The 64,063-nt window shown below is 40.0% G+C and overlaps 2 protein-coding genes across 4 annotated transcripts; one reads left to right on the top strand and one right to left on the bottom strand.

Moving 5' to 3' along the window:
• Positions 1–3,939: 3,939 nt before the first annotated feature.
• LOC117462503 (LIM/homeobox protein Lhx8-like) lies at positions 3,940–30,123 on the bottom strand. Of its 3 annotated transcripts, XM_034104749.2 has the most exons (9): positions 29,211–29,299; positions 28,899–28,974; positions 28,499–28,642; positions 27,450–27,571; positions 25,536–25,756; positions 10,166–10,269; positions 9,752–9,847; positions 6,792–6,972; positions 3,941–4,970 (listed from the first exon to the last, which is right to left on the bottom strand). In XM_034104749.2, the coding sequence occupies exons 2-9, from the start codon at positions 28,971–28,973 to the stop codon at positions 4,894–4,896; spliced, it is 1,020 nt and encodes a 339-aa protein (XP_033960640.1). In that variant the 5' UTR covers position 28,974; positions 29,211–29,299; the 3' UTR covers positions 3,941–4,893. The 3 variants fall into 3 exon arrangements, with proteins under 3 accessions (XP_033960641.1, XP_033960640.1, XP_033960639.1); XM_034104750.2 differs by lacking the exons at positions 28,899–28,974; positions 29,211–29,299 and adding an exon at positions 30,047–30,123 and having other exon boundaries at positions 3,940–4,970; XM_034104748.2 differs by having other exon boundaries at positions 28,899–29,298.
• Positions 30,124–42,693: 12,570 nt separating this feature from the next.
• Positions 42,694–56,208, top strand: klhl20 (kelch-like family member 20). Its single transcript, XM_034104231.2, has 14 exons — positions 42,694–42,818; positions 44,484–44,547; positions 44,754–45,011; positions 45,140–45,248; positions 49,426–49,632; positions 49,804–49,962; positions 50,084–50,178; positions 50,285–50,400; positions 50,902–51,085; positions 51,181–51,324; positions 51,865–51,998; positions 52,110–52,318; positions 52,513–52,619; positions 53,121–56,208. The coding sequence occupies exons 2-14, from the start codon at positions 44,525–44,527 to the stop codon at positions 53,203–53,205; spliced, it is 1,830 nt and encodes a 609-aa protein (XP_033960122.1). The 5' UTR covers positions 42,694–42,818; positions 44,484–44,524; the 3' UTR covers positions 53,206–56,208.
• Positions 56,209–64,063: the final 7,855 nt, after the last annotated feature.

Here is a 64,063-nt window from a genome sequence, read left to right as displayed (position 1 = left end):
AGTCTGGCTTTAGAACACATCATAGCACAGAGACAGCTCTGGTTAAAGTCACAAATGATATTCTAATAGCCTCAGACAAGGGACTTGTCTCTATTCTTGTTTTGCTCGATCTCAGTGCTGCATTTGATACTATCGACCATGATATCCTATTGCAAAGACTAGAGCACTTAGTTGGCATACAGGGAACTGCTTTAGGCTGGTTTAGGTCCTATCTATCTGAACGCTCTCAGTTTGTACGTGTTAACGATGAATCTTCCACGCAAACCAAAGTTAGCTATGGAGTGCCACAGGGCTCAGTGCTCGGACCTATTTTGTTCACATTATATATGCTTCCGTTAGGCAATATTATAAGGAATCATTCTGTAAACTTTCATTGTTATGCGGATGATACTCAACTATATTTATCAATCAAGCCTGATGAAATTAATCATCTAAATAAAATTCAAGACTGCCATAAGGACTTAAAAACGTGGATGACCTTAAACTTTTTGATGTTAAACACGACCAAAACTGAAGTTATTGTACTTGGCCCGAAGAATCGACGAAACAAAGACATACTAACTATGGATGGCATTAATTTGGCCTCCAGTGAGACTGTAAGGAATCTTGGTGTTATATTTGATCAGGATTTATCCTTTAACGCCCACATAAAATCAATTTCAAGGACCGCCTACTTCCATCTACGTAACATTGCAAAGATCAGGCATATCTTGCCTCAAAACGATGCAGAGAAACTAGTCCATGCATTTGTTACTTCTAGGCTGGATTATTGTAACTCTTTATTATCAGGGAGTACCAAGAAGTCAATCAAGTCGCTTCAGCTGATTCAAAATGCTGCGGCTCGTGTACTAACCAGAGTTAGGAAAAGGGACCACATTACTCCGGTTCTGGCTGCCTTACACTGGCTCCCTATAGAACACAGGATAGAATTTAAAATTCTTCTTCTCGCCTAAAAAGCCCTTAATGGGCAGGCGCCATCTTACCTTAAAGAACTCATTATACCCTACTGTCCTACTAGGGCATTGTTCCTAGAATCTCTAAAAGTACAATGGGAGCCAGAGCCTTTTCTTATCAAGCTCCACATTTGTGGAATCAGCTTCCAGTTTGTGTTCGGGCGGCAGACACCCTATCCGTTTTTAAGAGTGCGCTTAAGACCTTCCTTTTTGATAAAGCTTATAGTTAGGGCTGATTAGATTCAGCCCCTAGTTTTGCTGATATAGGCTTAGTTTGTCGGGGGACATCTTACTTCTTCCTTCTCTCTGTCTATACCTGTGTACTCTCATGTTCCGATTAACCCAGCTTCCCCAAATGTCTTTCTTTTTGGTGTCTATATACGCTGGGATCCGGAGTCATGGATGATCCTGCGGTCCTGTGTCCTGGATCGCGAGCGCTGGATCTTGAGTCGTGGCTGTGGTCCTGGATCATAGGTCCTGGATGGATATCCTCATGGATTCATCTTCCTATTATATACACACATGCATTTCCAAACATTTGGACTACCTATGTTGCAAATGTATTATCTTTTCAATTTACACACGGCATCTATTGCACGTCTGTCCGTCCTGGGAGAGGGATCCCTCCTCTGTTGCTCTCCCTGAGGTTTCTCCCATTTTTCCCTTTAAACTGGGTTTTCTTTGGAAGTTTTTCCTTGTACGATGTGAGGGTCTAAGGACAGAGGGTGTCGTATTGTCATACTGATATTCTGTACACACTGTGAAGACCACTGAGACAAATGTAACATTTGTGATATTGGGCTATATAAATAAACATTGATTGATTGATTGATCGGGACACTAGGTCCACCGTTTCCCCGCAGCGAGGCTCCCCCCGTTGACAGTTTACGTGGGCTGGGTGCAGTGGCGGACTGGCCATCGGGACGAATCCCGATGGGCCGGTACCGAAGTGGGCCGGTCGGATAAGTAACTAGCACATCCCCCATAGGCGGCGCGTGAGGCTCAGGTTTGAGAAGGCTAAATAACTTCTTTTACCTGACGCTGCCCGCCTCCGGCGTCTATAGAAAAGAGATCAACTCAGTGTGCGGAGTTTAAATCTCTCAAGTCATATTACAGGATAAAGGAAATACAGTTTAAACTGCCGTATGCAGAGAAGATGCCGACGTGTCGCACTTATCATTCATATTACATCATCAATCAGATCATCGATCATATAATATCATAATATATCATATATTTCCTTATCTGAGTCAGCTTCTCCAGCCTCATCTGGCCGTGCAACACTCAGTGTCACAGACTGTATGCAGAAGTATTATTTTAAGCAACACATTATGTTGACGAAACACTCGAGACAAATGTAATTAAAGTCAGATCTCGTGTCTTAGACGTGAACGCGCTCTCAGCTGGAGAGAGAAACCCTGGCTTGATTTACCGAGTTGATAACCAGCGTCGTAGGACCGCTTAGCGAGATCTCGTTTGTTAGTTTGTTGTTGTTAGTTTGTTTGTTACTCAAACATATCCAGGGTCTGTTGAACTGGCTTCGTAGTACAGGGCACAGGTGGCTAGCAGCGCTAAGGTCAAAGACACAGACATTATATTTGTATTTTACCAGGATGCAGTGACACACATATTTACATTTACTATCTACAGCACCCGCCGCCCGACATCCCCCACTCCCCCCGTTGACAATTTACTAGCTGTACCGAAGTGGGCCGGTCGAGAGTCCCTGACCATATGATATGATCGCCCATATTGACGTACCTCATTCCTAAACTTCTAACAGATACAACATAAACCGATCCTTCAGCCTCATATGAGCTCTCAGACACGTTCAAAATTAAACTGTCTGAGCTTGCTGCTGTGTGCACCATCGTGCGTTTACATGCAGAAGCTGGGATCCTGAACGGTGCAGCTAGAGCGCTGTGCCCGCAATGACGTCACCCATCATTTGGCGGGACTTGAAGAATCCGCGAGAAGATCCAGAAAATTGTCAACATTGAAGGGCAGATTAATGGTTATCAAAGTACAAATATCCAAAATCAGTTCAGTAACAGTTTTCAAGGGGACAATATTTACTCAAATTGATGGGTTTGGATGATGGGGGAAAACCATGTCACAGGCTCTTTAATAATCCCATTTTCAATCTTCCAACTGTTCATGTTGGTCAATTAACAAACTTGTTTGATTTATTATTTAATTTATATGAATACTGTAGTTTCTGTATTTTAGATGTTTTGTTCTTCAGATTGTTATTTTCTTTAGTAATTGATATTAAACATTTCTATATATTGTTCGTTTTAACTCATTCACTTGACGGATTTAAAAATATATATATTAAAAAATGTAGGCTATATGAATAGTTTATGTATATATATATTTTTTTCACCTTTTCACTTGTGGCTTTACTGAATATATTTGTTAGTAATTGATTTGAAAAGTTTTACATATATATGTATAGTTTTTTTAAAGTTGTATTCATTTTTTTTCACTTGCCCTTTGTCAGATTGTATTCAAATAAAAAATAATGCTAAAAACTTAAACAGCGCAAATGTTTAAATATATAAAAAATGTTTCACCCCACATTTGATAACAAAAATAAAAAGTCCTTTCACTTGTGGTTTCCTGAATATAATTTGTTTCCAATTGATTTGAAAAGTTTTATATAGTTTTTTCTTCCCATGTTTTGGTTTTTGAAAATAAAATGTGACAAATGTTACTATTTCACCATGGAGCTTTTATTTGCATGACGCTGCCAGTGTTTTTTGCCGCATTTTCTACTTTTCCTATGAATAACCCTACATTCAAAGCCTTACGTCTTTATACATTTGGAGTTTCATGCTACTTTTTAACATAATATTCATTCATATGGAAACCATTCCATCATCCAAATATTCCCGCTTCTTAACTTTCGTCTTACACATTATATTTCAGCATAAAGCATTCCTACTAGCAATTTCTTCAGGAATTGCATTCTCTAGTTTAGGACTGATCTGCAAAGTAACTAGGTGACTATGACTGTCGAATAAAAAAGACGAGCATAACTACAATAGATTGTTCTGAAAAGTAGTGTTGTATCAGACGCACAGACAGATGTACTCAAACAATGCTCAGTTTTACAGCCCACATGGGTAGATTTGTATCACACTATCTTTGAAATGACAATCAGTTACAGTGAATACACCAAATATGAACAAAGCCTTTTGTTGCAGCCATGAACTTTAATTTAGATTATCTTAAACATCAAATGTGAAAGCATCTATTCCCAGTGTGCAGTTCATACATGGCTTCTGTCTAACATTACCAATATAAGGAAATATTTACACATTGCTTTGTTTTTTTATCTGTGCTTACCGCATGTTCTACTGAAAAGCATCTTAAGAAATGTTGTTTATCAAAAATAGGACATGTGGATGTTTTGAGAATAACAGCCTTTGACCCTTCCAAGTGGAGAGCAGAGAGCTTTTACAAGTCTTTACAAGGAAAACAACCCGCTTCTCTCTTGTACTTGCCCAACTAACAATCTTATTATCATCAAACACATCCTTAAATAAACATCTAACTGAAAACTATATGCTTACTTCACTTTATATCTTCTTACAACAAAGTGCCTTATCTCACAATTCTTTTCAAATAAATTACAAAGAAAAACACAGCATATACATATTAACAAAGGTTTCATCTCACTTATTACCATATTTGGTCAAAACTCTCCTGTTTCTGTGATTCCATTAAATAAATGTGTTGACATAACAGGTTATTTTTTGCTCACATATAAGGCGGTGAAACTTAAATAGTTTGACTTAATAACTGATTCTTTGGACAGTTTATAAAACAAAGTAATTCAATCCTCAGGACTTTTTTATGAAAGAGTAACAATTTGCTCTTTATCTTCCAATCAGCCAATCGTTTTTTCTCCATTTTCTGAGAGGCGGGCTGTAGCTCAGGCATGGCTGACGGGCAGATGTGTCAGCGAATGAGACATGAGAGGCTGAAGCAGAAGTGGGTCTGGATTTTGAACTAGGGAAGGTAAAAAGAATGACAATTATTTATTAATCAAGAGGCTATACATCAGGGGTGCCCACACTTTTTGGGCTGGTGAGCTACTTTTGAAATGACCAGCTCACCGAGGTCTACCAACCAAAAATAAAATCCCAAATTGCAAGGGTTGCTGAATAACACGTTTTATTTATACATGGGATAATAGGGCTGCAACAAACGACTAATTTGATAATCGATTATTAATCTACCGATTAATGAAACGACTAATCGACTAATCGACTATTCAGACTATTACTGTATGCCTTGCACAATTTCTCAAACGCTCTTATTTAGCCATCAACTTTTAGATTTAGCTTGAGGTTGTTTTAGGCATGTGGAAACTAACAATGAAGACAATAAAGAGTAATACTTGATTCAAAAATACATATATTATTAAATTAACAAATTGTTTACAAAATTAACATTGCTTTTTATTTAAATAAAATAAATAATATTTCACATCAAAAGAAACAACAGTGTTTTAACAAATCATATTAAATAATCTGATGACAGAAATGTAAACAGAATAGCTGAAACTTTGACAAAATAAATAACTCAGTTACCTCTAATCATTAACCCATGTTTGTATAATTGAGTTAACTGTGTGTTGCTGCTAGCATACATAACACCTGACGTGGAAACGTTACTCGTGGATGGGGCTACAGAGCTACTAGAAAGACAGTGGAACCTGGTGCATTCCTCTGTCTGAATGTGTTGCACTTTTGCTAAATGTTTAGATACATTGCATCGTGTTACCGCCCTTACATGCTAAACACTCTTGGCAAGGAGCATTGTCCACCTCAAGACGGGTAACATTTAACCACACCTTGGAGCGCTTCTGTCCGCCATCCTCGCCGTGTGTTGCTGCTTGCAGCAGCCGCGTCTGTGTAAACTGCCCCGCCGCGTCTGTGTAAACTGCCCCTCCCCCTCACACACAGACGAGAGAGAGAGATCTCGTCTGGATTGGAAAGGTCGAAAATACACCGACCATAGACGCATTTGTTTGTCTTTTTGCATGTTAGAAACGAGTTAGCGACACTAAGACTGCGAGACAATATTTGTGTAGCAATAATACATGACCTTTCTCAACTCGCTACTCGGAGGGAAGTCGCTGCCATATGCCTTGTGAACACTCCGATAATGCCTCTCCACGTTACCTTTCTTTGGCAGAGCAACGCTTGCTTTAAAAATAAGGCAAATAACCTTTGAATGTGACATCACAAACAAATATTCTTCCTCCCATTCTGGGTGGAAGTGGTATGTCTTTAGCTTCTTGCTCGGTCCCGCACTCATTTTGTTGTTAGTCTCTTTAACTTAATTTGAGTTTTCCCGGCACTTGACTGATTTTGTATCGCTTTGCATTCTGGGTTAACAGACTGGAAAGCGATAGGTCGCTTTTTCTGTCAATCAAGTAAACTCCTGAATTAAGTGGCAGGGAGGCCAAGGGAGGAGGGATCAAAACCTGTTTTGTCTATTTTAACGGAACTGGATTTTTTTCTTATGAATGACTCGCGATCTACCAGCATTGCCCCCGCGGTCGACGTACTGGGCACCTCTGCTATACATTATATCTGAAACAAATAATGTAAATACAAATAACAGATGTTCTAAAATAAATCTCAAATTCAAACTTTTCTAAATGCTAAGACTATTATAAGAATGTGATTCCTGGGTTAGGGTCTAGCAGCCATAGTATACACAGCTTTTCTATTGATTTATATTCTTAGCACTGAGCTAGCTGCGCACTAACTGTATTTATAATCTCCGTCAGTAATAGTGATGTGTGTACATGTTTCTTACCATCCATATAGGTCAGTGTAGTGAGGAGGGGTGCATCCTGGGAAATATAGGTTGTGTATTGCAGATCGTCCATCATAGGTGGCGTCAGCTGACCAGGAGCAAAGGATGCCATAAAGGTTGAGGAGGAGGAATGTGGGCTGATGTATTTCTTTTGACGAGCTCGACAGTTCTGAAACCAAACCTGAATGAGGAGACATGAGGTGAAAAGTGACTCCATCGATAACTTTGAGTCCCAACACTAACGGTACGTCCACACAGCAGCTTTTCAAAAATCTTGAAAATCTTGGAGCTGGGCGTGTCTGACAGCTTGGGGATTTTTTGCGAGCAATGCGACCAACAACCAATCACATTAATCTCCCGCCCCCGACATACAAAGCAAAAAACCCCGGGATTTTATGCGAGCAATATATATATATATTAGAGCCGGGACTCGATTAAAAAAATTAATCTAATTAATTAGAGGCTTTGTAATTAATTAATCGAAATTAATCGCATTTTTAATCAAATATACATATTTGACCTGAGAACAGTGAGAAGCAATTTTCACATGGATTTTACTCCAAGTGGTCTACAGTCCAAGTGCATGACATTAAGGATTTTGGGAGATGGCCCAAGCTAATTTACAGATGGCCCTGAGCCCAATAGAGATTGCCCTGAAAAATGCACGCGGACGAAATGGCACGAAGGGTTTGGGGGGCCTCCGTCCCCCTAGAAAATTTAGATTTTTGCAGGTCTTAGATGCTGTCTGGTGCATTCTCTAGACTGAATTATAAGATGAACCACCACAATATTATATTGTACAATTTCAATTTTATTCTTCATTTCACTTGTTTGTTTGTTCGTTCTTTCGTTCTTGTTTGTGTTTGCTCGCTTGCATAGCTATAAGAAATACTTAAGTTGTTAGTCAAAACACTTTCCATCTGATGAAGGCAAATGCCTTCCCAGATGGAAAAAAGTAGAAAACATTACATTCAGTTATAACTGCCAAAACAAACATTATTTACACTATTATGGCCCCTGTTAAAAATGTTTGTAATGTTAACTACTGTAAGTTGGTCGAACGAATGCCTCCTCATCCGGAAGCTGACCGAGCAGACCCGAGCAGCAGTCGAGAGGAGCCGAGCGCATCCGCGAAGCACACGTCAGTGTTCCCGTTAGCCGGCAAATCTAAATATCTTCGGTCAAAATAATTTCCCTTTAGAGCAATACCGCTTCAGTTGCGCCACTGTGACAGACAAGAAGAGTATGTGACAGACAAGAATAGTCAACTCTAATGTCTAACACTTAATGTGGAGAAAGAGATGTCCTGGATGGGTTGATTGTGCGTTGATCTGTTGGTAATGCCTCGGGGCTCCGGTGGGCATGTAAACAAATGCATAATGCTGCGCTATACTTTGTGGCCTCATCCAGTTGCATAGCGACACTTATTGTGTTATGTAGTTGTCTTTTAATAAGCAGGTAGTCATATCATTAGCTAGAACTAGCTGGATCTGATCGATATGGACATAAACGTGAGTGAAGTCTAATCTGACGGGAGAGAGAGATCAGCTGCTGCTGACGAGTCGAGACTCGACACGCAGCTCTGCATAAGCACATGCAGCGGTGAGCGGAACAAAACACACTTCAGGTTAGAATATCACACGTAGCTATTTTAATTACCTCTCAAACTACCTAAACTAGTTATAGATATGTTTAGTTTTACTGTCGGGTCACTCATTACTGGATCCGCGAGCTGCATGATACTGGCATAATAGATTGCCCGATCGGGCAACCAGCAGGTGAGGCTCCATTGCCCGAGCTAAATACTAGATGGCCCCGGGCCATCGGGCAGTCCTTAATGTCGAGCCCATCCAGTGAGCCAGGGAGTTGGTTATTTTCTCAGACGTGGACTTACTTATCCTGGCCCTGAAACCAGTCAACTGGTTGAGTGTGGGTTGGGTCAGGGTGTGGTTCCTTGCACTCGGAGTCGGGCTAACGGCCACGCTAGCTGCTACATGCTTTGCATTTAGGTGATACTTTAGGCTTGATGTGCTGCGGTGATATGCAAATTCTTTTTTGCATAATTTGCACACAACCGTGCTCTTGTCGACGCTTCCATCCGTCCGTTTTTTAAAACATTTCCCATCCACAGCTTGTTCGTTCATGTTTGACTATTGTTCACCGTGGTTTGTTGTCGTTTGAAGTCCCATGCTGAAGTCATGAACGTTAGTTGGTGCTCCAGTATAATCGGTACGCCTGAAACTCATCCAGTGAGAAACGTTCCGCTGAGCAAAAATAAGTGCGATTAAAGTGCGATTAAAACGCGTTAATTTTTGTGTAATTAATTAATCTTAATTAACGCGTTAAAGTCCCGGCCCTAATATATATATATATATATATATATATACACACTCCACAAACGGGGGAAAACCTACCAGTTTCACCCACTGTCTCTGCCACCTCCCTCCATGCCTGGTTCCTCCGGTTTGTATCCCGGTAAATAGTCTGATCGTAAAGAACCGGGTGATTTGCTACCGTAATTTCTCGTTTGGAATATGAGGAAATGAACTGCGGTCTGGTTCTCCCTGCTTACACGCGGTTTGATTGGCTAGCGCTTCTACTGTCAGATTTGCATAAATGTGTTTGATTGGCTGGCGCTTCCAGCTCAGCTTCAAAAGTTGAACATTGCTCAACTTTTGAATCCTGGAAATCTTCACTTCGCTTCCCCACAATGCAGTTCGGCGAAAAGCAAGGCAAAGTGACGTCATCCCCATTCAAAGTCAATGGGGAGAGAAGCGTTGGAAGATTCGTCTAAAGCTGCTGTGTGGACGTACCGTAAGATATCATTCTTTCTTTATTGTGATAATGTATCACAATTGTTGGAGTGAATTTCTCCATCAAGTTGTTGAAAGAAATATAAGCATTCACCAATATTAGCGTTCAGCAAAGCCCTATCTTTAGGGCAGTAACCGTTGCTTTACCTGAATGACCCTGCGCTTGAGACCAGTTCTTTCTGCCAGTATCTGGAGGGTCTGGGCATCTGGGTTGTTATCTTTAGCAAACTCAGTTTGCATTACCTACACATGTAGAGATGAGGAGGATATAAAAGGATAACAGAATAAAAATATACAAATACATGTGTTCCAATACAATGTACAATAGAGGGCAAAACACATCCGGGTTTGGCTAACTGTTTTTCAGAGAATAGACATGGTTACTCATGTCACTTATTAAACCATTTATTATTTCTGAAACCTCTATAAGAAAAAGTATTGCAGAGCATTTGCTAATGAAAGCATGCAGGTGGTCTCACACTTTAGTGGAAGTTAATCAAATCGACCAGAGTAAGAAAGAAACATGGCCCAGTAATCCCGCAGCAGTAAGCAGACTGGTACCTGTAGCTGGTCCACAGTGAAGCTGGTCCTGGCCCTCTTAGCCGGCCGGGGCATGGAGTTGGCCTCGTCTTTCTCCGACAGCTCTTCCTCCACTTGGGGTTGCTCTTTAAAAACAAGACACAAAGCATGTCAAACAGATGCTTTGACATTCTGAAATATAGGTTGGTTTCAAATGTGGATTCTGCTGCAGCACTTCCCTGGAATTGCTCTTGTGGGGACAGTCCACTATTGAGTGTATGCAAGTTGATTTGGGGAAAAGTGTCTGATCGGTAACAATGTAATCTTGATGATTTGGAATCAAAATCGACATTTCCAACTGCAAGTAAGCATAATACAGTGGGTTGATAAAGTCTGAATTATTCGGATTAATATGAAACTATCTATGGTGGGCTAGTTGCTGGAAACACTTGCTGCCCCTCCGTTGTAATAAAGCAGAAGTAGTTGTTTTTATTTTATACTGGACATTTTTATTTGGACATGTATTTGTTTTTACTTTTTAATGCCATTGTATTTCTAGTTCAGAAATATTTTGGATTGTTTATTTCTAGTCTAGTCTTAAAATTCTCTTATGTACATTGCCTTGTTTTTGATGCTGCTGCAACAAACATTTCCCAAATTGGGATCAATAAATGACTTCTAGTACGGTGGCTGAGAGGTGCAATCAACAATTACAAAGTGTGAAACACTAACAAAGCTTGAGACAAATTTACATTTTCTAAAACAAAATTACATTAGCAAAACACTTTTACCAAAGAAAAAACTATTTAACATTAAAAAAAACAAATTAACAAGATGCGAAACATTTTTGCAAAGCTAGAGACACATTTACAAGTGTCGAAACACTTTAACAAACTAGAGAATCAAACCGGAACAAATCATTTGTACCATAATGCTGCGTTCACACCGGACACGATGCGAATATTCGCTTCGCTCTAATGCTACGTTTACACCGGACGCGATGCGATGTTTGGGGCGGCGCGATTACATGTAGTCAATGCAGAGACGCGGACAGACGCGAATTAGCTCCGACGGCGAGCATGAAGCGGTGGACGCGGTGCGAATCACGCGATTGAGGCGATTGAACTGTGCCGCGTCAAACGCGAGAGTTCAATTTTTTCAACTCGAGCGTCAAATTCACATGACGTGTTCTCGCGGTAGCCAATCAGCGGTGAGGATCTCAGCCTGCCGTTACTGACGTTCAACCAGAAAACATCAGCCATTAGCTGTTAGCAGTTAGCACACAGAGATCAAAGCTCCTCATATCTGTTCAGAAACTGGACAAAAGTTAAACAAGTACAAACCACAGACTGTCTGTGTCATGGCGAATACAGTCACTGGTTTATCTATATCTGTAGGCCGTTGTTATGAGTGTGGAGTGAGCATATACAACGTTAGCTTAGCCTGGTCGACCCAATCTCCATTCAGAAAACAAACATTTTAAAAAGTTTTTTCCCCTGCCGTCTTGACAACAAACAAAATGAACATATTTTCTAAATTATGCCAAAGTAACAACATACATCAGTATATACCGGTTAGTAAAAACCATGAATTAATGCTTGACAAGTCTGTAGACAAGACGGCAGGCGAAAAACCTTTTAACCCTCTGGAGTCTAAGGGTATTTTCTCGATTTTTAGATGTTTTCTTAAATCACCTTTTAAATGCATTTCTTCTAACATGGCACCCCATGTGTTACATATCGAAATGTTCAGGGAAATCTCTGGTCTTGCTATATATGCATATCACTCACCTTAGAGCACTGTTTGATGAGATAAGTAGCTTAAAATGTGATTCTGAAAATCTTCAAAACTCATATGAAAACACAAATTTACTCATGTGATCGAATTGTTTTGGTGTTTTAGATTTGGTTACCAAAGTCCTAGGATCACAAAAGCAGTGAAATATTTGAATTACACTGCATATAAATGTGTTATTCATGTCTAAAATGAAAAAATGTAATTCGAATTTTGAGTAAAATAGGTGTTTATCACTCTACTTTCACCACAGCAGGGACTGAGATACATTAGGACTGAATAATGACTTCATATTACATACCAAGGTTCATGTGATGTGTACAAATACAAATTGAGCACTTTTTTTTTTCAACCAACAATTTATTATAAATAGGTTTTTTTCAACCAACTAATTACATAAATATAAGAAACTGGAAAATCTAACTATTTACAATATTGAACATCAGAACTTTCAACCAACTATTCATTATACATCATGTCAAGACAGTGTCACGGTCTTTTTCTGTCTTCCAAGACAGTGGGTCTGGCTGCTGTGTAGTTGGGGTGATGGTGCATGGGCTGCTGTGTAGGTGGGGTGTACAAGTGCTATACGAGACCTCCTTGCTGGCTGGGTTGAAGGTGATGGCTGTGGTGGAGCCTTTGTGCTGAGGTGTATCTTGACCTGGTGGCAGCCGCAGATGGAGATGGAGGCAGCTGTAGTGATGCTGGTCTGCTGGTCCTTGGTGGTGATGGCTCTGGTGAAGGCCCTTGAGCCACAGTAGATCTTGACCTGGGGGCCGGCACAGATGGATGTTGTGGCTGCTGGATAAATGCCGCCTGAGGGCCACTAAGGCCAGACAGCTGTGAAACATCTCTGTAAAACAAATTAAAATGTGGGTCAATAATTACAACTAATTTCATTGAAATAAAATTCAAGTAAAATGTTGCTCAAGCACAAATGACAATGCACACATAAAAATAAAGTTTGGGAAGTTGGAGAAGGAGTCTCTCTCCCCCACACACACACACACAATATATAAATGGACGTAGGGTCCGTGACATCACCCATAGGATTCTGCAGAGTTGCCGAGAAGCCCTTAGTAGGCAGAGTCGGCCACTAACGGCTCGACAGTGACGTCAGAGTTCAACTCCCGCCTGCTCCAAATAAGGGCAAAGAGGCGGTACCTCCTGCCACCGAGCTGGAAGTTCCTGAGCTAGCTGAAGCTACTAAGCCAAGCTAACATGCTCCCATCTGCACACTGCCGTGGCATTTTACATTTCTAAGGTAAGCGGACATGAAACTATTCAGCAAAACTATAAATAATAATCCAAGTTATTGAGTTTTTAGCATAATACTTCAGAATCTTAAAATCCCTTAAAGTTTGTATGCAATTGTGCTAAATTCAACACTGGAATCAAGCAAATATTAATATGTTTGCATGACATTAGTTATATATATATATATATATTTTTTGATATCACTTAACTATACGTTTAATACATTTAAGTCAAGCTAAGGTACATGTGATGGTAGCTAGTTAGTGCTCTTACCTGTGAGGCCTCCTCCAAACAGCATAATAACCAGACTGTATCATTAAAACTAAGTACCAGTTCTAGATCCTTGACTTTAGACAAACAATTCAAAAGACAAAATGTATTTAAAGACTAATCTTTATTTGAATGTGCCTCTTGACCTGAGATATTAGTTATACAGTAATAGTATTGACAATCTAAAAAAACTGAGCAACTCAACAGTCAACTTTATGTTTCTTATTGTCTAAAGCATTTATTATTTTCCCCCTCTCATATTCAGTGTGGACTAGAGATGTTAAGATTCACTGATTCGCATCGGTGCACCGGCATACACGTTCAAGATGCGAGTGCACCGGTTGAAAGAGTGCACATCGGCTACAGTTTGGGTTGAACCGGATTGAACTCGCGATGCATCGATTGCATCGGTAAAAAAACGATTCAAAATCCCCTCATCTTGTCAACGCTCAGCAGAGACGATCTTTGATATTTGCTTCGCCACTACGGAGGCCGAGAGTCTCAGTTATCAACACACACGGAAGTTGAGGAGAAAGAGAAACACAGCGCACCGAAAAATACCTACAAATCAAACGTTTGGCAACACTTCGGATTGTTCAAGAAAGACTGTAATAGTCCTTTATGCTAAATAGTTGACCGCAGGTCATGGAGAGTAATAAGGTATCCGTAGACCTTTGTATGAGGTATCTTTATTACTTAACAGGTAACAGCCATGATACATAGATCCGTCCTAGATGCGGGCTTGCATACACACAGTATCACTCCGCAGCCGCACCTCATCAGTAACGTCCTGATGGTATATGTGCGCGGCACTATATACTACAGACGGTCAACTTGAAAAATCGCTCTCAAATTGTTAACGATGCCGAGCCGCTTTAAAGTACACAAGTAGTACGAGGAACTTAGCGACGCACATAAAGAGGCGACATGGGGTCTGCGGCTGAAAAGAGAAACCTGGAAGTTAGACATGAGTGAAATCACTCAGTGAGGTGTTCTGTCAGAGAGAGTGGTGTTTAGTTTACAGCAGCCTGTGACGGCCAATAATAATTGAAATGTCTTCCTTACTGTAAGCAGTTATGAAATACCTGTTTGTGAAAGGTTATTTGTATTCTTTATTGTTCCTACAGAACCCACTGCTTTCTGCTCACTGGTGAGTTAGCCTATGAATGAGTGTTAAGCACATCAGGCTGGCAGCTGTATGGGCATTGCACTATGGTAGCTGTTATTTGCACATTGTTAATCATGAGCAATGCATCCTTACATTGTTGAACTGTGAGGTGTTATACAATTGTACTGTAGCCTACTCTGGAGAGCTTTTAAAGGTAAAAAAATAAATGGCATGATGGGATGTGCAGTACCGAAAATGTAAAGCACTTTTTTGTTAATTTATGAATTGCTGCATTTATGGAATAAAACAAAAATCCTCTGTCGTACCATATTGAAGTATCATTATGTTTGCATCGTGTTGAATCGCACAGAATCGCATAATGTTGAATCAAATCGTATCGAACTGTATCGCAACAGGGGTGAATCGTATCGTATCGCATCGCCTGGTGTTTCAAATGTATCGTTAATGTATCGTATCGTGGCAACGTATCGAGATGCGCATCGCATCGCACTCAGTGATGGAGATGCACATCCCTAGTGTGGACGGATTGAGACAGCCTGGTGTCCAGAGAGCTGCAGAGACTTCAGGGAGAAACCTCCGTGTGATGGACGTCCCGTCTGTTGGTTTGGAGAGGACTGAGGTTCTTTCCTCTGTGAGGAGGATCAGGCCTGATGGAGGAGCTCATGCTGGGCATAGCTGATACCAACTGCACAGGCCTAGTCTGTCACTTTATTTGACTAAATGTCTTTATACATTTAATAGGTTTACACCTTCTGTCCATATGTGCTTTTTATTTAAAACATTTGATTACGTTTTGGTCTTAAAATCTCATAACATCAGTGTTAGAGCCACAAAGTTATTATTTTGATTCATAATTTGATAAATGATTTAATGATGGAAAATGATTTATATTGCCATGGTGAATATGTTTTGATGAAATGATTGTTAATTTTATATCGCAAATATGATCCGTTTCCTTGTACCTTCCGGTGTGTATTTTAGTGAGGTAATTGAGGACAGCCGGCGTGCTCGGAGACCTGATGAGACGGGGAGCGGAACAGTTTTTCGACCGAAAATTGCAGACAGAGATTGGTGTTGCAAATTGGACTGCAAACAAAGTATAGTATAGTTTATATAGGAAAGCATATCGCCGAAATACTGTTTAAAGATTTGTTATTTTGAGACTATTTAAGTCAATACTTTTTTTTTTTTACTGAAAACCTTCGGCTGCTTATTGTTTTGGATTGCGTGTCGTCAATCCCGCTCTATAGTGGCAAGAGGAAACCCTTGGATGCCATTACAATCAGCTTTTAATGTTCCTCTTGGATGTTCTTCTTGACCCTCAGAGAAGGAGAAAATGTTGTGTCTTTCAGGCATGTCCTTTCCTAACAAAAATGACAGGAAACAAAACATATTATTGCAGAACAAGTGTGTTATTTATGAAAGTGGTGTGTTTAGGGACTGTAGATATAATTATTTTGTAATTGTAATGTTTTTTTTTATTTCAACAGTGAGCTACAAAGACAATCAGATTATGAATGAGCAGTGTGAAGATCATCAACATTGAAATATATGTTATTATCAAAATAATATGCAACTGTTATCAAAACGTAGTGCAACTGTAGAAGCTTGCTCTGTTGTCTCACTGAAAGAATAACTTTTACCACGTTTTTTCAGACAATATTGAGAGATAAATAGTAGCAGTTCTCACTATGTGTTAAATATATTTGCCTTCAATACATTAAATTAGAAAGCTGACAGTTATATTGCTTGTTAACATCTAAATGTAACTTTTTGCATGGAAAAAACCCTCAACTTAACTGATGTGTAGGTGATCTAGTATTTAGTATTGTTTAATGGAATGTATATCAGTGTATTCAAGTCAATACTTAATTCAAACTAATATCTTTCTTGATTCTTTGTACAGTATGAAAAAAAAAAAAAGAGTCTTTGTACCTGTGCTGAAGTTCACTGCTGTGAGGAGTCCAGTTCTGTCTCTCACTCTCTGGTCCAGCCTGTCTGCATCACACTGTACCATGTGTACAAACAATATAACTGATTCTCTTCTGTTGAACATGTTGGATTGTGTATTGTCCGAGTCAGGGTACTTTTTATTTTACTGTAACTTTGGAAGTTGTGTTACCAATGCTTACTGTTTATTTAATACCAATTTGGTAATGCAATTAATAAAAACAACAAGGTTTGGGTTCGTTCTTCAGATGACTGACTTTAACGTGTAAGCTCAATAATGAACTCCAGCTCAACCAACCATATTGTAATATCCAAGTAATCATCTTGAAAAATGACATTAATAATTGTAATATACACATCTTATTGTGAGGTTGATTTCACATACACTACTTCGACGTTAAATTGTCTACATACTTGAGCATAGCCAATTTAAATTAACCTTAACGATGCATACAGTTCCTACCTACATAATAAAATATCTCTAAGTTACAAGGAAGTCACCTTATTTTATCAACCTCAAACAGAAGCCGTTTGTTCAACAGTATTATCCCACTTAACGCTTAACACTTGTCTATTTCGTTTTAACCTTTATATATACACAGTCTATGATTTTAACTTGGAGGCTACGATTAGCATCGTTAGCACCAATGTAGCTACCACTAGCTTACATGCTAACCCAAGCCTTACCATTAATTACGTAGCTGATTAAAATCATTAACACATAAATAAAGCACTCGAATTTCACTTACCGCAAAACCGCATGCACCGTCTGTTTTAACCGCAGAGCGAGTCACAATAGTCCGATATATAAGCATGAAGAACAAACAGCCACGGCCGGCTTCAAGTTGTGTTCCCTGGATGAACTGAGCAGGCAGAGTCCCTGTAGCTAGCTTCACGGAGCAGCTAGCAGAGAGACAAGAAGCTAGCAACAGCAGTCACTCATTGTGACCACGTCCTAATTTATGCACAGATTCATAATCATGAAGGTGGAATCTAACTATATCAATAATAAAATGTATGGAGCCAGGGGTAAAAACATGTTTTTTTTCTGCAGTAAAATTGGGAATTTTAACATGGGGTCTATGGAAATTGCTCCTTTCTGCAGCCATCGCCTCAGTATAACATCACAGACACACATAGGCTACATCTGATTACAAAGTCTCATCTGTGCAGGACGGTAAAATAATAACAGGCACACATATAAATACATATTTGACAGTCTCATCTGTACAGAACAGTATGATAAAATAATCGATGGCAAAAACATGTCACTGTAAATGTCTCCGTTGTGGGACGAATACATGATTAATTTAATCATCTACACATGTAATCTCACTTTTACACACCAAAATAACGTTAACACAGAGTAAATGTTTGCTAATGGAGAGTCTATTGTGTCCCAATAAAAAGTTCATGACTATAGAAAAAAATATATATCAATAAACCTATTGTTCATTTTCGCGGTATTCCCCACACATTGCCAGTACACTATTACTGTAATATTTACACTTACCCATGTCCAAATGGATCCTTGTTGTTGTCTTTGTATTCTTCTTCTTCAGAAGAGTGGAAGACTTCAGGTTCTGAGGCTCTATCTTCACTGCTGCTAGCGAAAAAATCTCTAGCGAAGTCGGCAACTGCAAAGTTTTTTTTTAGCCATTTTCTCGGTCTCTCTCCTCAGATACGGCAGGGCTCTCAAGTCTCACGCATTTGGCGTGAGACACACGCATTCCACTCCATTCACACGCCACACCTTGTATTTCTCACGCAGAGATTTCTTTCCAGGGTACCGCCCACCAAGTTGCGCCGCAATTTTGTAAACAAACTAGTACAGAATCACTGTAGCCACGCATCAACCAATCAAAAGAATGTAAGCTATCGAACAACCAATTAGAAAATAACATGGCTGTATCCGGGTAGGATTTAGATATTCTGCCCTATACTTTATAGACAGTAGTGCTGTAGCGTCGACTTCAAAATATCGTCGACGACATATTTCCGCGTCGACGCGTCGCTACACACACGTGGGTGTGTAAACAAAGCAACAAGCAGTTCGAAATCGCACTTCAAACACAATACAATGGAGACTGAAACCAATAGAGGCTGTCTGCAGACCGCAGCAAGGAGGCGTTTCCTATAGGGGCGTTTCCTATAGGGGCGTTTCCTATAGGGCGTTTCCTATAGTGAACGACGGGAGCCGGCTCTCGCCCGCGAACGAGACGTTTTTTGTTTTGTTTTTGCGGAGGGATCTAGATCGGCATGAAGGCACATTATGCAATGTGGACATTATCCCGCTTATTACACATGGCCACATTCTCAACAAAGTAACGACATGACTCCCAATAATAATTGAAATGCTTTTATGGATTTAGAAAAAGATTTTATTGATTTAAAAAATAGTTTTTTGTGTTGATTTAAATTGACATGCATCCGCTTAGAAAAGTAGTCCGTTGTTACTGTTTGAACTAACGTAACAACGGCAGGAACTGCTTCTATAGTGTTTTTGAGGAGCTTTTTGATTACAGATTTGAAAACATCGTTGCTTGCTTTAAAAGTAGCACAATTCATTATGTCAAACCTTGAAAGATATCCCTGCCCTAATGCAAAAAGTAACTGGCAACTATGTCGCCGTAGCTATGATGTCTATGTCTGGACCGCTGCGTAAAAAGGAGGGTTTCTGACCCATTACTTCTCTTCCTACTTTTTGTCCCCCTCTTCTCCCCGCTGCAGCCTAGCAGTTGATCTCAAAGCACGCTCCCCTCTCCTGCAGGGAGAAAAACTATATTTATATACTTTATATAGGTTGATACAGTAGCCCCTTTTTTTTTTTTTTTTTTTTTTTTAAAATAGTGTTTATAGGTGTTGCTATCTGTTTTGTGTAGCGTGGTTCTACAAGCAAGTCAATGCATTAATTGGGTGGTATCAGAGAGTTACACGGGTCTGTAAATGCAATGAAAACAATTGGCTACAGCAAATAATTTATATTAAACATGTAATTTTTACTTTTGAATACTTTAGTACAAAGGATGTCTTGAATAATTTAAGTGATATATGTGTACACATATAAATAATTAGTCAAAACAGGGCTACATTTGATTTAATTAAAAGGTATAATATGTGGTAAACTGAAGAGCCCTTTGGGAGCCGAAAGAGCCGGCTCTTCTTGGTGAGCCAAATGATCCGGCTCAGCAAGAAGAGCCGGAATTCCCATCACTAGAACAATGACTTCTTCTGCGAGGATTTATAAAAGCAGCTGGATACAAAAAGTTAGGAAACGCCCCTATAGGAAACGCCCCTATAGGAAACGCCCCTATAGGAAAACGCCCCTGTCTGCGGTCTGCAGACAGACCCATCTCACTGAAACGGCTACCACCTCCTCCTCACAGGATTGCGCACGAAGCCCTCAAACGAAAAACATCTCGCCCTAGGTCTTCAAAAGCATGGGAATATTTTAAAGTTAGTCCAAAACGCAAATATATTGTCATTTGCAGTCTTTGCCAAATGGAGTTGGCATATCACACAAGCACAACGGCTATGTTGGAACATTTAAAGCGGCAGCTAGCTGTGGTGGCTACCATTAGCAGCTAGCATTTGCTCTCCGATTTTTACATAAAAATGGAATTATGGATTATAAATTCAATCATTTTTTTATACATAGACGTTAAAAACCTATGGATTAACCGATTCAGCCGCGTTTTTTCTCATTTTAATGCCATTGAACACGTCTTTTGATCAGATTGACAGCTACGGTGGTGAGACGATCTCCCTAGGCCTAGAAGCTCTGTAAAGGTACGTGTTGTGATGACTGTATTTGCTTCCCCTGTCGCGAGTCCGGATCACTCAGTGATGATACTATATACCTACATAATCTGTGGAGTCTCAGCTTTAATCGGATATTTTATATATGCAGCTACGATAAGTAATAAGGGTACTTTTATCTTGAGTTCTGTGCCAATGTCGGTTAGCATTTTTCGCTCATGGGTCATTTAGATGCTTCTTATGAGACTTGTGTTTTGTTTTGGTAAACATGGTTTGTATCGTCAGTTAGCTGAGATTATTTCCGTTAATCTGGTATAACACATTAATAGTTTGTTAAATATTAAGATCCCCTGAGACACAGTATCGTGGAAAAAAAATTGTTTATTACTTTTTTTACATTATGTTTTTTATGAATTGAACAACAGAAAAATAATCGTTAGATTAGTCGACTAATCGATCAAATAATCGCCCGATTAATCGTTTTCGAAATAATCGTTTCCCCCCCAGCACTAATAGACAGGTAAGGGTTTCAACATTTTCCAGGATTTCAATACTTTGATTGAATACATTAATCAGTTCTTTACACATGGTGCTCTTTTTAGATTTCAGGAACTACTACCTTTCCATGGGCCGGAGGAACAGGACAAGGTGTGTGAGGAGTTCCTGGAATATCAGCTGATGGATATCCCCATGCCCCAAGATCCCACCACCTTTAATGTTGAGGAGTTTTGGGGGAGTATGTCCTCAATCAAGTGTAAGGTAAGAAATATTTGGCACCACATGACATACACATAATCAATTGAAATCAAAAGCAAAGCATTTGAGTAATAGAGTCTCTTGGTTCCTTTTTTTTTTTAAAGGTGAACGGTTTGGGAGGCTCACTAAAATAGCTCAACTTGTGCTCCCTCACTCTAATGCCGACGCGGAGAGGGACACACACACACACACACACACACACACACACACACACACACACACACACACAAAGAATGAAATAAATATGTTTTTATTTGTATGAATTTATGTGTCATTTATCAGATAAGACCACCGTCCCCACCCAAAGCCCCGCTGCTGCCAAAATCTCACTCTGAACTCTGTTCAAAACTTGAGAGCCCTGGATACGTAAACTGATGGGAGACACGTGCTTTATGTTTTTTTTTTACTTGGTGGGTAGGCCCTTTGTGATTTCTCGATATCCATTGGTCATTTCAGACCATGATGGCTGCCAGCCGAGATTTCCTTGACGGACACACAAATCCACCAAACCCACACAGTGTAAAGTCAAGCTGCTTTGAGCGGCCATATTGGCTGCTGTGCCCTGGTTACAGTCTCACAGGAGATACCGCTGGAAAGCTATTTTTCCAGCGATTCCGCGGATATCTGAATCATATATTTCTACTCCTTATAATCGAAAATATATGATGAATTACGTAAAATTATGCGGACCTGGACGCGCCGGCTCGTCCACCGACTCCATGCTTGTTATCTGAATGGAGATTGGTCGACCAGGCTAAGCTAACGTATATGCTCATTCCACACTCATAACAACGGCCTACAGACAAATAAACCAGCGACTGTATTCGCCATGACACAGACAGTCTGTGGTTTGTACTTGTTTAACTTTTGTCCAATTTCTGAACAGATATGAGCAGAGGTGCGGGAAGGTATTTTGAGTGGGGGTGCTGAGGTGCTGGACTCCAGTGAACACTATTACAGGCACTATAGAGCACGCACAAAAGCACTCCCCACACGCAAACACACAGTACACCCGCGACTGTTACAATGAAGGCTCGATAATCAGCTCATGGCATATAGGCAGGGGTAAAGTGCTATTTTTTTTTAGTGTGGAGCGGACCTCACCTCCTCTAGGGGGGTCCGGGGGGATGCTCCCCCGGGAAGATTTTTTTTAAATATTGAAGTTAAAAGCATCAATCTGGTGCACTTTCAGAGCAACATTAAGAGATCTATGGATACCTCTCTCAACACCCAGATGAAACACAACTGTAAGCAGATGTTCTTTTTCTTTATGGATATTTTACAAATCACTCCCCTTTCAAACTGTATTCTTGTTTTACTGCATATAGTATTTCATAACTGTTTTTCCTTTATTCTCTTATTTTTTTTAATAACTAAAGTGATCATATGAAGGTGTGCCGCGGAAATAATCTTTTGAATAATTTGTGACCAAACCGTTTGAGACCCACTGAGATAACTTAGACTAAAGTTAACTATCTAAACACTCAGAGAGTCCTTTCGATCACCTGAGCCTCTCAGTCTGAGAGGAGAGCTCTCCTCCAGCTTGTTGTGGAACAAACCGCGCCGTATGTCCGTTAGTGCAGCCAGCCAGCTAGCTAACCACACACACACACACACACACACACACACACACACACACACACACACACACACACACACACACACACACACACACACACACACACACACACACACACACACACACACACACACACACACACACACACACACACACACACACACACACACACACACACACACACACACACACACACACACACACACACACACACACACACACACACACACACACACACACACACACACACACACACACACACACACACACACACACACACACACACACACACACACACACACACACACACACACACACACACACACACACACACACACACACACACACACACACACACACACACACACACACACACACACACACACACACACACACACACACACACACACACACACACACGATTGGTCTGGTGTCTTGCCTCTGTTGCATTCACTGAACACTGGAAATTACAGTCCTGCCGTCCTCTCTAATGTCATGAGGTTCACGTAAAGCACGGTTAATGTATTATATTATTGAGGTAGAATTGTCCGGAGCTACAGAATTGTAGCTAACAATGTGGAATTTATTGGCTACATATTACACAGATTATGCACAGCGGGAGCAGCAATAACCGTCAAATAATAATTCAGACAGGGGAGCTCCGCACTCCCTGCCCGCCGCTAGGGGGTGCTGCAGCGCCCTCAGCACCCCCCTTCCTGCACCCATGGATATGAGGAGCTGTGATCTCTGTGTGCTAACTGCTAACAGCAATGGCTGATGTTTTCCGGTTGAACATCAGTGACGGCAGGCTGAGATCCTCACCGCTGATTGGCTACAGCGAGATTGTGTCACGTGAATTTGATTTTTTTTTAACTCTCGCGTTTGACGCGGCACAGTTGAATCGCGTGATTCGAGCTGGGTCCACCACTTCATGCTCGCCATCGGAGCAAATTTGCATCTGTCCGCGTCTCTGCATTGACTTGACATGTAATCGCGCCGCCCCCAAACATCGCATCGCGTCGCGTCCGGTGTGAACACAGCATAAGTTCTTAATAAAACTGGCACTGTTTCACTCAGTCCTAGTTTGACTGCTACAATAAAAGGAAGTAGGCTACTTTTATCGTGTACTTTTTGGGTAATACTCTCTCAAAGTCCCCTCCTGAGAACAAAATCATACCACTTCTGCTATGTTTGATAAACATATAAAATGATTTTTAGCCATAAGTTCTTAATAAAATTGGTACTGTTGGACTCAGTACTTCTTGGACTACTAGCACAAATACAATGAGGTACTTTTACCGTGTACTTTTTGAGTCAAATTCCCGTCCTTAGTACAATAATTCATGTATTCTGCTGAGGGATAAAATGATTTTTTGATACTGTTGGACTCAGTCAGTACTAAGTACTACTAGCACAATCAACTATTTGTACCGTGTACTTTTGGTTTAATACTCGGTCAAACTACAATAATAGAGTACGATAATTCCTGTATTGCATATGAACTATTGTACTAAGGGAAGGAGTTTAACCAAGTATTACTCAAAAAGTACAGAGTAAAAATACTTTATTGTACTTGTCGTAGTAGTCCAAGTAGTACTGAGTCCAACAGTATCAATTTCATGTAGAACTTATGGTAACAAATATTTGTATCCCTCAACAAATATAGCAGAATACATGAATGATTGTACTCAGGAGGGGAGTTTGACAGAGTATTAATCAAAAAGTACACAGTAAAAGTACTTCATTTTATTGTTGGTAGCAGTCAAACTAGTACCGAGTCCAACAGTGTCAGTTTTATAAAGAACCTATGGTAAAACATATTTTTCTCGCAAATATAGCACAAAAATTGCATTATTTTACTCTTGTACTAGCGTCACTGCCGCTTCTTCGATTACATTATCGCGCCTTTACGGTCACAAATGAAGAGCTGCTGATTTTACCAAGCAAACGTGAGAGATGGCTGAGTTAACTGCAGTGTTCCACTGCACTCCGACAGCACTGAGCACCAGTGGCGTAACAAGGTTGCGATTGGCCGGTGCAAATAATGTTTTGTGTGTGTGGCTATAACGAAGCAGCAGTCGCTCTTTAGCGTTCTAATGAAGGTAAACACAGTGAAGGCTGTGTGTAAAAGGCACAGCTCCACTTCCTACTTGGCGAACCTGTAACTTTCTTGTGTGCACGAGAACATATCTCTTGCGCACGAGAAAGTATATCGTGATGAGCAAAACCATGTCACTTGGCCCAGGTGGTTTCCACAGAACGGACAAAACATGTTTAACGACCATAAAGGTCCATAGGTACCGGCGGCCTATCCGCCAAAACAAACTTCAGTTTGTGTCAATCACTTGCACGTCACTTCTGGTATGATGGGCATTCCCTTTCCGGTTTGATTCTCTAGTTTGTTAAAGTGTTTCGGCAAATGTTAAAGTGTTTCGACACTTGTAAATGTGTCTCTAGCTTTGCAAAAGTGTTTCGCATCTTGTTAATGTTAAATATTTTTTTCTTTGGTAAAAGTGTTTTGCTAATGTAATTTTGTTTTATAAAATGTAAATTTGTTTTATAAAATGTAAATTTGTCTCAAGCTCACACTTTGTAATTGTCGATTGCACCTCTCAGATACCGTAATCTAGAGACCAGAGGCAGGTACCCCTGAAACATCCTCTACATGACTCATAAAATATATTTATAGAACACTAAATACCGTATTGTACTGGAATACTTGTTTTTCGGTAAATTATGCTTAATTATTAGCTCAAACATAACTTATAGAGGGGCATCGTCTCTATAACTGTCATGCACAAACTCTGCCAAAGCCTCTCTCTAGGTGAGTAGCAAAAACTAAAACTCCTTTTGCCATCACTCAGAAAGACCCTGGTTAAACATACACTCTTGCTGTAATTCATCACATATAGACTCACCATTTTCCTTAGTACGTTGGATATTCTCCATCATGATGTCGTAGTGTGGCCGGCAGAAGACCCTATTCTCCAGCACTCCACACTCCTCCCCGGTGGAGAGCTGGCGCTTACAGGAGATGCAGGAGAAGCAGGCCAGGTGGAAGGTGCTGCCCCGGGCCCGGCGCACCCAGTCACTGGAGTGGATGTTCCGGCCACAGCGAGCACAGCGGGTCCCATACCTCCTGAGACAGATGGGGGACATGGAAAGAGGCGGAACAATTATTTAAACCTTGTACCTTAATAGGCATTTTTTTTTAGTCTGTGATCATTGTTGCTGTTATTGCATTTTGTTTTTCTTAACATTTGGAAGTAAAATAAAAAAGGTCTATAATAAACTGTACCGAAAAGACAGACATATGCATTTAAATCAATGTTTCTTATAATTGTCTTTTTTTCATATCGCAGTGGCATTATGTTAACCATCTGACATTCAACGATTTCCTCACTAACCGCCCAGCATGTGAGACTTGGCCCCCATCACTCCTCCACCCGCACTCTCAGCACCGGCTCTCCTCAGGGCTGTGTACTGAGCCCTCTCCTGTACTCACTCTACACCCACAACTGCAGTCCAGCCCACCCAGAGAACATCATCGTCAAGTTTGCTGACTACACCACTGTGGTGGGGCTCATCTCAGGAGGAGACGAGTCGGCCTACAGGAGTGAGGTACTGAAGCTCTCAGCGTGGTGTTCAGTGAACAACCTGGCACTGAACCCCACAAAAACCAAAGAGATCATCGTAGACTTCAGGAGGAATACTACCGACCTCTCTCCCCTCGACATTAACGGCGAGTGTGTGGAGAGGGTCCACACCTTCAAGTTCCTCGGCGTCCTCATCACCAACAACCTTTCCTGGAAGGACAACACCACAGCTGTCATCAAGAAGGCCCAGCAGCATCTGCACTTACTGAGGGTGCTCGGGAAGAACAACTTGGCCACTAAGCTGCTGGTGACCTTCTACCGCTCTACCATCGAGAGCCTATTGACATACTGCATCACAGTGTGGTACACCAGCTGCACTGAGGCCGACAGGATGAGGCTCCAGAGAGTCGTAAAAGCAGCTCAGAGGATCATCGGATGCCCTCTCCCCTCCCTGATGGACATTTACACCTCCCGCTGCCTCAGTAGAGCCCAAAACATTGTCAAGGACAGTTCACAGCCCGGCTTTCACCTGTTCAACCTGCTGCCCTCCGGCAGGGGCTACAGGTGTATCACATCCAAAAACAAACAAACAAACAAACAAACAAACAAACTCAAAGACAGTTTTTTTTTCCCCAAGAGCCATCATTGCTCTTAACACCTGAAATAATACCTCTTAATCATCATAAACGTGACTCTGTACATATATAGCATTACTATTATTATTATAAATACTATTATTTATTACATTACAGATTTTATTTTTATACTCCTGGAAATAATTACTGCACTTTATTCCTTATTCCTAAGTATGTATGCTGCGTGTATTTTGTTGTCTTATGTTGTGATGTTTTTGATGGCACCCTTGAAAGGGAGAAGCATTTATTATTATCTCATTGTACATGTATAATGACATTAAACAATTCTATTCTATTAACATTCTTTAACAAAAAAAAAATTAGGAGTTTAGAACAACTTTATATAAATATTACATTTTTAAAAAGGTGATTCTCTGACTTTGTCGCTCCGTTTCCCATGAATTTGACATTAAAACTTGTACCTTACATGTTTCCAATAATTACATTGACCTCGTGCTTTTCCTCGTCTGTGCTCTTATATAAACAAAGATTATTTCCTTTTCCGTCTCTTTTTGCGGTCCATATTGTATTACTTTAATCTTCCTTATTAATAAAAGGAAGTGACTGGAGGTACAGTTGTGTTACTGTAGTGATGACTTACCTGAAGTAATCAAGTTTGCAGAAAACCTGTTTATCTTTGATGAAGCAGCTCACGTGTCGCCCCAGTGACGTGTTGCACACACTGCACGAGAGGCAGCGCACATGCCAGCAAAAGTTGTTCACCTGAGATAGAGAAGAAAAAAGAGATTTTAACAACAATGCATCACTTTAACTGAAATAATAAATACATTTTATTTGGGGGGCACCTTTCATAGCACCCAAGGACACCTTACTGGGCATAGGGGCAGTATAGGGAACAATTAAAACAGTGGATTTAGTGAAATACTGTATCAGCCGGGGTAAACCAAGACAAACAGGAAATGGACTACAGAAGGACACAGGCCAGGGTACAGTCTATAAAGAAAATGCCAGTTTGAACAGGTGGGTTTTGAATGTCGTTATGGAATCAGACTGTCAGATATGTGGCAGGGAGTTCCAGAGTCTGGGAGCCGCTGAAAGCTCGAGCACTCATGGTTTTGAGGCGGGAGCTTGGGATGTTGAGAAGTCCTACGGACGAAGAGTGGAGGGTGCGGGAGGGGGTGCACTCCTGAAGGAGGTCGGTGATGTAGATGGGGGCTAGGCCATGAGGAAATGCATTTTTTCTATGCTTGGACTCATAACCAATAATAATTTCAGAGCAAAAATCAATTTATTACGTTTCTATGATGCATAACAAGGGGATGTAATTTAGAAATGGAAAGCAACATATGTGCCAAATGAAACAATGGTTTGTACTGGTTATATGTAAAGAGAACAAAAATAATAACCAATAACAATTGAACTGCAAGTTTTGAACATTCTGGGCATTTTAAAATGATATTGATTGCAGACAGTAACTAAAATAAATAATATATAGCGTCTTAAATAGATTCTTTTTTTTAAACTGAAGAAATAAGTGTCTACATATAAAAAAACACAAGTAACTTAGACAAATGGCACTGAGATAGCCTCAAGTCATGAGAGGCTGGAAACAGCAAGTTTTTCTGTCCACTTGTTCTAAAAGGAGGCACAATTTGTAAGTGTTGTCAAGCATACAATTGTCAGTCTGACCTTGAGGAGGTATCTGTCCACTATCTCCAGGCCGCAGGAGGTGCACAGGGTCTTCCCCTGCAGGGAGGTCACAGTGGGGAAGGAGGTCGAGAAGGACGGAGAGTAGGAGTCCTCCTCAAAAAGATCATCAGGCCCAGAGGAACCCTGCAGGAGCATCTTACAATGTAACAACGTGTACAACTTTCATAACTAAAACTGCATTCAAACTACACTGCTAGCATAGTCCTAACGCAACGTATGGCTAGCTACCCTTTGAAGTGCGAATACAGTTACGTGAGCTCCAAATTTCCTCTTCACTTTTTTTTTTTTAACGCGAGCTCCAAATGTCCACTTAACTTTTCACAATGTATTGGTTAGATACATAGACTGTATATTATGGTTAGATATTGTTAACACCTACTGTGTCGACATACATATGTCCTTGTTGTAGCTGAGTGAAAACAGCCTCCGCTTGTCTTCTTTCTTCCTCCGACATGCTGTCAACGCGTCCAGAGTGATGCGAGAGACACAATGACACAGAAGGCTAACGTCCCCTTCATATTTCCTTCACAACCACGCTCATTAACCAATGCACTAAGAAAACAACATTTTCGCTTATACTTTTTCGAGCATTCGTGTCCCTTCAATTTAGTTATGTGCTGTCATATATCGACACTAAATAGTGGAGGACAGTATTCGTCCACAATATTAACTTTACAGTGTGAATGCTTACGTGTGTGCTACAATAAGCAAATCGTACCACCGGCCACGCTCACAGCTGAACGAGATCTGACTAATTATGATGAGCCGCGCACGTGCACATGATTAAGAGTTAGCCGGCTGCAGGTGTGTTCAACGTCTGGCTTTTATAAGTGACGGTGCGGTGTGTTCTCACAGTTCACTTGTAGGCCTACACTTTTTATTTTTAAAGAAATGAAATTCACCTGTGATTCTGCTATTGTAACGAAGGATAACGAGTGTAATTAGGGTTAACCTATAAACTGTGGTCAAATATCAGCAAAGGTTGACTTTTCTAAATATGGTTCATATGAAGAATGATACAAATAATGACTTTTTTTGTGAGTGAGGGCAACATAGGCCTATCGGAATAATAACCGAACAGCATAATTAAATATAAAATCACAACTTTATGCTGATACCCTTTACATACAATTATTTTTGCAGTATGTAACTGATTTAGTTTGATGTTTAGGAGGTTTTAATATAGCAGAATATTGAATATACCAATAAAGCCTGGAAACACTAGCACTGCATACCCGATAATACTTTTTGCCTTTAGACTTATGTCCTTAATGTAAATATAGTTTTCAAAATAGGAAAGCTAGCTTTTTATAACCTGGAAATAATTTAGTTCACTCACTGTATCAAAATGCAGCGTGGAGAAATTCTTAATTCACAAAAGTAAATAAATGAGCCTATAGCCTCCAAAATAAGAATTGTTTTTTCTTTTTTATATTTTATTTACTTTGTTTAGCTTCTTGAAACAAACGAAAATGAACAGTGTTGTGAAGTCGTAGTTTTGTAAATGTAAAATATATTGTTACTTACAACGCTGTTGGAGGCGCAGTTAGACATATTCACGGAGCGTCTTCCGCCCCCGGTGCATCCCTGTTCAGACAGATGTGAGGAGCCTGACCCCGGTGTTAGTCCCCTGTACCCCCGCTTGACACCCCAACTCCTTTAGCCTCACTTCTTGCTCTTCTGAGTACTTTTTTCACTCACCGTTTGTTTGTGAGACACATGCTTGTTTCATGTAATGTTAAGCAGCTCAGTGCACCTCCCACTGTGCTCGTACCCGCCTACTGCACCATTAAAGAACAGTTAATGTAATGTTAACCCATAAGGACCCACCGTGACACAGGTGTCACATTACATTTACATATGCTGGAAAGTTCCTCATACAGCTTTAGCCTTGTTTTGATCCCATGAAGTCCCTAAGTGACACACACTGAACAGTGTGGTGGCGGATCCTGCATGGGCCAGATCGTGTAATTTTGTGTTCCCATAACAACATGTCCAAGAATATGTCCATGTGCCAGGCTAACACATGTGACAGAACTAGCTACATTTCAGAAGCTTGTTTTTTGTTGCTAAAGGTAAAATTCAAGCCATTTAAGAAATAAAATGCTTACATCACGTCCTTTATTACATTTAACCTGTTGTGGTTATCCATTATATTTAGTTAATATATTCTTTATTCTCCAATTCAAAAATGTTCAAACAAATTTAAACCAAAAAATCATCCTCATTAATGAAGTTATAAATAAGATTTACTTTACCATTATAAGCCCATGTGACATATATGTCACTTTTCAGATATTTGACACGAGGGGGATTCTTGTCAGAAATGTGTTCTATGCGGTCAATTTAGTCTAAATGATGTTCCCCTTAATTTCCCCAAAAGTAGAAATGGGTCCGGGTTCTTATGTTAAGATGAAGTTTTCTACATATTTTCCTATTATTCTTTCCTATTTTTAATGTTTTTGCAGACTGGAAATAAATGGAGGTAGCTGACTTTGCGAAAAAAAGCCAAATATTTTCATTTTGATCAAGGGACTTCAATTCAGGCTAATGCATTGGACATCATAAAGAAAAGACTGCAGGATTTCTGTGTATAATAATATTTCTCACCAGGCCACTGAGACGGCACGACTTTAAGAAAACCAAATCTTTTCCTTTGAGAGGCATTTAGATTCACTTATCCCGGTCTGACATTATCAGTATTTCTCATCTTTTCCTTTTTGGCCATTGGGGATATTATGAACACAGCACAGGTCGAGTTTGAGGACTGAATTGTGTTTATTCAGACATCTACACTGTCTGCAGCACTCTCATGGCAGCTCAGCGACATGGCATAACTTTCCTCCAATTCCACTAACCTGGTCAGAGTAAGTCAGGAAAAAACTGTCTCATAATTTAAATGAGTCGACCACAGGGTGATATTCTACCTTTTGACATATAACACTGAAGTAGAACTCAATCTGTACCTCCATAACTATGAAATAAATAAATACAGACATTCTAATAGCCTGTAATATTTTGCATAATTTCCATAACCAAGATTTATAAATGCTCCCTTGAGATTATTAGCATGAACAGCATTGCAATAGAGCAGGTCAGAAACCCCAAAAGGGCTTTTGGATTTATTTTTAAACTAATGATAGTTTTTCTTAACATAATGAGACATATACATTTAAAAAAGGGCAAAACGGTTAAGTTGTTATAGTAATAATAATGCCATTCATTCGTTTTTTACATTGATTTATATTGCAAATATTTATTTCCGCATATTATAATATGCAGGACTTCATTTTACTATACAATATTTATTGTGTTTTACCTTATTAGACTTTAGATGTTAAAATTATTCCTGCTTATTACTGTATTTTATTCGACCCCATATTTGCATTACTGTATGTCTTTTTCTTTAATGTCTTAAATATATTGCCTCACTTGTTAAAAGGAGCTTTGTATTGCCAACAACACACTGTAGCTATTGTTCATATGAAAATGAAGCCTTTGAATCTTTTAAGAATTTGCTATTTCAATCTCAGCTTTTATAAAGGTTGGGGGGCTCTTTAAGGGCCAAGTCGTCTCCCCCTCTTGATTCTACAGCGTGCCTTCTCCTTCACGAGTACCTCTTCAGACTTTAAGTGAAGGTGATGGCTAACCAAAGACTGGGGTCAAAAAGGCATGAATGAAAACATTTTCAGAGGGCACTTTGTGAATGGAGAGGCAAGAGAATGGGTCAAGAATCCCTCTGGGTCTTGTCTGCGCTGTGCATACGTCTGCAACCCAATACATCAGCCTCTCAGCCTTCCAAACTTGACATAGGAAAGACTAACCTCTAACAGAAAAAAGAAAAGCAGACTTTTAAAACTCATGTGAAAACTGAAATAATCAGCATCACGCTAATTTATAAATTTATAAATCAAGCCCACAACAAATACATGTTCTAATATACCTCACAATTGATCTGATTCTCCTTTTGGATTATTGTTGTTATAAAGTTATTTATATTTTAAATTGAAACATGTATAATCAATGTCTGGAATGTAACATCTTTGAAACTCTCTGAAAGAGCTTACAAATGAAAGAAAATTAAACAAGAAACCTTACTTTCTGTCATCAGTTACTCTTAATAAAACCAGGGGAAATTCAGTTAAGATAACTCAGGTTAACAATCAGTAAAAAACCTTTGTTTTTGTTTCAGTTTGACAAAAACGTTTTGAGTGTAGCTTTTAGTAAACTTTTGAAAAAGGCACATGGATGTTTGCTGTAAGGTTTTTATAAAGCTATGCATATTGACAGTATACTCTTTTTATTTAATGCATCACAAGGAAACAATCAGTTTGAATTTAGACAGGAAATAAATCCCTCCTCATTGTGGCAAACCCTTCCACTCCACTGCTACTAATCCAGCCCTCCTCACAGAAGGATTTAGGACAACACTTCTGCAGACAGCATCTGATGATTTATTAAAAGAGAGGAGCGGGGGTTGTTGGGGATGGGGGTCATTTGCCCTCACGTCTTCATGTAAAGATTGTTTGGCCTTTGACCAGTCATTTCTCCCTCAGATGTAACCTTCTGTGGTTTATAAACCTGTCAGTGCTGCTTGATAGGTATCAAACACTCCTGCTAAATTCATGAAACTGCCTGCCAATTTTGCCGGTTAAAATTACAACTACAACAATTACAACTACAATGCCTTAGCGGGTGCAATTACACAAGATTAAGTATGTTGCATGGCTGCTTTTAAAACATTGATGTGTTAAGAAGGTCTGAGAGCTCTGAACAACACACACACTGCAGACACCTGCTCCTTAAAGAAAGTGGGTCATTTAGCCGTCAAACCCCTTAGTGCAACCAAAAGTCAATCAGCCACAAGGAGGATTTCAAGTATCAGTTAAAACAGAAACATTACGTTTGCAGGGATTTATGGACATTTCAGTTTTGAGAAATTACACCAAAAATGATTTGACTATTGTTGCATTCACTCTTTAAAGGGGCCCTATTATGCTAATTTCAGGTTTCATGATTGTCTCTTGTGCCTTTACTGTGACATGTTTACATGTTTACATGCTTTAATGTTCAAAAGGCTTTTAACTGTTCTCATACTGCCTGTGCTGCAGCACCTCTTTTCACCCTCTGTCTGAAACCAGAGCCCAGTCTGCTCTGATTGGTTAGCTGGCCGGCTCTGTTGTGATTGGTAAACTGCTTATAACCGCTCAGCCCCTTAGCTTATCACGTACGATGTGTCAGAGCGCTAGCACGAATAGTACGTAGTGATGTCACAATGTTACATAAGTAAACAAAGTAGTCCAATCGGAGTGTGTGGGAGAGAAAACTCCTTCTGGAGGAAACTTTGCAGACCATTTACATGCACAAAAAACAACACACTACAGGAAAGGAAAAAGGCTAAAAAGCATGATAGGGCAATGCCCCTCTAAATCAGATCACATGTAATCACAGTTTATCATGGAGACAGGGTTTGTGAGCTTGGCTGTGTTTGTCAGTGGGCTTGGTTTCCCTTCTCAGCCAATAACATCCCAGCACTCTACAAAACACACTATTGTTTTTCACTTTAAAGTAGAAGTTGCTTCTGGTTTAGCCATGACATGACATACCATGCTTATCTCACTGTTTGGAGATGTCACAGTATGGGTGTGTCACAAAACATAAATGTTTGTGTGTTTTTGAGCAAGTGTATCTGAGGTTACTTAGCTTGATGTCAGGAAGAGTCTAAGGTGAAGCAATTGGATGTGACTTTGCGTTAAACTGTCTGTACAAGATGTGTGTTTATGACTGAGAGAGAACGAGAGTGATGCAGATATATTTTTCCTCACATGTTGCCATGTTTACACTGGTTACAAAACCTTAGTTGTGGCAGGTCTGGACGGAAACTGAAAATATGTTGGGCCTTTCACTGAGCACATTGCAAAATATACAGAAGGTTACTGTTAGGGGGGTGTATGTGATATAGGACCATAGGTAATCTCTGTGTGTGTGTTTGTGTCTTGACAAATACATGCATTTTACATTTTCCAGCATTGGAGCATATCACATGGCTTGACATAGTTTTAGATATTGCACCATACATAATGTCTCTACAGTATATTCTGAAGTCAATCAGCACTTTCTTTAACATGGTATCAACTGCCATTGAAATGCTAGTGTTCTTTATTTCTTTTTGCGTTTCAGAATGTCACACTTTTTTTCTTGTCCTTGCATGTTCCCTCTTTCTCTTCTTTACTGGAATACATTACATTACATGTCACTTGTAAGACGCTTTTATCCAAAGTGACTTACATACATTCAGTACTGTGGGCAATCCCCACAGGAGCAATTTGGGGTGAAGTGTCTTTCCCAGGCACACAACGACATGCTGACTGCAGTGGGACTCCAACTTGCTCTCCCCTGATCCGAATCAGCGCACTATCCCAACAAGTCTCAGCCTCCCTGTATACTCATATACTTTATATCCATATCAACATGCAGTTAAAAAAATCACTTTCTGAGAAAGTAGTCAATATCAACCCCCCTCTCGAACTGACTGGATATAAGAGAGCCTCGGAATTTCACACGTCAAAGTTCAAAGTCAACATGATGCAAAGAAAAAGACACAGGGTCAATTTGCAACAAGAAGTTTATATGTTTGGTTATCTTCTTCACTAAAATGGAGGGGGAGTGCATTTTTGCATGACTACCTTCAGTCTACACTTTTTTGTGTTGGTCATTCTCTCTGTTTCATATGAAATGTAGAGAATCATAAAAGATTATTTTATAATTATTTTATTTTATTATTTACTTTTGCAATTAAACAAACTTGTTACGACATCTGACTGGGCTGTTATTAATAAGCTAATGAGTGTATGTGCTCTGATCCCCCCCATCATCTCCAGCTCTTCTTTCATCTTATGCTACAATATACCAAAGCCAGGACAACCAAAATAAACAGTAGGAATCTGGGTTCTGTATTGCCGTGACAACAAAGGATAAGGGGGTGGGGCCGGATGGAACCAGAGGAGTTCCACATATGGGTTTCATTAGCATCACAGGCCAATGACAGATGACTTGTATTCTGCCTGGCGACACAACGTTAAGCTGGATGGTGGTCTCCTCTGACAGAGAGGGGAATTACATCATCAAGGAAAGCTGATGTTGCGAGCCTCCGGGAGCCCATTCTGGACCAGGAGGGATTCGGTTTGGTTGAGTTTTATTAGGTTTGCCCTTAACTGATAGGCAAGTGTTGGTCGACCTGTGGTCCTAAACAATTTGTATGAGGTCATAAAAGCTGAAGTTTACCTAAGTGCGAGTGTTCAGGTTGTCATAGGTATTTGTCATAATGGTGAATATATTCCCTTTTGTGTTTGGTCTTCTTGCTCTATTCTTATGAAATATTTTGGAATCAGTGTTGGGTTTTTAAACACATTTCAAACATCTTTGATTAAATCAGACTGTCTGATTAAGTCATGTAAATATTTTACATTAGTCTCATGTCTGATTCAGACATGAGACTAAAGTAAAAATATTTAATCAAATTAAGTTTGATTAACTTAATTATTATTAATTATTTTGTCACATCTAAAACTCACTTTTGACATCCTCCTCTCCTGCTGCTATGCTGTTGTTTAGTAGCTACATTTAGGAGCAGTGGATGGAAAGAGTGAGGAAAGAAGAGAAAAACATTCAGGTAAAAGGAGGCATTTGCTCTTAATCATTATGACTTAGTGGACATTATCCAATCATAGACTGAGGAAGAAGATGAGGGGACATGAGCTGTACAGTATCCACATTTACAAGGCAACAAGTGTCTTCGTCCCTGTTAAATACGTGTTTGTGATCTCACACTCATAATAATCAAACATTTAGAAATATTATTCAATCTGTTTCCTGCATTTTCTTCACTCATCATCTGCAGTCAAACTGACTGAAAATACACTGACTGAAACAGAGATCCAAGGCTCCCTCACTGCTCCAAAGGAAACAGTGTTTTCTCCTCAGAGGCTAGCTAGCGTGCTAGTGCTCTACTGAGATTACTGTGGTCAGTGAAAACCTCTGGATTTCAGTGGTTTTATTTCAACAAGTGGCCAGTCTCTTTGATATAGGAACTCAAATATTCATATCATGAATAATGGATGGCGCTGTCATTTGTCTGGTGAAGCGTAAAAGCCTGAGATTTTACTGTTTTTACAACATCCTTATAATTGGACCTGCTAGCTAAAGTTTTCTGAGGTTAGAACTCATGGTAATATACATTCCAAATGTGCAATGTTTTTTTACCTTCCTCCCTATTCATGTTCATGGGTTACTGGCCAGCATCGTTCATAAGGCGATATTTTTGATAACACCGTCCCAACCCTAATGTGTGACCGTTTGCAGCTGTTATCACCACTGTTGCCATGGTTAGTGCTGTTAGCACCACTGATAAAGATACACAGTGGCGGGATGCTGTCATCCGAGCCATGACATGTTCTAATATTGTGGTCAAACGGAAAAATTGGCCCACAAGTTATTGCTACTGCTGTTATTGACCATCCACAGAGGAATACAGTAATCAACAATGACAATTTATCAAGAGCGACTCACACCAAAACCACCAATTGCCAGCACCCAGTGACAAGCCTTGACAAGCATTACATCTCCAGATCTGGGGCAGTACTCTCACATGACTCCTTACCTGGACTAAATGTTCTGTTTATACGGCCAATAAAGCAGCAGTCTGTTGCAGAAGAGTGTTTGTATTTGAAAAGAATCTGTTCAACACAACCCTCCATTGTTCAAGAACCTAATGTCGATAGATTTTGCCTTAGGATTTGTCTATAATTTGATGTTACTTCATTTTCCCATCATTGACTCACGTGTAGATGCTAATAATACATGACAACAAAATAGGTTTAACATATGAGTTGTTATCTAACTTAGCTTTCAACGTTATTAAACATTCTTTTGTTCAAGTAAAACTGCAAGCAAAAAGTATTTTTCCAAATGAGTCTTGAGGCCTTAAACTGTGGTGCTGAGTGCTGCAGCCACAGCTTCAAAGCTCTGTCTGTCAGTTGGTTGGCTTGCACAGCAAAAAATCAGACTGCAAACTCATTGTAAGCCGATTGTTGGTGTTGACGGACCACTTTCATCCCATTGATTTATTCCTCTTTTAGCTCACGCAAATATGTCAGAATACATCTGAGCGCTAAGGCAAAAACCCACAACATATCTGTGTATGTTGGCTAGCATGTTTAATATCCATCAATATACTTCCTCCTCCATCACGCTTGTGTTACAAAATATAGGGTGTACTTCAAACACCCCACAGAAAACCCTTCCTGAGTATTCAACGTCATAAGGTAAACCCTAAAGGCTATTCAATTATTTGGAAAGCATTCCCTCTTAGCTTTAGATTACTATTGCCTGAGCACATACACACCTCCTTCTGAGAGTCTGAAATGCGTGTATCCTGTGAAGCGTATATAAATGTGTACATCCTGCAAATATATCAGCCCTTTTAAAGAATAATTTCCAATAGGCAACCTTGAAAAAGATATGGAAGTTTATCAATCTGAGAACATTTCTTGTATACTGTAGACATGCCTTTGTAATTATAAGTTTGAGCCTTGGCTGCCCCCAAACATTTGTATTACTATGCTCTGATTATACGGGAAATTGTAGTCCTTCAACCATCAGATTCTTGGCTTATGAACAGATACCTGGCTGTTTAGCTGTTAAATGCTCCATTGTTATTCTCTAACAAGTCTAAAGTGGCGTGGCCTATACGAGGTTAATGTGCAAGACAACCCACACCCACAAAACTATTTTTATATAAATTATATTTGTATTGAATTACAGTTTGTTTGTTTAATTTTTTCAGTTTGTCCTCTTGACACTGGTAATCAAAGAAAGAGATCAAAGCTGCGTCTGTCAGTCTGCTGACGAACTCTGTTAAAAACCTAAAGCTTTGAATCACTTCTGTTATTAGAACAACTTTCATCACTTCATCTGCTGTGGCACCCACAGGAAGCCACCACTGTTTATCAAATGATATCAGAATCACAACATTGTATCGAAAAGTGGACTTCAAAGCTGAAGTAGGAATATTTTTGGCTGTCTTCATACGTTTTCTGTTATTTGTTCTCCTTACCGTCTTTATTAGTCTACAACATCTGTATACACCTTCTCTCTTTCCTTCCTCCTGTCTTCTATTCTCCCTCTCTTTCTCCCCAAACCCCATTTACCACTTCACTTTACTTCACTTAATCTCTCCCTCCTATTCTCTTTGACATGTCTGTGTTTCCTGTCCTTTGTGAAACCCTCCTCTCTGTCACATCTTGTTTTCCTCATTCTATCCTGTTTTAATTCAGTTCCCTCCTCCTTGTACAGCAGAGTCACGCTATTGGAGGAAATGGGTGAATAGTGACTGCTGAATGACAGGTTATTCTGGGCCACCAGTGGAGGAAAACATAGCGAAGTAATGGAGGTAAACGTCCGGCCAGTAGGCTGGCTGGTACACAAACAATAGGCTAGGAGGTTCTGAGCAGCGACACAGTCAGAACTGCTGCCAGCTCACCCAAATAAATACAGCTTGCCTTGTCCCTACTATTATGTCTATCTTCAAGTACCTAACCGTGTGTTAACACCTAAACTATGGATGGCTTGCTTTGTTCCGACTCCAGCTACATGATTCCACATTTTGAATTGTGTCTTAAAAATAAGACTTCTAACCTTTATTACGCCAAATTTCAGTTACCATATTTTTCACCCGTGAAACACATTTGCCCTACTGTACGTAAAACATACCTTTTGTCTTGCCATAGTGCCAACATTAAGCCACTGTGTGATCTTTTCCAAGGCATACATGCAAATCGATCTGGTGACAGTTTTGGAAGATTTTTATTGCTGTAGCTGTAGACTAAATAAATAGTAAAGGATCTAACAGAAATCCTTGAGGCACACCCAAATATAAGGCCCACAAAATAATACAGAAGGATAAGTAAATTATAACCGTATGTATTTGTTTGACATGTTTTTTTGCAAGTTTCACAAAATGTAAATATTTCAAAATGTACAATAAATCAGGAAAGGCCATAGGTAGGAGGCTCAGAGGTTATTGAGTTGCAAGCGGGCTTCAAACTCATAATGGGCAAAAACCAGGAGACAGGATACACAAGGGTTTACAGAAAATATTTCCACTACTGGCACAATATGCCCCGTACTTAGATCACTACAAACTATTCTCACAACACAGCACAAATTAATTCGAAAATACCTAATATGCAAATGATCATATAATGCTCACTACGTTGGCTTGGGCAACAAACCAACCACATGAGCTCGAAAGCAGCTTAGGCCAACCAAACAACACATTGAAATGAAATAAGCATAACCAAAACAAAAGAATATCAGATTAGGGCAAAACAAAATCAAATCAAAGATGCAACTTAATGCAGACGAAAGGCACCTACAGTATCACAATTGAACAAAGCTGCAACTAAAGCAGAGATTGTAAACACAACACAACTAAAAAAAAGCAAAAGCATAGCAAGCCAACAGTTTAGGTCATCGCAAAACAAGAGTAACAGGCGAAAATATCTCTGTATTCAATGGTGAAAGAGTCTCATTGCTCTGCATGCCAACAAGGTGTACATACACACATATCCCAAGGAACCAAAGTATCAGAGGTAGAAAAACAAACAAAGAGGGTAGCTACTGAGTGTAATTTGGCATGTGAGGAGGACAACATTCTCATTGGCTAGACATCAAACTAAGGGGGTGTGCACTTTCAACCAGCCAGTAAGGGCTGGGCAATATGTTGATATAGTGATATGAGACGAGATATCAACTTAGATTTTGGATATCGTAATATGGCAAAAGTATTGTCTTTTCATTGTTCTAAAGGCTGCATTAATGTCTTTTTTCAAATGTGTAATATTTTCTTTATCCACAAGTCATTTCCAGTTCACAAATGATAATCTATCAAAAATCTCATTGTGTTAATATTTTATGAAAACAGTGATTACCCACACAGTTGACAGTTACATTATGTTCTAACCTATATTTGATATATCCCAGATCGCAAAGTCCTACAGCCAGTTACATTTCACTGTAAGAGTTAAAATAAAGGATGTACATGTTCTGAATTCAATTAGGTCCTGTTTTTAGTTGGTTCATACTGTATTCATTTCCAGAATTACCCTATGAAAAACATTATAAAACATAGCCACAAAGACAAATAGATTCACAATTGATACTGTCAACCAACCCGTAAATATGTAACTGACATCCATATCCTGTCTCTGTCTGGAGGCATTAGCCCAAGTGGGACACACGCACACACACACACACACACACACACACACACACACACACACACACACACACACACACACACACACACACACACACACACACACACACACACACACACACACACACACACACACACACACACACACACACACACACACCACACACACACACACACACACACACACACACACACACACACACACACACACACACACACACACACACACACACACACACACACACACACACACACACACACACACACACACACACACACACACACACACACACACACACACACACACACAGAAAGAGAGAGGGGGTGTATGAGAGGCCCTCGCTGTCTGGTAGAGTGGCAGACGATTCTCTAGGCTCAGTAATTTATTCACATTGTTGGCCAATACAAACCAACTCCATACATTACCATGCATCAAGTCTGTGTGAGGCCAACTTTGAGTAAATCATTACAGTTGCTATTCAATCTCTCCATAGTAAAAATAGAACAATATGCAATGCAACAAGCTCTGATTAAATATATATTTATGGTAGAATAAAAAAAATGTAACTATTCAATATATTGACTTGGTATAGATAAATGTTGTCTTTAATTATGAGATACTTCCACCATCTACCAACATGTCCCACAAGATTGTATTGCATGGTTTACAACCAGAACGCTGTCTCAGTCAGTGCCAGTTACAAGCTATGAAACAACATTGCTTAAGAGGTTAATAAACAACATCACACCTATGTTGCAAATGTATTATCTTTTCAATTTACACACGGCATCTATTGCACGTCTGTCCGTCCTGGAGAGGGATCCCTCCTCTGTGGCTCTCCCTGAGGTTTCTCCCATTTTCCCTTTAAACTGGGTTTTCTTTGGAAGTTTTTCCTTGTACGATGTGAGGGTCTAAGGACAGAGGGTGTCGTATTGTCATACTGATATTCTGTACACACTGTGAAGACCACTGAGACAAATGTAACATTTGTGATATTGGGCTATATAAATAAACATTGATTGAAATGTATTTCAAGTTTGTTTCTTTTTCTTACAAAACAAAAAAAGTAAAGAAGTAAAGTAGACTCAATTAATCCATGTAAGACACACATTAGAATCCATATTCATCCTCCACCTGTTGATAAACGTAGATTCATATTTTAGATAACACACACACACACACACACACACACACACACACACACACACACACACACACACACACACACACACACACACACACACACACACACACACACACACACACACACACACACACACACACACACACACACACACACACACACACACACACACACACACACACACACACACACACACACACACACACACACACACACACACACACACACACACACACACACACACACACACACACACACACTGGCAACAGTAGCAGACTAGCAGGACGAGCAACTGTTTCCATGGTCGACACAACAATGTATTCAGTTGCCTTAAAATAGGCTTTGAATCTGTAGGCTACTTTTGTAAAATTGTTTTAATATTTCCTCAAATAATCAGTTACAAACAAGCACGTTTTATACCGTTTTTTCTTCTTCACACATTTAAGATGAGGGTGAAAGTAGTAACATGTAAAGATTTTCATCTTTGCATCTCTCGAAAATCATCTTGCAGCGCTCTCTGGTGGATAGCAGGAGCAACAGATTTAATATGACTGACATTTCAGAGAGCATTTTGACACGTAGGCTATGTGGTTGTTGTAACATTAAACTGTACAAATTCCCCTGACATTGAACCAAATCTTCCCTTAGTTGTAGATATGTGTAAATGCTATAATATTTCCTAGTTTGCATGTAAACCATTACAATGACGTAATCTCATTATTTTATTTTGAAAAACACAATGTCCGGAAGTGGCGCTTGGAATTTGGCATGCGCATAATACAGAGGAAGAAAAACACCAGTGTTTAGCCGACGGTATACAATTGTAAACATTAGCAACCCGGTCAACTTCTTCCTGTCGTTAGGATGGAAATATAAGGTAAACCCCCGTCTTAATTAGCTTTAATTTTTTTAATAACTGTCACCGCAAATACATACCGTTTTGGAAGCGTTAACTTATTTAATGTTAGCATTACAGTTTAGTTCATCCGTGCATTGTGAATGATGTCTAGGCAGACTCAAGCGGCCACAGACACCCTAAACATGTCAGCCAACTTGGAAATGTCTTCATGTGTTGCTATATTTCGTTTTGTTTGTTTGCAACCATTTACTTGACCGTTTCGTGTGTTTTGAGTTAGGGGTCGCCTGTGGATTCCATACTGCTAAGTTAGCAATAGCACATAGCATCAACCGACATCCTCGGGAAGTAGCTTTTAATATTATGAGCAAACGCAATTTAACACAGGTGCAGGCACTTCTTCTTTTAGTATATGTATAATGTGTTTCTGTAACAACTTTTGATTAACCTCAATGAAGCCACATTCGTAGCATAACATTGTAAATGGTAGTTAACGTTTGGTAGCTAGCTAAGTGTTCTGCCTTCGCATCCGGTTCTGTATATCTGCTGAAACTGCTAACAACAAACAGTTAGCTTATCTCAACTACTTGTTAATCAAGCGAAGAATGCAGCTCCAAATAAATCACTCACAGGGAGTGATCTGATTAACTGTACTAACTTCAAATGAACTGATAGGACTGGCATTGGGGTTAATTGGACTTGAAGCTAATGTTTATAGTCAAGCCTGAGCCGCTGTCTTGCTGATCCCGTAAAACACCAATAGTTCTGCGTTCTTGGTTTCCCCAAGTAATCCTCATAAGGTTAATACAGTTAGTGCGATGCCATTTGAAAACCGTCCTTCATCTAGCTGCTGCCTTCTATGAAAGCTGACTACCAAACCAACTGTTGTAGTTTACGAACACATACAGATGAATGAACAAAACAGGGAATGAGGACTTGAATTAACCAATTTGCAATCTAGCTAGTCTTTGTATTCCATTCATTCTCCAAACCCCACGGGATGCAACAGACAAGTAAGGACATACTGTACTTTACAATAGCAGGTATCACAACATTAAAACATTTCACAAGTGTAACTAGCTCACAGTAGTGAAATAGATGCATTTTCTTAATATAATTACTTTGCAAGGAACAGTAGCCCACCTTTCTGAACATTGTAGAAAACATTTATTTTGTAGACTGTGCCAGAAAAGTGTAGATTCAACTCCATGTTCCTTTTTAAGGCTGTAGTGAGTGTTGCTCTCTTAGAGGACTGTAATACATTTTAAGCAGTTTTCTAATCCCCATTTACCTGTATGTTTGGATAACAAATACATAAAAAGTCACCTCATAGTTATATTGTCCACATGACCACACCATTATTGAAACACCTGTTTAACAAGGTGTCAACTAAACCATTGTTAGTCTTACAGAAGCAGGGTTCATTGAACTGCGGCGTCTTTTGAACTTGATGGATTGTACAGGTGTGTCTAAATAACCTGTGACTCAGTATAAGAAAACAGATCAATCTGATTCCTGTCTTTTGTCAGAGATATAGCTACAGATCAAATTTGGAAAGGTGTGTGGCACAAAGAAAATGAAAAAACAGTGCGACATTCACTTACAATTCCTTTATTCCATCTCTTACATTTCAAATGAGGACAGACTGACTACAGACAACGTTTGATTAGTTTTGCTGTGTTTTAGGTCAACCCCAAGCTGTGGGACCCAACGTTTTTCTTCAGTGCATGGACGCAAAGCTAATGCGCAGGTAGGTGTGGTATTAAGGCTCTATCACTAGACCTTAAACAAGAATGTTTTTTAATCAAAGATAAGAATAAATGATTATGCTGAGTTTCTGTTCAACTTAAATGTAGATGGCTTCCAGGCTGAACAAGATGAGTTGTTGAAAAATGTCAAGTGAAAACATAGGGTACATTTACTTACTTTATTATTGCCCATCCGATTTCTTTTTAGGGCCACTAGCGCACGTCAAGACGCCACTGGAATGGACATCACCAGCCGCTGTACTCTGGGGGACCCCAACAAGCTCCCTGAAGGGGTCCCCCAGCCTGCACGCATGCCCTACGTCTCGGACAAACACCCGCGACAGACCCTGGAGGTGATCAACTTGCTGAGAAAACACCGGGAGCTCTGTGACGTGGTGCTGGTGGTGGGTGCCAAGAAGATCTACGCTCACCGTGTCATCCTGTCCGCCTGCAGCCCGTACTTCAGGTACCAAGAGACAAACACTGAATTCCACTCAGATATGGCGAAGGAAATCAATCCACTGAGGTCACATAAAAGTGCAGGTGGAAATGGAATACTTTTGAGTGCTGGCTGTAACGGTGATATCTGTTCAGGGCGATGTTCACTGGAGAGCTGGCAGAGAGCAGGCAGACTGAAGTGGTGATCCGCGACATCGATGAGAGAGCCATGGAGCTGCTCATTGACTTTGCCTACACATCACAGGTAACGCCAGTGGCAGTAAACAGTGTTTATATTTGGCATCAGGCATTGGCTGTGTATCGTTTGTAGTAACACAAAATACAATGTTTCTCGCAAATCTACCACTGCTACCATCATGGCCAAAAATCTCAATAACATGACAAATAGTGATAATGGCCGCTAAATATGTCAAAAACGACAGCTACCTGCTCCAACAATTCTTTAAGTCTGAACAAGACATTACATTACAGTGGATGTAATAACATATATTTTACGGTGGCCCTGAAGTGCAAGACGCCACAGCATTTCAGAAAACGCCACAGCATTTCCGAAAACACTACAGCATTTCAGAAAACGCCACAGCATTTCACAAAACACTACAACATTTCCGAAAACACTACAGCATTTCACGAAACACAACAGCATTTCACAAAACACAACAGCATTTCAGAAAACGCCGCAGCATTTCACAAAACACCACAGCATTTCACAAAACACCACAGCATTTCAACTTATACGGAAAGGGTATTCCTTTAGGGCAGTGGTTTTCAAACTGTGGGGTTGCGGAGGTACTGCAGGGGGGTCGCGGGAAGATTTTTAAATTTTTATTATTTTCTCCTTTTAGCTTTGTGAAACCTTGAGATGACGTTGTTTTTAAAGTGCACCTATATAAATCAAATGTATTATTATTATTCAATTGTAAACAAACACTGCTCGAAAATATCTCATTGGTCAGAGAGCTGTGAGCTAATGCTGCCTTTTGCAACATTACTTGTGTGAGATAGGCTTTTTCTGCTGTTGCTGCCATCAAAACGAAATACAGATCAAAGCTGAACATTGAGAATGAACTGAGAGTGGCAGTCTCAAAACAACAGCCCTGGTTTGAGAAGATCTGCAAGGGAAAGCAAGCACACACAAGTAATTGATAAGCTAGTGTGGAATAGGAATGGTAAAGTGATGTGATCGTTTGCAACCTGCAGTAGAAATAGTAGTTAATTAATATATTTTCCTTAAAGAAATTTGAATTTAAAAATCTACTACTCAGGGAAGAAGACCAACCAGTTTTAATTAGGCCAAATTAATTCACAGTATCTATTACAAGCACTTTTGTTCATGTGTAATCCATAATAAATGTAATGTTTTTACAACAATATACAATTAATCCTACCAACATAGATGGGAACCGGGTTGGGGGGTCCCGAAAATATTTCCAATACCCAAGGGCAGGGGTAGACATTAAGGGTAAAATGCCACTGGCCCTCCGGGCCGGTGGAATTGTATTATCACTGGCCCCACCATTGTAACCACTGGCCCGGAGCATTCGTCCACCAAAACAAAAATCGACTAATAATGAAGAAAATTAACACATTTGTTGCAATAGTAGCCTAATTTATGCACTAACTACATGTACTACAACATTTGAATAATCAGTTCTTCCTCATTTTCCTCAATTGTTCATATTTGGTTTATTAAAATAATGATATTGCGGTCATTGTTAAAAAATGTCTGCTATTATTATGAGTATTATTATTTGTATAATGTACTTTCTGCCTTCATGTCATTAGGAGTTAGATATGTAATGGCTATGTAATTGATTTGATTAGAACCTTCATTATCCTAAACTGCATTATTATCTGCATTCATTATCGCCAATACCTTTATATTGTCTACTCTTCACTTACTTGTCAGCATTGATGTACAGAGCCGACAGAAGACCTTGTTTATATTGGCATCATATTGAGAGGTGCAGCCAGTGACGCGTCCTAGAACCAGGAAGTAAGCTGCTGGTTCCCTCGACAAAAAGCAATGGGATTTCTCCACAGGGTTTTGGAAAATAGCTGGAAATAAGGTCTGTGGAAAACTAACCTGTTTGATAAATGCACGTTTTGTTCAGCCGGATAATCTCCACATGTCTACCCTACTTTTATAATTTTCCAATCATAAATCTAATCGATAGATTATAAAAGGGTTTTAGGACGCGGCACTGCAGCCAACTCCATCGATCAAGCTGGCTGAAACTTTCTCTCCCTCTTCTTCTCATACTCCCTGTCACTCTCCTTTAACTCCTACGGTGACTTTCTTTTATTTGAAGATAGTTTTTTGCACGGCGCTTGGCCGATTACCGCTGGTATTAAAAACATTTTAGCGAATGGTTAGGTGGCGCGATAGTCTGTAGTGAAGGAGCGCGCTGCCGCTCACGGGAGCCTGCTCGCGCTGCGCTCCGCAGCAAACAGCTGTTTGCTTTTCCCCCCCAACAACGACAACCGACTCACGGAACGCTATGTTGTAGCGTTAATAAACGAAACAATTTAACTGAATTGCTAGTCAAAATATCTATACCACAGGAAAATTTTTTTAAAGCAATATTTTTAGTGGCCCGAGCGGGCAAGTGGAAAGTGCGTTATGCTGGCCCGGGGTGTCTAAATAGTGCTTCCGGGCCAGCGGGCCATTTATTATGTCGACTGAAAACGTTTGGGAACCACTGCTTTAGGGAGAACACTTCTTGTTTGTGATTGGACATGGCAAATACAGTCGCTGCTTTATTTATGTCTGTATGATGTTGTTGTGAGTGTGGACGGAGCAGCTACAGGTTAGTTTAGCCTGATGGATCCGATTCCATTCAGAAAACACTCATTTTAAAAGCTTTTCACCTGCCGTCTTGTCTGCAGACTTGTCAAAGCGTTAATTCGTGGTTTTTACTAACCGGTATCAGTATGTAGTTATTTCGGCATCACTTTGAAACGTGTATTACAATTAAATCACCGTCAAATATGTTCATTTTGTTGTAGTTGGTATCTCCCATAGGATTTACATGGAGATACGCCCCGCCCCCTCTCCAGCGCACCTTGTTTGAATGACAGGAACAAACACAGCTGACAGCCGCGGTGAAACTCGAGCGATTAGACCGATGCGAATATTGGGTAGTCTACAATAATATTTACATGCAGATAAGCCCCTTAAAAACCAGGGGAGAGCTTTAGAGAGCTCTCTCCTGAAAGACTGAGAGGCTCTGATAACCTCAGCTCAGTGAGGTAAAGGCACACCTTTATATGATCATTATAGTTATACAACAATAAGAGAATATATTTTTCATCTATTCTCTTATAGTATAAAATAATATATGACAGTAAAAAAAAGTTGTTATTAATAAACAAGAATACAGTTTGAAAGGGGAGTGATTTGTAAAATATCCATAAAGAAAAAGAAAATATGTATATGATAGGATACTAAATACATTTGCACACATCTTGTGTCCATAACTTTCTGTGTTGGTGGTCATCCCACAACCGTGCATGCATTCACGAGTCATAGTGAGTGTCTGCACTTTGGGGGGGGCAGCTCAAATCTTGCCTAGGGCGGCAAATTAGTCAGGGCCGGCCTTGCTGTAGCTAGTAGTAGTAGTAGTAGTAGTAGTAGTAGTAGTAGTAGTAGAACCTTTATTTATCCAGGAAAATCAATTAAGAACACATTTATTTACAATGATGACCTGACAGGAGGCAAAGGCTTCCTGAGGGGATGGGGTTTGGGAGGGAAAATAAAAAAGTGCAGGTCTGCCCCATCCACTCTCACAACAACGTCATACAGACATAAATAAAGCAGCGACTGTATTCGCCATGACATAGACAGTCTGTGTTTTGTATATGTTTAACTTTTGTCCAGTTTCTGAACAGATATGAGGAGCTGTGAGCTCTGAGTGTGTGCTAACAGCTAATGGATGATGTGTTGGGCCAATCACGCAGCGTCATTTCTTGATTGGCAGCAAAAACAACCAATCACAGCAGTGCTTCTCTGGCTGGCTCTGTCCAATCACAAACAAGAAGTGTTCTCCCTAAAGGAATACCCTTTCCTTCCAATGTGAAATGCTGTTGTGTTTTCTGAAATGCTGTGGTGTCTTGCACTGCAGGGCCACCGTAATATTTCCACACTTGCACACAATACAGCTAAGTCCACAACAAGGTAATTGATAAGTATCAATAAGGATATAAATACAGCATTTCGAAGATGCTGTATTTCCCTCACAGTACAGTAAGGTCTGTCATCATTAACCCAAAGAATAATGTACATGTTACTAGGTAATGTCACTCTCAAAGCATAAGAAATAGCTCAACACATCCGCAGTGAGGATGGAAATAACTAGTTTCACTCACGTGCCTCACAGCTTCATCAAGAGTGTCTGATGTCTCTACCTCCCTGCTCCTAGGTGACGGTAGAGGAGGGAAACGTGCAGACGCTGCTCCCCGCCGCCTGCCTTCTGCAGCTGGCTGAGATCCAGGAGGCCTGCTGCGAGTTCCTCAAGAGGCAGCTGGATCCCTCCAACTGTCTGGGCATCAGGGCCTTCGCAGACACACACTCCTGCCGAGAGTTGCTGCGCATCGCAGACAAGTTCACCCAGCACAATTTTCAGGAGGTAAGAACATGGATAAGAATGAGTGTTTCCACAGTCCCCTGTCACTTGTTGTTTTAAACCCGTACAATATAGTTTGATGATTCAAAGCTCCACTGATCAAGGAGCATTTGACTTTTCTGTTCTCTCTTTGTAAAACAGCTGCTGACAGACTGTTCTTCTCTTGTGTCGTAGGTAATGGAAAGTGAGGAGTTCATGCTGCTGCCTGCCAACCAGTTGATTGACATCATTTCCAGCGATGAGCTCAATGTGCGTAGCGAGGAGCAGGTTTTTAACGCTGTCATGGCCTGGGTGAAGTACAGCATTCAGGAGCGCAGACCACAGCTACCCCAGGTTTGTGGGTGTAGAAATATCAGTTATCAGTATATAACGGTTACTGGTTATTGTCTGTATAGTTGTTGGTGTACATTAAAGTCATGTATGCCCAGCATGACTTATTTCCTGTGTTGTGTAGGTCTTGCAGCATGTCCGTCTGCCGCTGCTCAGCCCCAAGTTCCTGGTGGGAACTGTTGGGTCAGACCCTCTCATAAAAAGTGACGAAGAGTGCAGGTGAGTGCTGTTTATCAGCCATTTCAATGTCATTGGTGAGAAAAATGCATCTTGTGGTTGTAAAATACTGAGATGAAAAACATTTACCTTGATTTTGTTTTCACAGAGACCTGGTTGACGAGGCTAAGAATTACCTGCTGCTACCACAGGAGAGGCCACTCATGCAGGGTCCCAGAACACGGCCGAGGAAACCTATTCGCTGTGGAGAAGTCCTATTTGCAGGTCAGTATTTTCCGACAAAGGTTTTGTTGTTTGGTAATGATGATGATGATAACTATATATTTTAATCTCTCCACTCATAATGTCTGGTGAAAATAAGACCATGTAATCACAATTTCTATTATGTTACAATTGGTTAAAGAATGTTCACATATCCTTTTTTATTAAATATATCATCCCAACAAGGGTTTTATAGAGCGTGGTAAAGAAGACTGGTTGGGTTTGTTTGCCAGGTAATATTTGACCAAGATATCTGTTATTTTTCCAGGACATTTAAATCTTCCAGGACACACCCAGCGGCAATAATGAAATAATTTAATAATTAAAAATAATCTGTTTTAGACGATAACTTAAATCAAGATTCCGTTGCAATCGAATATGGAGAATTATGTAGACACCACTGCCTGTTTGGAGGATGATTGTAGTTTACCTTGGTGAAGGAAATAGCTTGCATACATCATGTGCAAAACTGTAAACCCTCTTTTTTGTCTCCTTGTCTTGTAGTTGGAGGTTGGTGCAGTGGTGATGCCATCTCCAGCGTTGAGCGTTATGATCCCCAGACCAACGAGTGGCGGATGGTGGCGTCGATGAGTAAACGGCGGTGTGGAGTGGGTGTCAGTGTTCTGGACGACTTGCTGTATGCGGTGGGAGGTCACGATGGCTCGTCGTACCTCAACTCTGTGGAGAGGTGTGGCACGATCACTCAGGATCTGTTGGAAATTAAGATATAAAAATATATTTAACATCATTATTAATCGTCTTTAATTAATCTGTCCTGTCCAGATACGATCCTAAGACCAATCAGTGGAGCAGTGACGTGGCCCCTACTAGCACATGTCGTACCAGCGTGGGGGTGGCTGTCCTTGGAGGTTATCTGTATGCTGTAGGGGGACAGGATGGGGTTTCCTGTCTCAACATAGTAGAAAGGTATGTCATATTCTCAATATATGACAAACCGTCCATGTAACCATCTCCACTTAGTGTATAGAAGTGTAAAGATTTTTTTTGTCTAATTATTGTCAAATACTGAAAGAAGAAAAAGCGTCTGATGGCACCTCATCTGTAATGATGCTAAGATAATTAGCCAAATGAACTATTGCTATCTAACCCAACATTAGTTCCTCTGTGCATACAATAACTTTTTTATCTGTTGCTTGTTTTGCTGTGTTTGTGATTATTGTATTAATTCTGTTTCAGTGAAACAGATTTCTCTTTCTTGCGTGTTTTTTATTTAGTCCTCCATTTATTTCTTAATGCTTTCTTGCACCAGCCTTTTGATATGATGGCCCTTTTAGCATCCTATGTTATATAGCTTTAACTTGATGGCCACAGCCCTGCCCACTTTTGTCCACGTCCACATTGACTTACTTCCAATCACATGGGCCCAAGAAAAGTTCTTAACATTACTGAAAAGCTGGTGTTTAGTCTTAATCCTAGAGATAAAACGGTGTCCTTCTTGTGCTTTAGGTATGATCCTAAGGAAAACAAATGGACTCGTGTGGCCTCCATGAGCACCAGGAGGCTGGGTGTAGCCGTGGCGGTGCTCGGGGGCTTCCTGTACGCTGTAGGAGGGTCTGATGGGACGTCACCATTAAATACAGGTAGGTACTGAGTAAAGTGACAAGTACACTCTTAAAGCTAGGCGATGCAGTTTTTTGCTGTTCTACAGTTAATAATCCCTCCTTATCTGTGGGTGCTTCTCTCCTCCTCAGTGGAGCGCTACAACCCTCAGGAGAACCGCTGGCACACGGTGTCTCCGATGGGAACCAGGAGGAAACACCTGGGCTGCGCGGTGTACCAGGACATGATTTACTCCGTGGGAGGGAGAGACGACACCACAGAGCTGAGCAGTGCGGAGCGATACAACCCCCGCACAAACCAGTGGTCTCCTGTCGTGGCCATGACGTCCAGACGGAGCGGGGTGAGTGTGTGCTGGGATTAAGTGCAATTTTAAAAATAATGTACTTCTTTACAGGCTTATGGAAAAAGCTATAGATACATAATATTATCTCCAAAATATTTTTTTTCAGTTAAGTTACCATATTTGATATTAAAGGAACTCAAATCCACCAATCTGCATACAGAGCTGAAGTGTTTGTGTTATTGTGTGTGTAGGTGGGCTTGGCTGTGGTGAACGGTCAGCTGATGGCAGTGGGAGGCTTCGATGGGACGACGTATCTCAAAACTATAGAAGTGTATGACCCTGACGCAAACACATGGAGGTAAGAGGCACCATGTGAAATAATAACGTTACTGAATACAGTTACTACATACAGGTTATTAGCTTTTTGCACTTTATGTTGTAGTTGCAAGGCTGTTCAACTAAAATGAAGTTACCTTTAGCTTAGTTCATCGTTTAAGTACTTGTGAATTTGGGTTAGGGTTAATGTTAGTGTTCCACAGCAACATGTGTTTCCAGAAACAATGTTCACAATCCTCTGTTTGGTGTCAGGCTGTTTTCATACGCGTCACATATGCTTTGTACAGATATTGGATATTTATCTGTAATAACATTATCATAGAATATCACTTACATTATTGAATGTCCCGTTTCATAAAGACATGTCATAATTGACTGAGATCTTGTAATGTCACACTTCCTGTAAAGTTAGAAAGGCATGAAAATACCTAAAAAGTAGAAAGACCCAAAAGGAACCAGAACACATTCTTCCTACTGCACGAAATAGCACTTGAACTCCTCCCTCATTTGCTTCTCTTCCCAGGTTGTACGGAGGAATGAACTACCGCCGGCTAGGTGGGGGGGTGGGCGTCATAAAAATGACTCACTGTGAATCCCACATATGGTAACCCCAAACCTTAGCCCCCCCCCACACATACACAGTCACACACTTCTCATCACGCTGCAAAGGATGCCTCTTTTCACCGACTCCTGTGCCTCCAAAAGAGACGCTGCAATTCATGCGAGGATGAGAAAAAAGTGGTGGTTTGGGGAAGAGAAGGAAAGAGGGACAAACTTTGAACTCATCCCCCACTCTGAGGTCATTCACTTCGGAATGCCCTGCTTGTCTTCATTGATTGACCACCATGAAGTGCACTGAGAGCTGAACTCCACCGAGGAACATATAGCTTCCAGTTTCCCCAGTGTTCACCATCTTAGCCTCTCCGTGTGGGACATATCGAACTTTACAATGATTGCTGCTGCGGAAGATAACCTTACACATCTTAGGTTTGAAAAAGGTTTAAGCACCAGGTCCCTGGAAGAAGGATTTTCTCAGTCTGTCCAACTGTGAAAGCACCTATCACCTTCCCTTGTTGTCATATGCCAGCCCCCAAAACGGTGGTTACTGACCACCACCCTTAATGAGTTTCAAAGAAAACAGCAGACTAGAAAAGCTTCTGTTAATGGTGTATGATTCATATCTTTCAAGAAACTCAACATTAGTGTTACATTTACTCTGTTACATTTTTAAATCTACTTTTTTTTTTTACCATGCATACATCTCAGCTGTGGCTGTCATGTCTCTGGGCCTCATTTGTAGCATCAAACAGTGGAAAGCTGTCAGGCAGTCTATTTTATGAAGGCTAGGTGTTATGGCTCGATACCCTGAGAGGAAAAACACAGCTTATTTCACCAGAATGATGGGTAGTGTCCCTTGTTTTTTTGTATGAGGAAGTCACCGCAACATTTCCTTGTGAAGTTGTTGAATGGGGGTCACTGCTTCTGCTCACCTGCGGCTGTTTGCTACACAAACCGAAAGAAGTTTGTAAAAAAAAAACAATCTAAACTTGTTCGATCTAGACAGCAACGAGGCCCAAGTCAGTTCAGAAATATTAATAGAAAAATGCAGTACTCATTTATTATTATAATATATAGAAAAGCATTCTCTAGCCAACAGATGTTTTGCGGTTTCAGGAGTATACTGTATAAAGCCTGGGTATTTTCTCTTTTTTTGAGTCAATCTCATAATATCCCTAATTCTGTTACAGGTTTAACACTTAGGATCAAAGTCTGACCGCTGAAATATTTCATGACTAATGCAGTAGTATTCCCAGTTTGCCGCACATGAACATGATTTTTAACTGTATATGCATTGAAAAGTTAGTGATTAAAAGTTGTGTTTTCTTGACACAATCATAGGGTTTAGAAAGGCACAGGTCCTTTTTGTTCTTTATTCTCACTTTCAACATGTTGTATGTCCTCCTGCTGGAGGAGAGTTGTAGTGCAGCAATGACAGAAAACAAGAAAGAGCCTTTAGACAGACTTTTGCAAAGATTGGGGATCTTGCAAGGTTAATATTTAAAACACTACAACTAGATTCTGTTTGAGATTATTTCCCATCCTGCCCCAGGTAGAAATGCTCTCATGTTCACTGTGTAACACCAGTTTCTCCAACGTTTCCACAGTCCCAACATAACCCACACTTATTATGTTGTCTCCCTGTAATGTCTTCACAGAAGTGGTGGTTAATATAATAAAAGACTGAATAAAAACAGCTTGGTTTAACATCAACTTCACCAAGATCACAGGAGTGTGTAACAACTAGCAAAAGTATTGTGATTTTGTTAGACATTGTAATGTTTATGCGTCAGAGAAATAGCTTGAAGTGGTCCCTAAGTGATCTTAGCTCAATGTGAACTAAAGTGGAGATAGTTTGAATATATGGGGAAATTGGTTTGAATGGATCTCAGATTTGTTTGCATTGTGATTGGAAATGTATTTTAGATTGTATTTTTGTTCCCCCTTAAATATATTTTATATGGGTGTTCAGATGTGACCGAGGGGGGGGAGTCAACATGGAGGATTTATTTCATAGATTCAACACAACATGGTTAGACTTGCTCTGTGTCACATACATGCGGAACAAATGCAACATTACAACGCTGGTGTTATGCATTATAATAACCTCTTTTCCTAACCCTAATATTGGTGTTAATATTTAATATTATGGCAACCCAACATTTTGCTGCCTTTAGTTTTTCTATGCTAGAGGGAGATTTGAAGTCGCAGGATCAAAGTTTGGCTGATGAGGACATTTTGTTGAATTTTTTGGGTTATTTTGAATTTGCATTTTTCTTAGAGTTTGACTTTATGAAAAAGGCTCCATAACACACCCTCCATATTGATTGTGGTGTGTGCTTCTCAAAATGAAATGTTCTTGCCGTTATCAAACAAAAAAAGGATGCAGATCAGCCAAATGTGTATGCCTGCTTCTTGAAAACTCTTCCAAGAATACTTTGCTATTTTCACTGCCAGAGAATTACAAGGAACCCCCACTCAGTTTAAAACATATTGCTTTGGTTCCAGAACAACCTGTTAGTTGTTTTTTTCCAAATGTCATCAGCTTTGCAGTGATGTGCATTTCAGCTTATCCAATGACGTTTCAATTATTTATTTAGTTTATATATTCATCCTTTTTAAACTACATGTTGAGATTTGTTGATGTTCATTGTTAAGCGGCAGAAAAACATTTGCACCTTTGATATTAAGGCAGTGTTTTATTCGGACACAAAAACCTTATTCCCCCCTTTTGCCCACATCTTTATCGTTTTGATTTGGACTGTATTTGGTTTCCCAAACTGAGTGGGGTTTCCAGTAAACCATGTAAGCTACTAATGATGCATTTTGATTGTGATGAACAGAAGTCAGCCAGCTTGTGTGAAAATATGTGTTTTCTTTTCAAGCCTCTGCAATTTGTCCAACATGTGACCCTAACATGGTTGTGCTCATTGTTGTTTGTTCTCATGTGTCAAACAGCCGTCTCAACGCTGCACTCATCACTACAGCAGCTTCGGCCTCACCATGTTCACTACGACAACGATTAAACTTCTTTCCTGGGAATAAACCCCCAAAACAAACCTGTGTCTGACTCATTCTAACTGACACTATTTTTTCGTTTGAGTGAGAAAACACAAGTGGTACACATGTTCCAACACTATAGTTTATAAGCTCAAAATGCTCATGAACAGCAAACGTGAAGAATTACAGCAAAAAAGGATCATTTATAGTTAATCTATAAACTGCAGAATACTCATGCAGGCTAAGCGCTGTTTATCCTGTGGGTTTTAAGAGTCATTCACCATAAAGTTAAATTCCGATGTAATGTCTGTGATATCGCGAGGCTCTGTTTTAAGTCGGTAAACTGCTTAGCAGAGACTCTGCCTGTAGTGATGACTTCAGAGAGGAATCCTGGAGCTGCTCCACATTGTTGATTAAAGCCAAAACTCTCTTACTCTCAGCCAGGAGTCGCTTAGCAGTAAGCATCACCATGGCGAACTTAAATCTCAGGTGGAAAGGAAGAGCTCATTGAGGGGTGTAATCTTAGTTGTTGCTTTCATTTACAGCGTCTTTAAACATCTTTAAGTGTTCAAGAATTACTCGAACACTATTCTGTCAGCCATTAACCTTAAGTTGTAGAAACAACAGCAGGAACAAATGATCTTTTATTATCTCCTGCATTAATCCAGAATTATATTCATTTCTAAGGAACTCAGTATCCATTTAAACCACAAACACACACCAACAGTTGGCACTTTGATTACGCAGCATTATTTGTGTTGGGCTTACAGTATGTTTGCTGAAGGGAGAGTGTGTTTTTTGGGAGAATTGGCCTTGGAACAGTGGGGCAACATGTTTGACTATAGGGATCTTGGCATAACAGTGTTTCAGGGGATGATGTGTATTTGTAGGTTGACCTTGAAAATGATTCTAGACAATAACGTTTTGCCTATGGATTTAGATTTTTTTTAGACTCATTCCTGCAGCTTTCTATAACCACGTGTGCAATAATTAAGGATAAAAAGGACAGGACACTTGCAGGATCACACAAAGTCTCTTCAAAAGCATTCCTGTCATCATTATCACCTGTGTGGTCACTAACTAAACCACACTGTTTAAAAAAGAGGTTGACAAAACAGCTTGGGCTATTCAATATTATAACAAAAACTTTAGTTTTACTGTTGCATGCTGGTGTCGTGCTTGGTAGGAGTGGAAGCAGTGAACTGTGAAATGTCGATAGGCTCTATTTTTGTTCTGCTGTTTCCCTCAAGGCACCTAAGGGTGGACACACACCCAGCACACCTACACACACACAATCGTGAGAACAGTACATACACATCTCCTTCTGTTTCAGTACCACTTTTTATCTCTTTCTCATCTCGTTCTCCTTTTACGTCTCATGAATGAACACTGTGCCAATGGCTGCAGGCATTTCTTTACTGAACAATCTATTGTGTCTGTCCCAGAAGATACACCCTTGCTCTAAAATATACACTAAACCAAAATTTGCTCTGGGCAACAAACGTTTTCAATTCTTATATTTCTGTGTGAGCCGGCCTTTACTCCTGTATGTTGACTTTATATATGTGCATCTCATCTTTCATCGCGTAACCTTAACACTGAGCCGGAAACACACTGCCCAACATGACCAGCTGCTCCTCAGAGAATATAAGGGGCAGATGATGTGATCTTGAAAGGCCAAGGGTTATGGTTATATATAGTCCATACATGTATTTGTGTAGGATATGAGAAATGTATGAAAAAAAAATAAGATCGGGCTCCTTTTTTATAAACAGATCTGCGATTGAAATATGTCGATGTCTGGGTTTGATTGACAGGAGCTGGCAAGCTGATCTCCGGCACGACCCTAACCCTAACCCTGTGGGTGAGATTGTATTGCTGAAAAGTTATTTTAAGCTATCTGTGCACTGTTAGAAATGAACTATTCCCTGAGGTTTGTTGGAATGCTCATTCAAGAAGCTCGGCTGCAAAGTCCAAACTCCATTTCTGTTATGCTTGGCTCATGCTATAGCGTTATTATGATCAGCCAAGGAGGGAAACAGGGTTGATGCCAGCAGTCAAAGATAGGGAGTATGTAACAGCCAAGATATCTCCCACTTGGTGAGAACCTCACACAAGTGTGACATCTAAATAAAATCCAATATGCACATTTATAGACCCCTTTTACATCTTCCATTGAAATACCTCTCGAATCCAGATGGTATTAAAATAAGATGTAACTAGATTAGTTTACTAAATGGACTCCATTAGTTTACTAAATGGACTCCATTAGTTTACCAAATGGCGAAGTAATGAATCCTGAGTGCAGATATATGACTTATTCCCACCAAAATTGATATTGGACCCGTTTTTCATGAGCAACATTCTGGAAATAAAATCTTATATTTACAGACCAACAAATCCAGAGAAAGTGAGTTTTATCACGCCTTTTTGGTATCGGCTCCATGTCTGCTCTCCAAAAAATGCTTATGTAAACATATTAATTAGTAAGGCTATGTCTTGCACTTCTGTTTACATAATCCTTTATATTTATATACTGTAGTGTTATTTTTTTATTAGCACTCCTGCTTTTTTTTAATAGGCAGAATATAGAAATAATTTCCTCTGGATGAGAGTCTCTTCAAAGTATGTATGAGTATTATATCCTTGTGTGCCATTATCTTTTTTTAAAACATAAGCATAGCATGGATAAATACTTGTATAAGACATTGTAAAGTTACAAAAATATCATTAAAAGTATGTCGAATCAGGTTTTGAATGTGCCTTTTTTTTATTGAGGACCAAGCTGTGATTTGGCCCCTCCTCCCTCCTCCTCCTCCTCCTCCTCCTCCTCCTCCTCCTCCTCCTCCTCCTCCTCCTCCTCCTCCTGAGGAACACCATGAAGGTCAGTGTGTGATGAAGGTTGATTATCCTGATGAGATGCTGATTACAGAGTAGGTTCTCTTCAAGGTTCACAGACAGTCTGCTGCAAATTGGTCTGGGTCAATATGGATGTGAAGAAATAATGAAACTGTCTTGTTGTCTATAATGGTGATCACTGCTGGAAGTTGGCAGTGCAAAAACGTCCTCGTCTAAAAAAGAAAAGAAAACGTCCTCGACATGAGGAAGATGTTGAAAGGAACATGACTTATCCCTTCAGATGTTCACTCTACAATATGCAACACTTTACCTTGAGGCACTTTGCAAACGCTGTCATCTTGAGGAACTGTCTACGCTGAAATGGTATCTAGTCTGAAGTAACAGGCAGAAATAAAGCCGGCACCGATGTTAGAGAAGCAAACGGCAAATTGTAAAAGCCAAATTATAGTTCTTGACGTTTTTGAACAGACAATGCTTAAGGTTTACTGTAACAATCAGTTCATTTGATCTTTTCTGCATGTATAAAGTCACCACCATGAGTTTTAGTATTGTAGAGATACAGTCTATAACATTTCTGGATCCCCTGGTGTTTTTCTATCTATCGGAGTGATTTGATTGCTATTTTGAGGTAATTGCATTCTTCCCCTGCTGTTTTCTGACCAGCAAGTCATGATGATTTCAGCTGATTGCAGTCTCTGCAAGAAAAGCCATTTATATTCTCTTTCCTTTCCCTGCAAAACATCTTCAGAACATTGCCACATCCAGATATAGAAAATGTATTATTTATTTGCAAGCTTAGCAGTGTACAGACTTCTTGAGTTTCTCACAAAGACTCTGAAACACTTGCAAGTGAATGCATTGTCTGAATGTTGTTTGAGCATTTCCTTGGAACACAATGCTACATGTTTGGTAAATTCTAGAAATGTTGACGAAAAGCTAATGGCTGAAATCCTTTTTCTTTCCATACCCGTTTTCTTTCTTAGCGTCTTTCAGCACATTGTTTTGGGCCTATGGTCGCTTACTTTACTGTACTGGTTCAGTTTCAATCAGAAGAGACTTCCTTTTTTGCTTGAAGAACGTTTATTGACACCTGCGCCATTTGATAGAAATGTTAATAGTCTTTGGCGATTAAACCCCGATCCTGATATCCGTATTTTATGCAGCTGTGGAGTGAATGAATGTATACCCAGCCTTCCTGCTTGAACTTGCGCTGAGCTTCATTTCACCAACCTCATTTCTTCTAAAGACGGCTGCCTACGGCTGATGAACGCTACTGTACGAAACTTGCTCAGCACCAAATGGCAGATAAGCTGGTGAACATAGTGAAGCATTTAGCAGCTAAAGACCGTGATATATTTCTACCCAGTAAATATTGGACTCACACATTTCACGCAGATGGACACAAACATGACTCAAACATAAATAAGATTGCTTTATCTCTTTTAGAATAAGCAAAGGTATAATCCCATCCATGACCACCTTTGAAAACACTAATAGCCAATACAACATTAATGCAGTTCAGTCAGACAACTCACGTGTTTCTTTGATATGTTTATTAGAAGCAGCATATAGTTGAGTTTGGCATCTAGGCTCGGCGCTCTTCACTCCTCAGATAGCACGATGAGTGATGATTAAATAACTAACCCCCCGAGCCTACAGGTGGAAGCTGGGGTGGTGGTGGGGCAGACAAACAGTAGCAACGTGGAAGTATGTGCAGCATTAGCAGCAGCAAGCTAAGCATAGAGAGATATCTGGCAGGTTAAATAGAGTGGCATATTAAGGTGACTGTTTAGTTGGTTGTAGAGGGGCAAGGGGCGTTATGTATGAATGCTCGAGTTGACTGCCTGAACTAGCTCGCAGGCTTCGCCCCATTTCAACAATATTGTTTTATAATGTTCAGTTATGTATATGTTGTAAATAATTGGAATAAGGGGATATACACATACATTGTTAAGAAATGATTTCATCACAAGCTTTAGATGTCTACAGTTTACTTCCATCTAACATTGTTCTTTCTTTTCTTTTTTTTATCAAAGTTTAATCAAGTCTTTTTTTTTGGAATTGGTTCTGCATTCTCTACCATTTATTTTCCATTATGAGTGAGGATATGGGAGTGTGCAATCATAGACCTTGGCTCTGGTAAACAAACAATGTTAAATAAAAAAATCAGATACCGGAAGTTTCTGGGGTTGGTTTTGTTAGGAACCTTACAGACACTTGGACTCAAACGCACGACTCAAAAGAAAGTTTGTTCAAAAATAGTCTTTACTTTGTAAAAGTATAAAGTTCAAACAAAACATCCCTCCTAAGAGGCAAAACATAGCAAAGCAAATTACAAACTAAATAAACTTGACTATGGTCGCAAAATACAATAATCTCTGGGCGAGACAAGCTGGCTCTCTAAATGGCACAAGGCACAAAACGAACTGGCACAGGACAAAGGGAGACAGGACTATTTATACATGAGGTAAGGGGGAACAGGTGGAAACAATCAGGGGCGGGGCAGACACTGACGATGGCGGGAAAACACACAAAGGGAGGAAGTAAAGGGACCTGAAATGAGAGCAGAGGTAAGTACAAAATAAAACAGGAAGTGCAATGACAGGACTAGACAGGTGAACAAAAAGACTTTACTAAACATAAATCTAACCTGGGCTATGAATTAAACGTGAAACAATAACATGAACCTGATTAGCAGACATGACGGGATGTTACAGGTTTTATCTATTTGTTTCTCTCTTTTAAGTTCTGTAGACTTTACTGTTTTATGGCATTAGTTTTTTCAAATGTAGTGTATATGAAATACACATATGGGTGAAGATGTGTATTATCGATTAACGTATTGTTCATATATTTTTACGATAGTTTGCCATTTATAGATATATTTTGTATTACAAATGTAAATTCTGTTTCTGTTCATCATATGTTGTCACTCATCATAAATCTCAGTTGGAAACTTTATGTGATTTATGTACCTGCTGAAATGCATCAGAAGAGTGTTTCACCCCCCCTCTTGATGAAAAGACATGTCACATATCGCAGCTATATTTTCCACAACTCTAGGACACATTCCCATTGCTAGTTTCCATAGTTACAGTCATTATTCTGCCATAGACGTATGCAATCACACAATATTTTCCTTATATAGTTATAAAAATGTGTTTATGTATCAAGAATTGAGGGTAAACAGGCAGCAATTCAAAATGAATGTATTATTTGTCCATCAATACCCACAGAACCCACAGGATATCATGGTTTGGGTTTAAATAAGTACATTTGTTACAAAGGCTACATAAATTAACATATTTATATATTTAATGGAATACAGGCATACCAAACCCGACCCTAACCAAAACAAAAGTCTACTTTAAATATTGAAGGAAGAGTCAAGAGCCTACTGATTAATATGGTAACGATTATAATTTATTTAACACTGGTGGGTTTTTAATTCCTGTGTGTTCAATGTCTTTTGCAGTGGATCCTTTACAGGCTGCATCCGTGTCTTTGTGCAGCAGTTGTCCTCCCACATTTCTGTCAGTAAACAAACTGAGAGATGAAGAGACTTAATGCAAGAACAAATATCGGGGGAGGAGTGACGCCTGATTCTGTAATCAGCACTCTGTGTTTTAAGATGCCTCTAATACTGACAGACAGGACTATAAATACCAGATTACATGTTAAATACATACATATTAATACAACAGCATATGCCTTAGCATTTGAATAATTACAACCATGACCAAAAAGGAGAGCGGTTTGGCTTCCATAATGCCAATCCTCTCATAATGTGTTCCTATACCTATAGCCATTACATTGGTGGATAATGAACTGTGGGGGGGGGGTACTACTCCTACATCTTTAGCAGCATGCCTGTTTAGGTGCTTAAGGGCTTCCAAATATCGCTGTCTAGAAGACATAGCAATTGCCTAAAAAGGTTGTTTATGTTTATGTGTGAGGAACAGTAATATCACACTTACAAAGATGATAAATGCCAGATAACAGGAAATGTAGACCCAGAATACAAACGCCATACAGAGATAAGAACAACAGTGCAGATTCTTCTATTTCAAATGTACAGATTAGTAATAAGTTTAGAGAATGTGCTGTTTCGCTTTTAACAGATAATAACATTTCAGTATTGAAGATAAGACCAATGGTTGGAAGCTGGCATCGGGTGTCCTTGTGTCGGGTGAGTTTCAGTCTGTAATGGAAAAAAAGAATGTCATTGCACTTCTCATTCTACCACTGTGGATCCAGAACAGAGAGCTTTGACCGAGATGAGCTGATTTAAATACAGGGCCTTTGAAGTGACCTAGCTGCCAATTGCCCAGAGGCAGAGAAGCATGATGGTTGCCTGGAGAGTAGAGCGCGGACATCCTTTCAACTGAAAGAACACAAGCCCAGTCTTGTCCAGGTTAAGCTTTGGTGGGTGTGTTGGCATCCAATCAGAGATATATCTTAGTGTGTTTAGCATAGCATTGGTAGAAGAGGCACCACTTGCATAATGTCCACCTGTCCCTTTGACTATTCTCTCTGCTATTATCAATATCCATCTGCCATGATTATAACAATACAGGTGTGTATGCTAATCTGCGTCACCTTCAATTACCACCATGTGCTGAATGGCTAACTAGCAGCAGTGAGATTTTGCCTCTCAAGGCTGCACTTTGCCCTCTGATTTGCCTGTTCATTATTGTGCCCTTCTGAATGCTGGTGGGAAATCAAAGCTGAAATGAAAAGGATTGAGGCATTACACAATGGATGCCTGAGCAGGCTGTGTAGCATGTTCTGGTCTAACAAGATTACATCCTTGGAATTATATAGACAAACCAAAAGAACATCATCACTGAAATAAGGCTGCTGTGATCCCTGGGCCATGTGCTTCAAATAGAGACACACAGCATCTCAAAGGTTCATCTGAGATGGACTCCTCCCAGCCTATCTTTCAAAGAAGAGAGACAAAATCGGTGGTTTTCGCCCTCTGTGGTAATTATGGTATGACTATAATCTTACCATAACCTTGGCGGGAGTTGACAAGTGTTAATTATG

The sequence above is a fragment of the Pseudochaenichthys georgianus genome, chromosome 17 (genome assembly GCF_902827115.2).
Source record: "Pseudochaenichthys georgianus chromosome 17, fPseGeo1.2, whole genome shotgun sequence".
In the NCBI taxonomy this organism is placed as follows: domain Eukaryota; kingdom Metazoa; phylum Chordata; class Actinopteri; order Perciformes; family Channichthyidae; genus Pseudochaenichthys; species Pseudochaenichthys georgianus.
The sequence above is the reverse complement of the archived record's forward strand: the minus strand, read 5'-3'. Positions and strand labels throughout refer to the sequence as shown.

Bases quoted from the DNA above. Each gene is read 5' to 3' on its own strand.
- LOC117462503 (XM_034104749.2), bottom strand. From the start codon at position 28,973: ATGTCGGAGGAAGAAAGAAGACAAGCGGAGGCTGTTTTCACTCAGCTA. The intron at 25,757-27,449 runs GTAAGTCATCAC...CATCTGTCTCAG, and splicing joins TGCAAACTTGATTACTTCAG to GAGGTATGGGACCCGCTGTG. The intron at 9,848-10,165 runs GTACCAGTCTGC...CTACATGTGTAG, and splicing joins TCACTGTGGACCAGCTACAG to GTAATGCAAACTGAGTTTGC.
- klhl20 (XM_034104231.2), top strand. From the start codon at position 44,525: ATGGACGCAAAGCTAATGCGCAG. The intron at 44,548-44,753 runs GTAGGTGTGGTA...ATTTCTTTTTAG, and splicing joins GACGCAAAGCTAATGCGCAG to GGCCACTAGCGCACGTCAAG. The intron at 51,325-51,864 runs GTATGTCATATT...CTTGTGCTTTAG, and splicing joins TGTCTCAACATAGTAGAAAG to GTATGATCCTAAGGAAAACA.